The sequence below is a fragment of the Sarcophilus harrisii genome, unplaced genomic scaffold (assembly GCF_902635505.1).
Source record: "Sarcophilus harrisii unplaced genomic scaffold, mSarHar1.11, whole genome shotgun sequence".
Taxonomy (NCBI): domain Eukaryota; kingdom Metazoa; phylum Chordata; class Mammalia; order Dasyuromorphia; family Dasyuridae; genus Sarcophilus; species Sarcophilus harrisii.
In genome coordinates this window covers 1,611-72,285 of record NW_022290914.1, presented here as the reverse complement: position 1 = coordinate 72,285, position 70,675 = coordinate 1,611, and the positions used below count along the sequence as shown (strand labels likewise).

Here is a 70,675-nt window from a genome sequence, read left to right as displayed (position 1 = left end):
CGGGGCAGCTAGACGCCTGCTTGTCCAATATTCTAGTTCCTTTTGGGGATGGATTGGACCAAGTGGTTCTGACCCACTCTTAAGTTCTGTGATTCCATGACCATCAGATTTTTTTTCCCCAGGAGACAGACCAGAACGGGGCATGGACCGGGGGGAGGAAGGGGGCCCAGATCAGAGAGACTCCAGTTTTCCTTTAGTTTCCTGCCTGTTCCAGTTTATTATGGCATTTGGAATGAGATAAGGATTCCAACTATTTTTCTGCTTTTTAAGGGTACGATTTCCCAGCAGTTTTTATTCAATCCTTCACTTGGTTTTTGGAGCATCAGATGGCAACCTCATATATAAAGCGAGTTCTCCTTGTGAATTCTCCATTTCCCCCGGATCCATTCCTTTTTATAAATATTTCCAAATCTCGTAAAGCAAGTCCTCTTCTAGGTTTGCCTTTCCCTTGCTCTTCACGTTTCCCCATCTATTTCTCCAGATGAATTTGCTCAGGATTTTTATTAATTCTTTGGAATATCACGACGGCATTTTGATTTGTGTTGCGGGAAGTCTACAGATTAATTTAGAAAGCATTGACCTTTTTCCACATTAGCTCAAACGGGCCACGAACAGTGGATGTCTTTTCGTCCATTCGGCTCTTCTGTGATTTCCGGCCAACTCATTTCGATGTCACTCTCTGCATGGGTCTTCCTCGCACGAGACGCGAGCCCTACGAGTTTGGTAGTTTGTTGTTTTGTCATCGAGGAACTGCTCTTTGTACACGTTTCCCTCGATTACTCGTAACAAGGGAGAAAAGTGCCAAGGATTTTCATGGGTTTTCTGGAATCCTGCTTTTACTAAAAATCAGTTTGTCCAACGTTAATTCTCGGTCGATCGTCTCGGCTTTGCCGCGTCCGATCGGCCAAAGACCTCCTTACAAAGAGAAGCGTTTTCATTTCTTATTCGTGGGGCTCGTTCCTTTGATTCTGCCCTGCCTTATTACTGAGATTTTTTTTTTAGATAGTCTTTGAAACTTAGTTTTCTTTGAACTGTCTACAACACTGTAAAGTTACATGATTTATCCAGTATTATACGACAAGAGGTAAGACTTGAATCCAAATCTGCTAAATGTCAAGAACAGTTCTCTATCCATTATTCCTCAAGAGTTTGCTAATCAATCATAATTTATTAATTTTAAATAAGGTGGTTGTACTACATTCTAATATCTTTTCTAATGCCTAATCTGTCTTATTGCTGAGATTTCTAAGGCCGTCTCAAAGCCTGTGCCAAGAGCGGAAAGCCCAATTTCTTATCTTTTTAATGGAGATACTTCAAGTGTTTCCCATCGTGTATAAATTTTTTTTTTTTTTTTTTTTTTTTTTGGTGTTCTACATAGGAAAGTTATCTTAAGGAAAGATCCTTCTGTTTGTTTTCCAACATTTTCAACATATGCTCTATTTTATCAGACTTTTCTCTGCATCTGCAAGCTTACAAAGTCTTTCTTTTTCATTGTTTTCCTAGAGTCTAATGAGACTCGCATCCTGATTAGAAATCCTTTGTGGCTCTAACATAATTTATGGAACGCACTGCTGAACTCTGTATTTGATTTCCTAGTCTGATGGAATCAATCCTGATCTTGGTCTGTAGTTTTCTTTTCAGCCTTATCTGTGGTGGCTTTGGGGATAAAACCTGCAGGGAGGAAGTCGTATAACTTGGGGATTATTTTGGGGGGAACCTCACCGTCACAAAGCTATCTTTTTCCTCACTGGACTTTGTGTCGAGTATCTCCCACGTCATCCGTATCCGCTGTAAATCCGCGTCTCCTGCGTGTGTCACGTTTGCTGCCGATACATAGATTATGAAACGGAGCTACTTCAGCAGAGGTCTGCCTGTTCCCATATCAAGTTTTCACTGGGAGAAAAATCCCTCTCTAGGCTTCTAGCAGATATTCCCTGAGAGAAGAAACAGACGGACCTGACAAATGTTCCATCGGATCGGCTCCATCCACGGTCCATTCGGTCACGATCTCTGAGATGGAGGGGTCCCGTGGCTGTCTGGTTGCTTTCTTCTTCACCTTGGTTTGATAAAAAATACCGTATTTTCCTTTCTTTTGGAATTCTCCCTTGCTGAGATCTTAGGAACGAATCCAGTTAAGGCAGCGGATGGTTCTTTATCATCTCTTAATACTGTCTGAACCTAATTTTATGGGCTTCAAGACCGCCCGCTCCCCAGAATGTGGTTTTGACCTCAGTAACTCTCTGGGAGTGCCGAGGATGGCTACAGGGAATCTGAGCATTCCCCTGCATTTGGGATCCACTCAAAATGCTGTGGTCTTACTTAGGGTCCACCCAAGCTTAGGTTTTAGGCTCCCTTTGTGTGATTTGTATGTGATCCCTTTCTTAAAATCCTATGGAAACCTTGTAGATCTTCAGAACCTGAGAAAGGAGCCTCCTTTCTGGCTGTCCCTGTCTCTCCTCAAATGGCCTAAAACGTTCCTTTCAAAATGACTTCAGATTCAGGGCTCTGTGATGGAACATGTGTCATCTCTAACGTGGCAGACTTCCTTCTGCTTTCGCCATCTTTCACCCTGGCCATTCCCGCGGGGGCGATACACTGGCTGGAAAGATGGCCGAGCCCAGCAGGACGAGGCAGAAGTACAGATGCCACGGAGCCTCCTCCCTCCTCCGTGAGGCGAGGACGCGGTTATGGGGCGCTATCATTGCACGGCAGTTTTGCGCGGGAGTTCTCTCCCGTTTGATCTTTGTTTCCAGGGATGGCCCTCAAGGGATGGGGAGGATTTGGAAGGGAAGAGAGAAGGAACTAGAGCAAGCCCAGCCTTTGGAGAAGGCATCAGCCCAGTTCTGTGTCTCGTCTCGAGATCGCAGCCATAGTGCAGGAAGGGTTCGTTCGAGCCGATCACGTCGCCCGACCTCCAGAGTCGCCGAGAAGTCTCAGTGGAGTGTGCGGCTGGCCCCAAACTGGGGACTCTCCCTGCCCAAGGGGCACCCTAGCGCTCCCCTTACTACTCCATCCTATAGCTGAGAACATGGAGGACCACGGAGGGAGGAAAAGTATATGTAGAGGAAGGGGGCGGGGACCGATAGCCATGGAATGAGGAGAAGGGAAGGGCCCTCCGGAGAGGTCAGCTATGTCCTAGGGCCAGGGGTCCTCAAACTACGGCCCGCGGGCCAGATTCGGCAGCTGAGCACGATCATCCCCCTCTCCCAGGGCTAGGAAGTGTCTTTATTTAAAGGCCCACAAAACAAAGTTTTTGTTTTCTAGAGTCCAGCCCTCCCACAGTCTGAGGGACAGGTGAACTGCCCCCTATTTATAAAGTTTGAGGACCCCTGTCCTAGGCTGTGGTATCCAGAGCCCCGACCCCCCAGGAAGATGCCACAGCCTCACCCTGGGATCGGAGCCTCCCGGACGCCCCCACCCCGGGCCAGGGCCCCTCCATCTTGAGCTCATCAGAAGCTGGCTGGCTTTCAAGGGGCACATTTTCCCCTTTTGTTTTCTCTCTAACTTCCCCCCTTCTGCTTTTCTTTTCATCCCCATTCCCCGAACCCCCCTCTAAAATGCCCCCCAACCGTCTCCCCCTCCCCCCCCCTCCCCCCCTTTTGGGCTATCTTCCAGGGTTTTCCCAATTTCCTCCGTTTTCCCCTTTTTCCAGGGATGGCCCTCAAATAATTTAAAAAAGAGGAAAGGCGGCGAGCCGGAGAAGGCATGCCCAGGGCCCTTCTCCCCACCATGTGAGGAAGTTTTCAGGCCACCTTTGGGATCAGGGCCCCGGAAGCTGTGGGTTCCGGGGCAAACTGGGATCCCTGCCAAGGGGCAAACCCAGCCCCCTTCCCCATCCAAAGGAGCATGGAGCCACAGGGAAAAAAGTTAAAAGGGAAAGGGGGGGAGATAGATGGAAGAGGGAAAGGAAGGGGTGGAGAGGGAGTAGGGGGGGAGTTAAAACGGGGGGGGGGAAGGAGAATTTAGGGGGGGGGGGGTTTTTTTAAAGGGAAAAAAGTTTTTTTAAAGGGGGGAAGGAGGGAAGGAAAATTTTTAAAAGGAGGAGGGGGAGGGTAGGGAAGGGAAGGAAGAAAAATGGGAAGAAAACCCCAAAAAAAAAAAATATTTTAAAATTTCCCAAAAAAAAATTTCCCCTTCCTTCCCCTCCCCCCCATCCCCCCCCTCCCCCCAAACCCCCCCCCCCCCCAAATCCCCCAAACCCCCCCAAACCCCATTTCCCCACCCCAAAAATTTCCCCAACCCCCCCAAACCCCACCCCCCCCCCCACCCCCCCCCCCCCCCCCCCCCCCCCCCCCCCCCCCCCCCCCCACCCCCCCCCACCCCCCCCCCCCCCCCCCCCCCCCCCCCCCCCCCACCCCCCCACCACACCACCCCCACACCACCCCACCCCCCAACCCACCCCCCCCACCCCCCCCCACCCCCACCACCTTTCCCTCCCCCCCCCCCCACCCCCAAAATCCAACACCTTTCCCCAAACCAAAACAATTTCCCCACCCCCAGCAAACACCAAACCCCCAAACGGCCCAAACCCCCACCCCAAAACCCAAAATCCCAAAACCCACCCAAAACTAATTTGCCCAAAACCCCCCCACCCACAAAAACCCAAAAAATAAAAAACAAAAACAAAACAAAAAAAAAATGTAAAAAAATAAAAACAAAAAAAAATAAAAAAAAAAAAAAAAAAAAAAACCCAAAAAAAAAAAAAAAAAAAAAAAAAAAAAAAAAGTTTTAAAAAACACAAAAAAAAAAGAAAAAAAAAAAAAAAAAAAAAATAAAAAGAAAAAAAAAAAAAAAAAAAGAAAAATTTTAAAAATTTTAAAAATTTCCCCCCCCCAAAACCCCCTTTAAAAAAAAAAAAAAAAAAAAAACCCCAACCCCCCCCCCACCCACCACCACCCCCCCCACCCACCCAACCCACCCCCCCCACCACCCCCACCACCACCCCCCCCCCCCACCCCCCACCAACAACCACCAACCACCACCCCCACCACCACCCACCACCCCCACCCAACCACCCACCACCACCCACCCCCCCCCCCCCCCCCCCCACCACCCAACCCCCCACCCACCACCCCCCAACCCCCCCCACCCCCCCACCCCCCCCACCACCCCCACCCAACCAAACACCCCCAACCCCCTTTTAAAAAACCCCCAAACCCTTTATCTCCTCCCCCCACCCTCCCCCCCCCCCACCTAAACCCCCCCCCCCCTACCCCCCCGCCCCCCCCCAAACAAACCACCACACCATTCTATTTTCCCCCCAAAACCTCCCTCCCCTCCCACCCCCAACCCCGCCCCAAACATAAAAACGGGTCCCCTTTAAAACCCCTTTAAAAAAACCACAAAAAATAAAAATAAAAACCCAAAAAAACTTCTCCCCAAAATTCACGAAAAAAAAAAAAAAAACAAAAAAAACCAAAAAAAAAAAAAAAACAACCAAAACAAAAACCCCCAAAAAACCAAAAACAAAAAAAAACCCCCCTAAAAAACCCCCCCCCAACAAACCCCATTTAAAAAACCCCCACCCGGAAAACCCCCCAGCCCAAAAACACAAGAAAAACCCTTTCCCCCTCCCCTTTCCAAAAAACCCCTTCCAAAAAAAAAAAAAAAAAAAAAAAACCAAACCACCCCAAAAAAAAAATTTTTCCCAAAACCCCACCCCCCAATTTTTCCCCTCCCTTTTAAAAAACCACCCACCCCAACCCCAAAAAAAAAAACCCCAAAAGTCCCAAAAAAAAAACCTAAAAATAACCAAAACCCCCCACCCACAAAAAGAAAACAAAAACAAAAAAATTTTCAAACCCCTAACCATTTCCCCTCACACCTTTTCTTGCTTTTTTCCCCTTTTCCCCCCCCCCTCCCCCTTTCTCAACAAAAACCCCAAAAACAAAACAAAAAAACCCTCTTTAAATTATTTCCCCAAAAACCAATAGCCAAAATTTACCCACAAAAAAAAACCAAAAAAATAAAAATTTCTCAAACATTTAAAAATCAAAAATCCTCCCGTTAAAAACAACCCGTTTCTTTCCCCATTAAATTTTTAAACCGGCCCTTTGCATAAACACCGTTAAATCCCCCAATTGCCTGGGAAAAACCCATGCCCAAAAGGTAAATCCTTTGGGGTTTTTAATCCCCAAATTCCTTTTCAAAGGAAAAAAATCAAATTAAAAGTAAGAAAACAAAAGTGAACCCACCAGGGAGAAGCCCTTTGGGGTCCCTGGCCCCTTTTTCCTCGGGGGAAGGCCCCCATCACAAGATCTGGCCTCACTCTCACTTGGGAAAGGCCCTCCTCAAAGGGATTTGGAGCCGGGTTTCCGGCCCAAGTTTTTGGCCCGTGCTTTAGTAGTGGGTCTCTCAGCCCCTTAAATCCTCCCTCCGTTTCTCCGACGTCTTCCTATCCAATTCCATAAATTTTGGCCCGTTTGGACCATTAGGGGGTTGGATGAAAAAGGGGCCCCAAAATTTGGAACTGGGTCCCTTTTCCCTTAAAAGATTTTAAATAAATAAAGGCTTTTTCAAAAAAAAGAATTGATTTTGAAGAATTTGCCAAATTGATAAAGGAAGCATGAAAATTTTCAATTAAAACCATTTCTAAATTGAAAAAAACTCATGGCCTCAAAATGAAAGAAAGACAACCTAAAACTACCCCCTTAAATTTTCCCAAAATAGGGAAAATAAAGAGGGTTGGGGAAAACCAAATCATTTTGGGGAAAGGGAACTTCCAACCATTTATGAATAATTTGGAATATGCCCAATATCAGATGACCCATTATCCAGCAAATTTTTTCCTTTTCCATTTCAAAAGGATCACTATTTAGTTTTGAAAAAAAAAAAAAAAAAAAAAAAAGGGAAAAAGGAAAAGGGTTCAAAAACCCATTTCAAAAATAGAAAAATTTATAATCAATAAATTCCGCCATTCCCAATTATAAATTAAAAATATGAAAAACAGATAAGAAATTCCACCACTTTTTCAAAAAAAAAAAAACAAACCGAAACGGGTCCCATTTGGAGAAATGTAAATTTTTTTAAAACACCCAAAAAAACCGGTAAAGGGTTTAATTTTCTATAAGAAAAATCAGGATTTTTCAAGGGGCCGTGGAGCCAATTTGGGACCCAAACATACACAGGCTTGATTTTTTTCCTTTCCGGGTTTTCCCTCCGTCCAATTTTTCTTTCACAAAAACTATAAAAAATTTCAAATTATTTAACTATTTAACTTAAGGTTCAAGGGAATGGGGAAAAGGGGTAATTTAAACAGAATTTTAAGTCAAATACAAGCAGAAGGACTCTCCAGAATAGAAGATGAAACGAATCCTTTAGCACAAGAAATTGATGAGAAGACAATTGAAGAACTAATTCATACTCTAAATGGGCATGCATCTTTCCCTCCAAATGTAACAGCTGATAAACCAGTCCATTTGCTTTCAAAAAAAGTTGTGGAAGATGTGTGGAAAGAACAGACACTGTTAAGACTACTCCAATTAATTCACCTTCCAATCTTAGAAAATATTTTAGAGCCTCCAGTAAAAAACCAAAATGTTCAATTGAAGCGAGAGGAAGATCTCATCATCTCCAACACTTGGTTAGATAGAGATGTTATTCATGGCCTCAGTTTATCTGAGGTTGACAACTGGCTCAGTGCAGCAATTGAATGCTTGGAACATTTCCCGGATCAGCTACTAGTGATGAGAATGGAAAACGAACAGAAGCTCTGGAAGCATCACAGCTCTACCTGAGGCTCCTGTTCCCTCACATTAGGGAAGAATTACGCAGACTCCTGACTTTTATGTCCATAGCCTCAGACCCTCATGGCTACAAGTTATAAAAACAGTATGATAATACAACAGTGGTCATGAAAATGCTTACTAAAGCTGTTTTGCAAAACAAGTCATTATCGAAAGTACAAACCGAACAACTGGTCCAGTTTCTGCTAGAGAACCATTGTGATCTTTTAAAGACACCTTTGAATTTGTTGGACTTGGTCAGCAGAAAATTCAGAAGCCTTCCTCATGGAGAAGATCCAGATTTTATATCAGGTTTCACGTTTTGTCAGCGATTGACTCTTGAAGACTATGAAGAACAAAAACAAAAGACAAACGAAAACTCCAACAGTTGATCCAAGAGATTAACATCAGTTCCAGTATTCCTTTCAAACAGAAAAAGAAACTGATAAAAGAATTTCAAAAACGTCATCCATCAGCTTTGAGTTAACATTTTAGGTTCAAGAAATTGGATGCAATTTTGTATTCTGGATTCTTGTAAAAGGATAGAAAGCTTTTTCTTTATACCAATTTTTTTTACCTGTCAAACTAACATATTTTAGTAGAATCCGATGAAAAATGTAGCCTCCAGATACCATGTTTATCCAGTAAACATTTAAAAGAGAGCTCAAAAAAGGGGGAAGGACCACATTTGCAAAACTGTCTATAGCAACCCTTTTGTAGTGGTAAGGATCTGGAAACAGAGTGGACACCCATCAGCTGGGGAATGGCATGTGAACGTAAGGGATGTCATTGTTCTATAAGAAACAATCAACAGGCTGATTTCAGAGAAGCCTGAGAGGTTTATGTGAACCCCTGCTGAAGTGAGCAGAACCAGGAGATTGTCCTCCACTGAAACAAGGAGATCGTAAAATGATCCACTCTGATGGGCGTGGCTCTTTCCACCAATGAGCAGCTTCAGGACAATCTCAATACTCTTGATGGAGAGAGCCATCCCTATCCAGAGAGGTCTATCCCTATTGAGTGTGGATCAAAGCAGAGTATTTTACTTTCTTCTTTTGTCATTTGTTTGCTTGTTTTGCTCTCATTTTTCTCCTTTTGATCTGATTTTCCTCGTGAAACAGGATAAATGTAGAAATATGTTAGTAGAATTGCACATGTTTAACATAGATTACTTGCTGTTTAGGGAAGGGATGGAGGGAAGGAGGGAGAAAATTTGCAACACAAGATTTTGCAAGGGTGAATGTGGAAAATTATCCTCGCACATACTTTGAAAATAAGAATCTATTATCAAAAAAAATTTTTAAGGACCCTCTACTACAACTACACTATATAGCAGCAGGCAGCAAAACCATTTGGTATAGGTTAAGAAATAGAATCACGGAGACCTATTAGACAAGAGAGAATCAGACGATGGAACCAACCCAATAACCCAGGGTTCGATAAAGCCGACAACATAAGTTACTTGGGAAGAGGTCTCTGTGGCAAAAGAAACACAAACTTCTGAGAAAACTGGAAAGCAGTCCGACAGAAATAAGGATTAGCCCAACACCTCGCACCATATTCCACAATATATTCTAAATAGCTACGTGACCTTAACATAAAAGATTGTACCATAAAAACATCAGAAGAGAAGAAAAATCACAGCTCTGCACACCAGACAGAGGTCCGAAGTCATTACAAAAGATGAAATGGAGAACTTCTGCAGAGACATTAATGTACTGAGGACTCAAGGAGAAGTGGTCCAATCAGGGGAAAATCTCTGGATTAAATTTCTCTTCTAAAGTTTTCTAAATGATTCATAACCACATGAAAGAACGCTCCAAATCACTAATAAGAGATTATTATTATTATATGTGTTAATAATAATAATAAAGGTTGTGACTAGTGAAGCTGAGTGGCTCAATAGATACAGCACTGGGGACCGACTCAGGAAGACTCAAGTTCAAATCCAACTCAGACACTTATACTTGACCCTACACAAGTCAGTTAACTTCTCCACCTCCATCTTTCACTGTAAAATGGGGATAGTAACACTTACCTCCCAAGGTTCCGGTGAAGATGATATTCATAAAGCACTCTGCATAGTGCTGGACATGTACTAGGTACTTCATAAACACCCATTTCCTTCCGGGCATTGTTGATAAAACTGAATCAGAACAACTATTTTGGAAAACAATCATCAGCCAGATTCCATCAGGGCTTTTGCTCCAAGGAGGCCAATTGATAAGAAAAAGGCCTCATATACCCCAAAGTTTTATAGCAGTAACTTTTTTTTGGTGGGGGGGGACAGAGTTAATACCCATCGATTATGGATCAGCCAAACAAGTGGTGATGCTGGAATGTCATGGAATATTACCGTGCTGTAGGAAATAATGAATGTGAAGAAGACAAAGAAGCATGGAAAGATACCACTAACAAGTTAACAGAGCCAACAAAACAATGGATACAGGAACAACCACATGCAAATGGAAGGTATGACCACACACATGAAAAACGAATGTTTTAAAAGTATGCCAAACTCCTACTTGGTGTATTATCCTGGGGATGAGTTGCTGGAATCTCATTGCTAACATTTTACTGAAGATTTTTGGTCAATATTCATTAGGAAATTGGTCTATAATTTTCTCTGTTTTCATCCTACCCGTTTTAGTCAGCAGCACCATATCTATGTCATAAAAGGAATTTGGTAGGACTCCTCCTTTCCCTAGTTTTAAAAATAATTTATATAGCATTGGAGTTAATTGTTCTTTAAATGTTTAGTAAAATTCACATGTAAATCCATCTAGCCCTGGAGATTTTTCTTTAGGAAGTACATTAATAGCTTATTTTATTTCTTTTTCTAAATGCGACTATTTAAATAATTTACTTCCTCTTCTGTTACCGAGCAATCTATATTTTTGTAGCTATTCCTCCATTTCATTTAGATTACCAAATTTATTGCCATATAGTCGGCAAAATAACTCATAATTATTGCTCTAATTTCCCTTCATTGGTGGAAAGTTCTCTCTTTCATTTTTGAATTCTAACAATTTGAATTTTCTTCTTTCCTTTTTCTAATCAAATTAACTACAGGTTTATCTATTTTGTTGGGTTTTCATAAAACCAACTCTTACTTTAGTTATTAATTCAATAGTTTTCATATTTTATTTTATTAATCTCCCTTTTCAGAATTTCTAAGTTGGTATTTAATTGAGGGTTTTTCATCTGTTATTTTTCTAGCTTTTTTAGTTGTAAGCCCAATTCATAGATCTTCTCTTTTATTTTATGCAAGTAATCATCTAGAGATATCAGATTTCCCCTTATAACCACTTTGACTGCATCCCACAAATTTTGGTATGTCGTCCCATTATCGTCATTCTCTTGGATGAAGTTGTCGATTGGTCTATGATTTGTCTTCTCACCCATTCATTCTTTAGGATGAGATTATTTAATTTCAATTAATTTTTGGTCTATTTTCTCCTGGCCTTTATATTGCATGTAATTTTATTGCATAATAATCTAGAAAAAGTGCATTTACTATTTCTGCCTTCTGCCTTTGATTTTGAGGTTTTATGCCCTGATACGCGATCAATCTCTGTGTAGGTTTCGTGAACCGCCGAGAAAAAAAGTAAACTCCTTTCTGTTTCCGTTCGATATTCTCCAAAGATCTGGCAAAGTCATCCCCAGGATAATACACCATGACCAAGTAGGATTTATAACAGGAATGCAGAGCTGGTTCAATATCAGGAAAACTATTAACTATAATCAGAGTATATCAATAGCCAAACTAATCAAAAATCATAGATCAATAGATGCAGAAAAAGCATCTGATAAAACCCAACTACCCATTCCTATTAAAAATACAAGAGATATAGAATAAATGGACTTTTCCTCAAAACACTCAGTAGCATCTATTTAAAACCATCAGCAAGCATCATATGTAATGAAAACAAACTAGAACCATTCCCAGTAAGATAGGAGTAAACAAGGTGGCCACTATCACCATTACTATTCAGTATTGTATTAGAAATGCTAGCTTTGGCGATAAGAAGAAAGAATTAAAGGAATTAGAGTAGGTGAAGAGAACCAAATTATCACTCTTTGCAGATGATATGGAGAACCCTAGAGAATCAACTAAAAACTACTAAAACCAATCCACAACTTTAGCAAGTTGCAGGATATATAAAATGCTGAGATTTATTTTGTATTAGCAACAAAGTCCAGCAGCAAGAGATACAAAGAAGAAATTCCACTTAAAATAATGTCGATAGTATAAAATATTTGGGACCCTATCTGCCGAGGAAAGTTAGGATCTATATGAACACGACTCAAAACATTTTGGATCTAATCGGTTGGAAAAATAGCAAGTGCTCATGGGTAGGTTGAGTGAGTATAATAAAAATGACAATACTACCCAAATTCATCTCTTTATTTAGTGCCATGCCAATCAAACTCCCAAGAAATTATTTTACAGAGCTAGAAAAAATAATAAGGTTCATCCGGAAAAACAAAAGATCAAGAATTTCAAGGAATTAGTGAAAAAAAATGCCAATGAAGGTGGCCTAGCTGTCTAGACCTAAAACTATATTATAAAGCAGTGGTTATCAAAGCCATTTGGTACTGGCTAAGAAACAGAAGTTAATCAGTGGAATATGTTAGGTTTCACAGAACAAAACAGTAAACGACTATAGCAATCTAGTGTTGGACAAACCCAAAGATCCCAGCTTTGGGGACTAGAACTCACTATTTGACAAAAACTGCTGGGGAAAATTGGAAATTAATACGGCAGGAACTAGGCATTGACCTACACCTAATACCATATACCAAGATAAGGTTGAGGTGGGTTCCCGATTTAGACCAAGAGTGATATTGTAAGCAAAGTAGAACACAGGACAGTTTAACCTCTCAGATCTGGGGAGAAAGAAGGAATTTGTGTCCAAAGAAGAACCGAACTCATAATTGCACACCAGATAGATAATTTTGATTATATTAATTTAAAAAGTTTTGTACAAACAAAACTAATGCAGACAAGATTGGAAGGAAGCAAATTGGAAAACATTTTACATTTAAGGGTTCTGATAAAGACCATTTCTAAAATATATAAAAATTGACTCAAATTTATAAGAATTCAAGCCATTCTCAATTGATAAATGGTCAGAGGATATGAACAATTTTCAGATGAAGAAATTAAAGCCATTTCTTCTGATATGAAAAGTGCTCTAAAGCACTATTGATCAGAGGAATGCAAATTAAGATAACTCTGAGACACCACTACACACCTCTCCTATTGGCTAAGATGACAGGAAAAGATGTCGAATGCTGGAGGGCATGTGGGAAAACTGGGACGCTGACACATCGTGGGTAGAACTGTGAATAGATCCAACTACTCTGGAGAGCGATTTGGAACTATGCTCAAAAAGTTATCAAACTGTGCATATCCTTTGACCCAGCAGTGTAACTACTGAGCTCATATCCCAGAAAGATCTTAAAGGAAGGAAAGGGCCCACATGTGCAAAAAAACGTTTGCGGCAGCCCTCTTTGTATCGGCAAGGAACTGGAATCGAATAGACGCCCATCAGTAGGAGAATGGCTGAATAACTTGTGGTATATGAATGTTATATATTATCGTTCTATAAGAACCAATCAGCAGGATGATTTCAGAGAGGCTGGTACACAAACTGGTACCAAGTGAAAGAGCAGAACCAAGAGATCATCGTACATGGCAACATCAATATTATACGACCAATTCTGATCAATGTGACCCTTCCCAGTAATGAGATGACTCCAGTTCAATGATCTCGTGATGAAGAGAGCCATCTACACCCAGAGAGAGAACTGTGGGAACTGAATGTGGACCACAACATAACATTCTCACTCGTCGTTGTTCGCTTGCATTTTGTTTTCTTACTCCTCTCTCCTTTTTATCCATTTTTCTTGTGCAGAAAGAATTGTATAAATATGTTTACACGTTAAAAAAAAAGAAAATGATCTCATATGTATGGCAGAATTGCACGTATTTAACATATATTGGATTACTTGCTGTCTACAGAGGGGGTGGGGGAAGAGAAGAAGAAAACAATTTGAAACAAGGTTTTGCAAGGGTAAATGTTGAAAAGTATGCATATATTTTGAAAATAAAAAACTGTATAAAAATAAAAAATGGCAAAAAGTATGGCAAATTCAGTAAAAACAAAAACGAAAAAAACAGTGAAGGTCATAAAGGACCAATAATGGAACACAATTCTTACATCGTGATATGGAGACAAAGGACAAGTTCAGAATATTGTCTATATTGCCAGTATCAGGACTACATTACGTGTTGGCTATTTTTGTTTAATTATTTTCTCTGACACAAAGTAAGGGATGAGTCTGGGGCAGGGTTGAAATGGTAGTGCTATTAGGGCAAAAATCATCATTAATATATTTTACAATGGATATATTTTTATTCAAAGATGGAAACTTGGAGGAGCCAGGTTGAGCCAGAAAAACAAGCACCTTGGCAGGTCTTAAAAGTTATCTCCTGCCTGAACACCTGGTACCTTTTAGTCTGGATCTGTTTTATAATTGCTTTTCCACTTTTGTTTCAACCATTTGAACTTCAGTGAAAAAGTAGATATTACAAAGATAAAAGAAGAAGCTTAGATCCAAAGAGACAAATAATTCCACCCCACCCCTCTGGTAAAAGGGGTCCACAATATGCTAATGAAAATTTTAAACTTTGGGGATGGATTTATTTGTTTTATTGGGAATTTTCTTTTTCTTCAATTTTTTTTAGTTGTGTGGGATGACTCTCTAGGAGGAGGAAGGAGAAAGATACCAGGATGAATCTCGTCAAATAAATAAACAAACAAATGGCATTTTGATTGAAAAATGAAAAAAAAAAACAAGATAATGTTCTGGATCTCCCAGATTACATGATACAACAGCAGGAAATCCAGGAAGAAATGGTTCCAGAGGAAATAAAACTCTTACGAAAAGAAGCCGAGAATAAATGTAGGTCAGAGTGTAACTCTGAGCATGGATTAAAAAGCAGACCTGCCAACCTGCCATCTGGGGGAGGGTGGAGGAAGGAGGGAAAAATTGGAACAAAAGGTTTTACAATTGTCAATGCTGAAAAATGACCGGCATCTATCTTGGAAATAAAAAGCTATAATAAAAAAGGAAAAAAATTAAAAGCAGACCTGCAACAAGAGAGTAAAATAAATGATGGCGAATATCTCCAAAAGGTCACTGTGTGAGGAAAGAATGGACTTGGAATAAAAAAAAAATCACCGAGTAGAACAACGTAGGCCCCAGAAGCGAAGACAAGCCATTCGTGGCCCCAGATTCCTTACAAGCCAAAGCACCAACCCTCCATGGATGGATGGATGTGCAGAGACATCATGGGATAGGAGACATCCGGCTTGAAGGCGCCTTGGAGAGCTTGAGCCAACCCTCCTCATTGTGACCCAGAGAGATAAAGCAACTTGGTCAGGGTCACAAAGTTGATATTTGAGGATTTGGTCCCAGATCTTTTAGAAGACCGACCTCCCCCAAACCCGAGCTGTTGACAGATAATACCAAAAAGCTTCCTGCAAGTCCAGTACACAATTACTCACAGATTGAGCAATCTGCAAATCACCTCAAAAACAGGCAGTAGAGGCTCGGCTTGAGGCCTGTAGTGCTGCCCCTCCCATCAACTGGTGAGCCTCTCTCTGGGACTAGCAGCTTCCCCCCCAACCAGGTCCCTGTCCAGTAAGGACTCTGCTCCCCATCCCAGCCTGGCCCTGACCCTAGCCTCCCTCTCTGCCTCCCTCAGGCCCCTGGCCTCCCCTCTCTGCCTCCCTCAGGCCCTGGCCTCCCCTCTCTGCCTCCCTCAGGCTCCTGGCCTCTCCCCCTGTGCCCCCATTCTGATGCCCCATCTAGCCCTTCCATTCTCTCACCACCGAACTTGCCTTCAGCCTCTCTCTCCCTTGTTTTTCTGTCCAGGGCCCTCAATCCCGGCTCCCTCAGGAGATAGCTCGTGCTCCCTCACCTCAGCCCAGTTACATCCCCAATGCCCTCATCTACGAGCCCCCGACTCACTAGGCTTCCCTTTCCTTTCCTTTACGTGGCTCAGTCTCCCCCCTCCCAAGTCATTACCGGCAGTCCTACTGCGCACGCAGCTGCCCAGCGAGGACCCAGGCCCCCGGCTCCTAGTCCCTCAGCCCTCCCTCCTCCATTCTCTCCACTCCTGCCTACAGCCCAGCTCTGCCATCACCCTACAACGGAGGCCCTCTCAGCCCGAGCTTTCCAACAGGCGCCTATGTTTTGAGCCTCTCCCAAACTGCTTGCCCAGGCCCCCGCCTCTCCTCCATGGGCCCCCACCTCCTCCTCCTTCCCAGTCTCCGCCTTCTCCTTCACCAATCCAATCATCCGCTGGCCCTGCGGTCGATCAGCCTGCGCCCCTTCCCCAGCCGGACTCTCGGTGCTCTCATCTCCCAGGGCCTCCCGGCTCTGCCTTTATTATCTCCTGATTGGTCCCTCGGCTTATTACCCAGGAAGCCGGCCCACCTGCTCTCCTCCCCAGCCCTGAACGCCAGACACCTGTTCCCGTCCCGTCTCCGCCGCCCCCAGGCGTGGATCCCTCCCTGCCCGAGGCGGCCCCCAGACAGCCGCCCCTTCCCCGCCCGCCGATCCCCGCGTCCCCCTGCGTTTTGTCCCTTCCTCCGTTTCCCGTTTGCTCCTTTGGCGGGGCCCCGGCTCCAGCGTCTCTCCCTTGGCTCTGGCTCTCACCCCGGGGAGACGCTAAAGGCTCTTGCCGGAAGGCGAGACTTGGCCAGAGACCCCCAGGAGCGCGGGGAGAAGGTGGACAGGAGACGTGAGAGGGTCACAGCGCAGGGGCGCTCATGGGAAACGCCGCCGCGTCTTGGGGAGGGAGCAGCCAGGAACTAACTCTGAGTACATCGGGGAGAGGAAAATGGAGGAAGCCCAGAAGGGTGGGGAGGGCCCACTGGGGGAGGGCTCAGGAAAGCCAGGAAGGACTTTCTGTTGGATCCGGAAGGTGAGGAGGGAGCCACGAGGAGCTTATTGAAAGGGGAGTGACATAGCCCCACTTATTGAGAAAATGGGGGTGAACATATTTGATATACCCCCTCCTTGCAGGGCTGCTGGGTCGCAGTGGTTACAATGCCAGGCCTGGAGCCAGAAAGACTCCTCTTCCCAATTTCAAATCTGGCCACAGACACTTACTAGTGGGCAACCCTAGGGAAGTTACTTCACTCCGTCTGTCTCAGTATCCTTATCTGTCAAATGAGCCGGAGAAGGAAATGGCAAAGCATTGCGGTATCTTCCCCAAGAAAGCCCCAAATGGGGGCGCAGAACGTTGGATGTGAGTGACCAACCACAAGCCTACTGGCCGTCAGAATAAGTGAAGCGGGCCTTCTAAAGCGTGAGCTGCTGCTGCTGCTGCTGTTCCTGCCTCCCAGAAGCCAAGCTGCCCACTGTGCTTGGAGGCTCCACGACTCCCACCGCCGCCATTTCTGGGCAAGGCTGCTGCCTGCTGACTCTCAGGACTGGATCCGTGACCCAAGCTTCCTTAGGGGACAGGAGAAGTGGGGGCAGGGGAACACAGCCTGGGCAGGGGGTCCCAGCCGGGCCTGTAATAAAGAGATCAAGCTTTGGGAACTCAGGAAAGTTGCTTCACCTCAGTTTCTTGTTGGCAAAATGGGTGTAATACTTGCTCTATCTGCTTTACGTGGTGCCTCCTAATCTACCAAGTATTAGAGAAATGGAATAAATTGTCAGGATGAGATCCTGAGGATTATCTATCCCCTGGCCTGGAGCTAGAGGTCACTGCATCTGAGCCATAACTGCCAGCCCTTTCCTTTTATTTTTTACCATGTCTAAGATGGAATCCTTGCTATCTTCCAGTTCCCTGTGACAAAACTCGGCAACCGGTTCTTTCCTGAGGAGCAGATCCAGTGGGAGGAAGTACCCCCTCATCATCTGCCCAGGGGACCCATGGTATGTCACCTAAAGGCACTTTGCTCTGCTCCCCCCACACAACTGTCCCAGATTTCCTCCCATGAACCAATCATTGGAATAGATAATGCTGCTCTGGCTCCCACCCACCCCAACTGTGATTTGTTGCTTTCCTTTGAACAGGCTCCATTCTTCCAGATCAAGCCGGGTTCACCCGGGAGGTCAGTTTTGCCTTCTTGCACGGGATCTTCCACCCTTTGGCCCATTACCAACATTTTGTGCATTTCAGTAAGTGTATGTGAAGACTTGGCTTGGGTGAAGCCCTTCCTGATACTTTGTATCTAGTTGAGGGTCATATATAGATACTATGTTTCCCTTCCCTCCCAGCCTAAAACCCCTTTGATTCAATTTGTAACACTACAGACTAATCTATTCTTTCCAAGCACTGTTAGGTGTACTCCATCCCTGATCAGAGACCTGTTAGTCCAATATTTTAAGCTGTGGTCCAGGAATACAAATCCTGTTCTCCAACACTATCTTTTCTCCTCCTTCTCTCTGTCTCTCTGTTCTCTCTCTGTCTCTGTGTGTGGTGTGTGTGTGTGTGTGTGTGTTCTGTGTCTCTCAGTCTCTCTCTCTCTGTGGGTTGTATATATATAATAGTTAAACATGTTAAAAGTATATTTAAATCAAATATGTATAAACATATTTATACAATCCTCTTACTGCACAAGAAAAATCAGATTTAAAAAGTAAGTAAATGAGTAAGAAAACAAAATGCAAGCAAACAAAACAACAGAGTGAGAATGTTAAGTTGTGACCAACACCATGTTCTTAATCAGTCCTTATGTTCTGAAGCCTTTGCTTCTGATTGGCAGAAGTTCGAAGAACAGCACCTGTACCCTAAGGCCTTCGGTTTCTTTTCCAACGCTCAACAGTCTTTATCAGCACTTTCTAGTTTCCTTCTGGTACTATCATTTATGCCCACACAAATTGGCAAAGTAGTTAGTACTCATCTGGTTTGACTAGTCATGGGAGGTTCTTTGTCACACCCTAGATACGTGTCCTGGAAAGACAGTAGACATCTTTGTTGTTATCGGGTAGACAGACGTTGCCTCAGTGTCCACTCAGTGGCAAGTCATCAACCACCACACTCTGCCACTTCTTCCTCTGATTTTACTGAATAATTTCTCACTTGACGGAACCGAGGATCGGCAGGAGCCTCAGTGGAGAATCTTGGAGCCCAACCCATCCACCAAAGGAATTTGTAGTGTAATGTAATATTTACTCAATCTGTATCATTGTTCTATGGAGGCCAAACAGAAACTCTCATAAGCAAGAGTTTTAGGTGACTCCTAGCTCTGAGTGTTCAACGAAGCCCCTTCCATTTCTCTTATATCTCACGCCCCCTTTTGGCCTCCAGCCTACAAAGGGAGGTTGGGATCCCCATTCTATTCTGGATAACCTGGTAGGGAGAGAAACGTTCTTCTAAATGGATGGGCCAAACAAGAACTGTAGTATATTATGAAATGTAACATGAATAATTTTGATAATATTAAATGTATTGATTCAATAACAGTATTAAATTATTAATAATTAATAATAAAATTAATGAAATATTTAAGTTACCTTATGAACAAAACGATGCAGACAAGATTAGAAGGGATAGAAAACTGGGGAAAAATTTTTACATTCAAGGGTTCTCATAAAGGTCTCATTTTTAAAATATAAGAGAATGAACTCATAAGAATACAAGCCATTCTCCAATCGATAAATGAGTCAAAAGATGCTAATGGATAATTTTCCAAACAAAACCATTTCTAGTCATATGAAAAATGCTCCAAATCACTATTGATTCGAGAAATGCAAATTAAGACAGCTCTGAGGTCCCACTACACACCTCTCACTGGCTAGTGGGAAAAGATAATGATGAAGTTGCAGGGTATGTGGGAAAACTGGGACATTAAAACATTGTCGGTGGAGTTGTAAACTGGTCCAACCATTCTGGAGAGCAATCTGAGACTATGCCCAAAGGATGTCAAACTGTGCATCCCCTTTGATCCAGCAGTGGGTCTGTATCCCAAAGATCATAAAAAGGGAAAAGGACCCACGTGTGGAAAACTGTTTGTAGCGGCCCTTTGTGTACTCGGTGGTAAAGAACTGGAAATGGAGTAGAATGGCCACGTAAATTATGGCACATGAATGTGATGGAATGTTATTGTTCTGTAAGAAACAATCAGCAGGATTTCAGAGGGGCCTGGAGACTCACAGGAACTGATGCCGAGTGAAGAGAGCAGAACCAGGAGGTCGCTGTACACGATAACGACATGATACGATCAGTTCTGAGGCACTTGGCTCTTTTCAAAATCGGGTGATTCAGGCCAGTTCCTACAGACTTGTGAAGGAGAGAGCCATCTGAACCCAGAGAGACTGTGGGGACTGAGTGTGGACCGCCACAGAGCACTGTCACCTCTTTTATTGCTGGTTTTGCTTTCTTCTTTCTCATTTTTCCTTTTCGATCTGATTTTTCTCATGGCACGACCAAAGTGGAAATACGTCCGGAGGAATTGTACGTTTAACACATATCGGATTCCTTGCTGTCTGGGGGAGTGGGTAGGGGGAAGGGAGGAAGAAAAATTCGAAACACAGGATTTCACAAGGGAGAATGTTGAAAACGATCTTTGCGCACGTTTTAAAAATAGTTCTTTTTTTTTTTTTAAAGAAGCATTCCTCTAAGCCCTTTGCTTCCTCTCTCAAGGCTCCTTCTGGCCCAGGCCTTGGGCACAGGGATGGCGCTTGGTGAGGACCAAAACAGCAGCGGCCTTAACTGTGTGCAGAGCGGAGTCTGCTCTCCGAGTTTGCTTTCAGTTACGGGGAGGCTCCTGGCAGCCGCATCTCTCGGCATTTTCCTGGCCCTCCCCTCCTCTGGATGGCCTCTCACCCAAGGCTTCATACTGCCTTTGGCCAGCCCCAGTGCTCATCCTGTGTGCGTGTGTGCATATAATGTATATGTGTATATACGTGCATACATGTATGTGTGCATATAACTGCATATTGTGTGCATATGTATATGTATGTACATGAATGTATATGTGCATGCATGTGTGTAAATGAATGTGTATATGTATGTATATAAATGTATAGTACACGTGTATTGTGTGTGTGTGTACAGTAGTATGTATAGTGTGTATGTATACACACACACATATACACCTCCTGATTTTATAAATGAGAAACGAAGTCCCAGAGAAGTCAAGTGCCTGACAAGAATGCTAGAGGCAGGATGTGAACCCAGGTGTCCAGCTCTTTCCCAATGGCCACAGCTGCCCTCGGCCCTAGACAATCCCTTTAGGGTTCTAAGGCCTGCCGTAGCTCAGGGTAATACTGGGTGCTCCCCTCCACTCCCCAGTCCCTGGAAGGCTCCCTGTGCCCACAATGACTTGGAAGCTAGAAGCCCAGGGCCTGGCCCAGAGCCAACACACCTGCCCCCAAACTAGAGGCGGCCTCTGAGCTCACAGAACACAGGCAGCACGGTGGGAGGCTTATGGGTCCGGGGGACCTCGGCCGGGCCAGGGGCGCTGCTCCTGGAGCTGTGGGAGAAGGAACAGTTTGGAAGGCCACACGTGGATTTCAGGTTCTGAGCCCAACTTCACTAGGGCAGGCAACAGTGAACGGGGCATGGGGTGAGCCAGGGGTTCTGGGTGAGCCAGGGATTCTGGGATGAGCCAGGGGTTGGCGTCACCCCTTCATACTCTTGTGCGTGTCAGGGTTGGCCAGCAGGGCGTTGGGGCCGCCTAGACAAGGGTCCTGACCCTCCTGGCCAACAAATCAAATACCTCTGGAGAGGTTATTTGGGGGTGGGCATCCCAGATCGGGCAGCCTGCTGCAGAAGAGAGCTGACTTGTGGGAAGCTGCCTTCCAGGGGGTCTCCAAGGTCAGTGGAGAGCTCCCCATTGTACGATAAAAGTGCGGTTTCAAGGATCAGGAGGAGTGAGTCAAGGTCCTTTGGGGAGCCCTCCTCTTCTCTGTGAGAGAAAGGAGTTAAGATAGCTAAGCCCCACTTCCCAGCCCCTCGGGCCCTCAGCTGGGCCCTTCCTCTAGGGTCAGGAATGAGCTGGGCCGGCAGGGCAGGTCAAGGGGCAACGGGAGAGCGCGCCGGTGCTGATTGGAGCCGGAAACAAGTGGAGAAGGCCACAGGCTTGGAAACGGCCGGGACCGTGGGGAGTGGGCCTCAGGGGCCAAGCAGGAGAAATAAGAAGGACAGGGAGGGGGGTAAGGAGGAGAGAGACAGACAGGAGAGGGCGAAAGAGGAAGATGACCGATTGTCTTTCCCAACAGGCTGAGGGTTCGTTCAGGGCAGAGACTGTTGGGACCTTTCTTCCCCCATTGATCTCCTTTCCCAGAGCTCCAGAGCCAGCACTACTAAAGGCTTCTTCATCCACTTTGAACTACCCGCTGCCCACCTCCCTGGGCTGAGCAAATTTACATAGGGAGGAACAAAGCCAGAACTCCCACCATGGCTCCTCCTCCTGTGCACTGGGGGCTCACTTAGACAGTGAGGGAGGGGCTGAATAGGACGAGCTCCGCCACCCTCCGGAGTTCTAAGGGCTAGCACTCCATGGGGCCACGGGATGGCGAGCCAGATGTGGGAGGAACATAGAACTGGCCCAATTAGCCCCTCGGGAGGCAGAGGAAAACCAGCTGTGGCTCGGCCTCCTGGAGCTGCTCTGCACAAAAGGAAACCGAGGCCCAGAGAACCAAGGCGGTACACAGGGCCATGTAGCCGGCCATTCAAAGCCAAATCTTCTGCCTCCCAGTCGAACACCTCTAGACCTTTCCATAGAGCCTGCCCAGTCTTCTTCCCCTGTTCCCTACCCTGCTGAGCCAGTGGACCTGCTCTGCCCTCCACAACCTCTCTCTCGGCTCTCTTGCATTTCCAGGGGAGCCATTCTGCCTTCTTCCCTGGCCCCTCCTCTCCTTCCCCTTCTCCCGCCTGGCTCCGCCACCAAGCTACAACAGGCGAGTCTGCCGTCTGCCCACCATCCCGATGGCTCGGGGGCAGGGAGAAGGCACCATCTTGGCCCCAGAACCCTGGACTTCCTGCAGCAGCCTGCTGCCCTGGTGGCACGTGCCTGGATGATTAAAGGCCACCATTGGGGTCATGGGTGGGCAGGGCTGCTTTATCTCTGGGCAACTCTGGAACAAAGGCCCGGAGCTCTTGGAGGCTTCCTGGGGATGCCCGGTGCCAAGGGTTCAGCCGCTCTCGAGGTTTGTGTAGGGGTGGCGGCAAAGCCGTGCCACACCTGGTTCCTTGATAGAAGAGGGAAAGAGGGACCTGGGGCTCTTCCTGCCATCTTAACATCACATCAACGAACAGAGAACCACAGGGCCTTGAACATAGGACACAGGACACAGAACATCGGAACAGGAGAGACTGTAGGACAGAGAATGTTGGGGGTGGGGAGGGAATCTTAGGACAGAGAACGTCAGAATGGAGGAGACTTTAGGACCAGAGAACATCTCAATAACCAAATTTAAAAAAAAAAAACATCTGATCATCTCAACAGATGCAGAAAAAGCATTTGATAAAATCCAACATCCATTCCTATTAAAAACATTAAAGAGTATAGGAATAAATGGGCTTTTTCCTTAAAATAGTTAGGAGCATCTATTTAAAACTATCAGTAAGCATCATATATAATGGTGATAAACTGGAACCATTCCCAATAAGATCAGGAGTGAAACAACATTGCCATTATCACCATTACTGTTCAATATTGTATTAGAAATACTAGCTTTGGCAATAAGAGTTGAGAAAGAGATTAAAGGAATTAGAGTAGGCAATGAAGAACCAAATTATCACTCTTGGCAGATCATATGATGGTATGCTTGAGAAGCCCAGAGATTCTGCTAAAAGCTATAAGAAATAATTCTATAACTTTAGCAAATTGCAGGATAAAAATAAACCCACATAAATCCTCAGCATTTTTATATGTCACTAACAAAATCCAACAGTTAGAATACAAGAGAAATTCCATTTAAAAGTAATCCTTAGTATAAAATATTTGGGAATCTATCTGCAAGGGAAAGTCAGGAACTACATGAGCAAAACTATAAATACTTTCCACACAAATAAAGTCAGATCTAACCAATTGAAAATATCATGCTCCTGGACAGGTCAGTGAATATAATAAAGATGACAATACTACCTAAACTAATCTATTAATTTAGTGCTATACCAATCCGACTCCCAAGAAACTATTTTAATGACCTAGAAAAAATAACAACAAAATTCACTGGAAGAACAAAAGGTCAAAACTTTCAAGGAACTAATGAAAAAATCAAATGAAAGCTGCCTAGCTAAAAATGATCTAAAACTATATTATAAAGCAGCAGTTACTAAAAACCATTTGGTATTGGCTAAGAAATAGACTAGTTGATCAGTGGAACAGGTTAGGTTCACAGGACAAAATAGTCAATAACTTTAATAATCTAGTGTTTGACAAACCCCAAAACCCCAGCTTTTGGATAAGGATTCACTGTTTGACAAAACTGCTGGGAAAATTGGAAATTACATGGCAGAAACTAGGCATTGACCAACACTTAACACCGTACACCAAGATAATGTCAAAATGGGCTCCTGACCTCGGCATAAAGAATAAAATTATAAATAAATTAGAGGAACATAGGATAGTTTACCTCTCAGACCTGTGGAGGAGGAAGGAATTTATGACTAAAAAGAACTAGAGATCATTACTGATCACAAAATAGAAAATTTTAATTATATCAAATTGAAAAGTTTGTGTACAAACAAAACTAATGCAGACAAGATTAGAAGGGAAGCAATAAACTGGGAAAACATTTTTACAGTCAGGGTTCTGATAAGGCCTCATTTCCAAATGGCCAGAATGGCTATTTCCAAATAGCCTCATTTCCAAATGGCCAGAAAAAGCTATAATAAAAATAGAAAAAAAAGAAAATTTTGATTATATCAAGTTAAAAGCTTTTGTACAAACAAAACTAATGCAGACAAGGTCAGAAGGAAGTAATAAACCGGAAAACATTTTTACAGTTAAAGGTTCTGATAAAGGTCTCATTTCAAAATTTCTAGAGAATTGACTCTAATTTATAAGAAATCAAGCCATTCTCCAATTGATAAATGGTCAAAGAATATAGAACAATTTTCGGATGAAGAAATTGAAACTATTTCTAGCCATTTGAAAAGATGCTCCAAGTCATTATTAATCAGAGGAATGCAAATTAAGACAACTCTGAGATACCACTACACACCTGTCCAGATTGGCTAAAGATAAGAAAAGATAATGCTGAATGTTGGAGGGATGTGGAAAACTGGGACACTGATACATTGTTGGTGGAGTTTGAACGATCCAACCTCTCTGAGAAGCGATTTGGAACTATGCTCAAAAGTTATCAAGCTATGCATACCCTTTGATCCAGCAGTGTTACTACTGGGTTTATATCCCCAAAGAGATCTTAAGAAGGAAAGGGACCTCTATGTGCAAGAATGTTTGTGGCAGCACTCTTTGTAGTAGCCAGAAACTGGAAACTAAGTGGATGCCATCAAGTGGAGAACCTGGGAGATGACTAAGAACCAATATAGAATTCAATCCTCATATTTTGCCCACCATTTGTATTTCCTTCACAGGCTAATTGTACGATATTTCAGAGTCTAGATTCTTTCTGTACAGCAAAATAATGGTTTGGACATGTATACTTATTTTGTATTTAATTTATACTTTAAGATATTTAAATGTACTGGTCATCCTGCCATCTGGGGAGGGGATGCGGGAAGGAAGGGAAGGGTTGGAAAAAAGGTTTAGATGTGAATGCTGTAAAATTACCATGCATATATCTTGTAAATAAAAGCTATTAAAATTTTAAAAAACATAAATAAAAAAATAAAGGGAAAGGGACCTGTATGTGCACAAATGTCTGTGGCAGCCTCTTTGTAGTGCCAGAAACTGGAAGCTGAGTGGATGCTCATCCATTGAGAACGGCTGAATAAATTGTGGCATATGAATGTTATGGAATGTTATTGTTCTATAAAAATGACCAGCAGGAGGATTTCAGAGAAGCCTGGAGAGACTGACAGGAACTGATGCCGAGGAAATGAGCAGGACCAGGAGATCTTGTACCACGGCAACAAGAAGATTATACGAAGATCAATTCTGATGGCGTGGCTCTCTTCAACAATGAGGATCCAAATCAGTTCCAATGGATCAGTGATGAACAGAACTCAGCTACACCAGCAAAAGAACACTGGGAAATGAGTGTGATCTGCTAGCATTTTTGTTTTCCTTCCCAGGTTATTTTTACCTTCTTTTTAAAATAAGTTTTTATTGACAGAATAATAGGTAATTTTTACAACCTTATACCTTACACTAACTTCTGTTCCCACTTTCCCCTCCCTCCCTCCACCTCCTCCCCCAGATGGCAAGCAGTTCTATACACATTAAATATGTCACGTTATCCTAGATACAATATATGTGTCAGGACCGAACAGTTCTCTTGTTGCACAGGAAGAATTGATTCAAGAAGGTAAAAATAACCCGGGAAGAAAAACAAAAATACAGACAATTTAGATTCATTTCCTAGTGTTCTTTCTTTGGGTGTAGCTGCTTCTGTCCATCATTGATCAATTGAAACTGAGTTAGATCTCTTTGTCGAAGAAATTCACCGATTGGAAGCATTTTTAACAAACCTTAAAGTGCCACATAAACGTTGGCCATTATTTGACTCATTGGATTGTTCTATCAATCAGTCAATTTATTGAAAGCATTTATTAAGTACCTACTGGATGCCAGACTGTGGGGATAAGAAAGACAAAAAGAAACCTGCGGCTGCCCTCCGAGAGCTGACGTCTTCTAGGGGAAGATGACCTGCACAAAGAAGCACTCACAAACGATTTAAAAAATAAATACAGACTTGTATGAGAGAGAGAACCTGGTAGCTGGAGGAGGGTGGGGATAGGGTCAAGAAAGGCCATGTGGAGGACATGGCTTTGAAGGAAACGGGATCCTGAAAGATAAAGGTGAGGCAGGAGCCGAGCCAGGTAACAGAGAGCCGGAAAAACCTGCACTGGGTTGATATTTGACGGCAGAGGTGATAGGGAGGCATCGCAGTTTATTGAGCAGGGGAGTGATGAGGGTGGAAGATCCACCACTGTGGGAGCTGGAGTTGGAGGCCAGATTAGAGCCAGAGACTCGAGTGTCTGTGGAACCAAATCTTTTTCATGCTCCCCCGATGCTAAGTGTCATGGGCTTCTCTGCCTTTCAGTCAGTTGCCTCAGTTGACCCATCCGTTTGCAAAGACAAGCTTCCCCAGGATGCCCCTGATGATTCTCCTCTTAGATTGTGCTGGTCCGGAATAGAACGGGATACATCAGGGCAGACAAGGAAGCCGGTTTGGGTGGGGAGCACCCTTGGGCTTATTGAAAAGGAATGGATCTATGGTCCCTTCCCAGCCCAGCATCCTGAGGTCCACAATCACTTCAGACTCCCGTTTTCTGCCTTCCTTTTCTGAGGTCCCTTCTAGCTCCAACAGAGCTTGTTTGGAGAAGCTTTCCTGCTGGGACATCAAGTTCTAGGACGTTCTACGTTTCATGAGATGAGATTCCATCCGACTCCCATGTTCTATGTGCGATGTTCTACGGCAGAGGTCCTGAAACTACGGCCTGTGGGCCAGATGCCACTGAGGACGTTTATGCAGTCCCGCCGGTTATAGCAAAATCAGACAGGAAGTGAAGTGACGTTCGACCTAAACTCGTGTTAGCAACACACACTTTCAACACTGGGATGAGGCGGCGGAGACAGAGTGTGAGGCGATACTGAGGTGAGGTGAGTTCCCAGGCCGGGTGTGTGGTGTGGGAAGGGAGAGAGATACAGAAGATGGAGAACAGATGGCCGAGGACTTGTACGGTAACGGCAGCCACCGCAACAGACAGGCGTGGGGATGTACAATGCCGCTGCGCATGTCACAGCGCTGCAAGGGAATCTACTGTGCAGCAGTGAAGGTCGGAAGCAGGAGCCCAAAGAGCGGAGAGAGAGTGTGGGAAAGAGCTGTATGTCTGATATGCCAGAATATAGTGTCTGTGCTCAAAGAATATAATTCGTGTGGACACTATGAAACTCAACATAAAGATAAATATGATTGTTTGGTTGGAGCAATGAGAAAAGATAAAATATTAAAACTGAAAATACATTGACGACTCAGCAAAATACTTTTGTGAAGCAGAAGCAGCTAAATATTTCATCACTGCGAGCAAGTTTTCAAGTTGCCAAGCTAATAGCAGGCACTGGCAGACAATTCATGGAGGGAGAATTTGTTAAAGAATGCCTTCTTTCTGTTGCCAAAGAGATGTGTCCAGAGAAGGCCAATTTACTTAGTACAGTGAGTCTTTCAGGACCTACAACTCAGAGGATTGAAAAATGGGAAACAATCTGCATCAGCATTTTCAAAACTCCATAAAAAAAATTCATATTTTCTTGGCACTCGACGAAAGCAATGATGTTTGTGATTCTGCACAACTTCTAATTTTTATTCGTGGGATGAATGATTATTTTGATGTCATAGAAGAGCTTGCTGCACTGCAAAGCATCAAAAAAAACAACTACAGGAGAGGATATCTATGAAAAGGTTTGCCAAACTATGAATGGTTTGTTGCTAGGCTGAACTAAACTAGCCAGCGTGACCACTGATGGTGCTCCTAGGATGGTGGGGTCTAAGAAAGGAGTCATTGCTCGCATTAACCAAGAGATGGACAAACATAACCATTCTCATTCAATAGCCATATACTGCCTCATCCACCAACAAGCGCTGTGTAGTAAATCACTGAAGTGGGACTCTGTTATGAAAATTGTGGTATCTTGTGTTAACTTCATTAGATCTAATGCACTAAATCACAGACAATTTCAGGAATTTCTGTCTGAGCTAAATGTTGAGTATGAAGATGTTCTATATCACACACAAGTCCATTGGCTGAGTTGAGGGAGAGTTTTGAAACGTTTCTATGACTTACTTCCACAGATCACAGCTTTTCTGCTTTCAAAAAACAAAGAAGTACCAAGAGCTCAACGACGGAGAATGGAAATGGCACCTTGCTTTTCTGACAGATGGAACAGAGCTACTCAACAATTTCAAAATGCAACTTCAAGGAAAGGGGAAGCTCATCTGTGATATGCAATCACACGTCAAAGCATTTGAAGTAACATTAGGTCTCCTCATCAAACAAGTGAAGGAGGAAAACTTTTGCCATCTCCCCACAACTCAAAATCTGTTAGCGGAAAAACTGCCGATTGCATTCCCAAACAAAACATGTGCGGATTCACAGGAAAAATTGCAAAAGGAGTTCCAATTTAGATTTAAAGAGCTTCATCTCCATGAACAGGACATACAGCTTTTCCGTAACCCATTTTCTATTGACATCGAAAATGTGGATACAATTTACCAAATGGAACTGGCTGAACTGCAGAATTGTGACTCTCTGAAAGACACATTCAAGTCAAGTAGCCTTCATAATTTCTATGCATCTTTCCCCTCTGAGACATATCCTCATCTCAGGAACCATGCACTCAAAATGGCAACCATCTTTGGTTTTTTGGTTTTTGTTTTTATTTTATTTTTTTTATTTAATAGCCTTTAATTTACAGGTTATATGTATGGGTAACTTTACAGCATTGAATGGCAACCATCTTTGGCAGCACTTATGTCTGTGAACAGACTTTTTCTAGTATGAAACATTTGAAATGTCCAACCATATCAAGACTAACAGATGCACACTTGCATCACTTGTTACGACCAGCGGTGACAAATGTGAAACCAGACATTGACCATCTCATTAGCCAAAAGCAGGCCCATAGTTCCCATTGAAATACTGGTAAGTTTGTTGATTAACTTTACTTCATTTTAAATATTGTATTTGTTCCCATTTTGTTTCTTCATTTCAAAATAAGATGTATACAGCGTGCATAGGAATTGGTTTGTAGTTTGTGTTTTTACTATAGTCCGGCCCTCTAACAGTCTGAGGGACAGTGAACTGGCCCCCTATTTAAAAAGTTTGAGGACCCCTGCTCTACGGCCTTTCCAGCTCCGCCATCCCCAGCCCGTCAGAGCGGTCCCTGTTCCAAGCTCAGGGAGGGCAGGCCCTAGCTCATCTTCCTTGGGCCCTGTGGCCCCTCCTCCCCCCTGAGGGTAAGGGCTCGTTTGGGCTCTTGGAGCTCACCCCTTTGTGGCCGGCCTTTCCTCCCGACTCCGTCTGTTTTCTATCCCGAGATTTCTCCCCCCTGCCCCACCCCCCCACCCCAGCCACAGCCGACATCAGTTTTAGGTTACTTCTGGCTGGCCGGTCCACGCTCTGTTTTCTTGAGGGCTCTTCTCCCTCTTCTCTAGAAGCCGTTCGGGCTCCGCCTTCTCTGTTCCGGTCACTAAAAGGCCGCGAGGTCCCAAGCACGCGTCCGGAGGCCCTTCCCAGGCCCACCTCTGAGCCCCTCTGCTTGTTGACGCTCCAGGCTCTGGGATGAATGGGAGGTTCCCCGTTCTAAGGCCCCTCCTGGCTCCGACGTCCCGTGCCCCCTGCCTCCTGCACTGGTATGACATTCAAAGTGCGCTCGTGAGAACGATGTCTGCCCAGAACCAGGGCCCACGGCCGTGCCCTCAAAGGCCAGGCGTGGCACGGGGGCCTCGGCCGGGAGCCTTCTGCCCGCTGGGCCGCCTCCCTCCCCCCCCCTCGCTGCAGCCGGGAGCTTCCCCTCTTTTCCAGAACCCGGGGTTTGGGAGTTGAAAGGGGAAATAAGGGGGGGAGGCAGCAAGAGCAAGAAGGCCTGTCCGAGGCCTGGCAGCCGAGGCGCCGCCTCCGGGCCTTGTAAATCACCAAAGGAACTCAAAGCACTTCAAAGGCCTGAGCTCACCCGCCCCCGCCCCTCTGGGAGACAGAGGGGGGTGAGGGGGGACGAGGAGGCTTCATCCCCCCCACACCGGAGACACCCAGGCCCTGATAAGGGTGGGAGCTCGGCCCACGCTGCCTTGCCACGTGACTTTGGCCGTTCCCAGGCCCGGCCTGGGGGCCCCTCTTTCTGTCCTGCTGTTTGAGGCCCTGGCCCAAGGCCCTTTCCGGCTCTCGGGGCCTATTTGCTTCACCGGCTCCACTGAGGCGGCTGCTTTAGGCCGGCTCCGTGCCGGGGGTGGGGGGGAAGAGAGTGGGGGCGGCAGCTTCGCCCGGCTACACCCCGGAGCCCCCGCCAGGGCCACCTGCCTCAGCTGCTCCTGGGGCCCACCTGGGCCCCCGCTGCCCTGCCTGAGACAAAGACAAAGTCACTATGCACAGCGCCCACCCCCCACCCCCCGCCGGCTGCTCCAGAGAAGTCCCTCAGCGTGCCCACTCCCGCCTGCCACCCCCACCACCGCCCCCAGCCCTAAACATAGGATGTCTCTGTCCCTGCTTCTGGCTCTGGCTCTGGCTCTCTGTTGTCTCTCTATCTCTGACACGGAGTGAGAGGCAGTGTCCTCTGTCCTCACTGAGGGCGGCACCAAGATGAAGGGCCATGATCGGCCCAAAGGGCTCCCCACCCTAGAAGAGGGAAGAAGGAAGAGAGGAGGGAAGTAAGACAGGAAGGGAGGGAGGGAAGAAGGGAGGTCCTGGCAGCAGGGAGAGGAGGAGGGCGTCCAGAGCACAGCACAACTAAAGGTGCTGGAGTCGGATGGAGGGGCAGTGAGAGCCACAGCCTAGCAGGAGCCGAGGGGCCTCCATGAGGAGGAGGCCGAGCTGGGAGGGGTCGGGCTAGGAGGGGGGTGCCCGGCGGGGGGCAGGGGGTCCAGGGGAGGGCGTGGGCACAGCTCTGCAGCTGGCTGGGCTCGCCCCTCCACCCGTGGGCACAAATACACCTGTGCCAAGGCCTGGGGTGTCCTGGTCTAACGGGGGGCAAACAACTCTGCCCAACAAGCAGGAGAAAGAAGAGACGTGGAATCCGGAAGGCCAAGAATGAAGGGGGGCCGGGCGAGACTTCCTGAAGAAGGGACCTAGGGGGGCGTGAGCGTGACTGGCTCAGGAATGGCCAGGGAGAAGACCCAGAGCCAAGAAGAAAAGGAAGGGATTGTGGGTGAACCAGCCAGGGGGCCATGCCCACTGGTGGGGAGGGAGGGCGAGGGACTGGGAAGGGAGGAAGGGGGGGCAGGAAGGGCATAATGCCAAGGAGAAACATTTTTTACATCCTGGTGGGCAAAAACTGGGTTGTTGAGAGGGGGAGGGACCCGGACCTGCTTTAGGAAAAGTCTGCCCAGGATGGGCTGAGGTGGGGGGAGAGGCGGGAGCAGTGCCCCCACACACCCAAAAAAAAGCAGCCATTTAGTAGGAGGTCCACACCCAGGCAGGAGGCGTGTGAGGGCTACCTCCCCAGACCTTGGGGGCGCGTTCTCTTTTAAGGGAGGTTTGGGGGAAAGGAGTTCTGTTTGGGAGGGCGGTTCAGATCCTCCTGGCCGCTGGGGCAGGAAAGGAATCTGGGATCTCCTCAGTCTGAAACTAGGTGGGCGTTTGATCCACGGGATCTGGGGTCAGGGTCGAGGGGGAAAGGCAGAGGGCCCAGAACAGGCCCAAGACCCTGGGATGAGGCGTGAGCTGGAGGAATCAGAGGGAGGAGTGGAAGAGGATGTCCCATAAACCTTGAGAAATAGTCTATAAAGGGAGGAGAGGTGATCCACGGGGTCAGAGGCCCGGGGGTCCAAGGGGAATGAGGCTCAGGGTCAAGGGATGGGGCGGTTGAGAAGACCGGTCCTCTGGAGGGATGTTTGGGTGGGATATGAGGTGGGGCTGGATGTACAGGATGAAGAAGAGACTGTGAGGGAGAGGGAAGTGGGGGGCTGTGGCCCTTCGGGAGCCGATGAGATCCGAAAGGCGGGAGGGGGCCCGGGTGCAGGGACCCGGCGGGGCCTGGGATGGGCCAACGGCCCCTCTGTGGGCGGGGAAGGGCCCGGACAGGGAGGCTGAAAATGGTGGCGTGGGGATGGCAGAGGCGATGGACCTTTGCCCGGGGGCCCCTTGCCCCGCCCGTGGGCAGAAATTCGACCTCCAGGCCCTTTGAGGGGCCCTGCCTCCAAAAGTCCTTCCTTCCCTCCTTGCTCCATGGGCCCCTTCCCCCCTCCCTGGTCCCCGTGCCCGAGGGCTCCCGAGTCTGGGGTCAGGCACTTTTCCCTGGCTCGGGCCCAAGGGATTTAGTTCGTCTGGCCTCTGTTTCATGACCGGGTTATCTGGGCCCCTCTCCCAGTCCCTCGGCATTTCCCCAGTGCAAAAACATGGCGGGGGACCTCGGGGAAGTGCAAAAACATGGGGTGACCTCAGGCCCCATAAGTTCCATTTCCTTCTCTGTTAACTGGGGAGATGGGTTGATGACCCTCAAGGGTCCTTCCATTGTAGATAGCTGGATCCCATGTCCTCCCCCAGGCCATTGGGGCCCCACCCAGGCCATTGCCACCCCCTCCCACCCTGTCCCCCCCATGCCCCCCTCCCCCCCGGGCCTACTACTTTTCTGGCCTGCGGGATGGAAAACTGAGCTCCTGGCAAACCAATCCCTGTTTCTCCCGGACTTTCCTGGGGAGGCGCAGATGGTGGGGGAAGGGAGAAATGGAACCATTGTCTGGCCCGTTCAGTGGTGGCCCCCCCAAGCTCTGCCTGCTACCACGGGCGGGCCGGGCACGATGGGGGTGGGGCATCGCCCCGGGGTCCCTTCGGCCTGGGGACGGGGGCCCGCGGGCCCTGGCAGCTTCAGGCAGGAGGGGCCCCAGGCCTCTGGCAGGAGCTCTGGGGGAGGCAGGAGGGCCCGGGGCTCTTCCTCAGCAGCCCAGAGGGAGGGGCCTGACCTCGGCCCCCAGGAAGAGCGGGCAGGTATGAGGTGGTTGGCCCCCCGCCATCAGCTGGCCGTCTGATTCGGGGAGTCTCCCCTCGGCCCCGTTGGGAAGGCCGTGGGGGAGCGCCAGGCAAGGGCCGGTTTGGATCCCCGGGCCGCTGGGCGTTGAGGGCACTGTTAAAAACCTCCCACAGCTGGGCTCTGGGTGGCCACCGGTTGGGCTCGGGAGTTTCCACTGTGGCGGGGAAGGGAAGGGGAAGGGAAAGGGGAAGGGCTCCCGGCACGGGCGACAAGGGGCCGTGGGGAGGCGGTCCCGGCGTGGGTGGAAAAGGCGATGGCGGCCCGGCCTGCCCCTTCCTCCAAACGACTTCCCATAGGCGGGGCGGGGAGGAATCCTCTGGGCCCAAGGGGCTCCTGGGACATGTAGAGTCAGGGAGGGGGTCTATGGGGGGGGCACCCCAATTTCCCATCCTTAAAACACCCGGAAATACTATTTCTGCTAGTTCTCCCCACCCCACCCACACCCCCTCTGGGCCCCCCCCCCCCCCCGCCCGTGCCCCAGGGCAGGCAGGAACCTCCTTGGTGAACCCAGCTGGTGCCTGGGGGTGGCAAGGCCAGGGGCCAGGGGGAGTGGGCCTACCAGTCACAGAGGTCCCAACTGTAATGGGACTCCCGGGGAGCTCCAAGGGAGGCAGTGGGTGAGCAGTGCAGAAAAAGAGGACTCAGTTTACTCAGGAACTCCTGGAAAGGGCAGCTCCCCCTTTCATCCCCTGCCTTCTCTTCTGACAAAAAGAGGCGAGACAGAGACAGAGAAAAAAGAGACAGAAAGAAGAAGAGAGACAAGAGAGAGAAACACAGAGACAAGACAGTGAAAAGAAAAATGGAGGAGGAAGACAAGAAAGAGACAGATCAGAGAAGACAGAAAGAGACATAAGGGGCCTCTTTTTTGTTTTGAGAGGAGAAGGAGGAGGGAAAAGGCCAGAGCCAGAGGATGGATGCGGACACACCAATAGACGTGCATATGGATGTATAGTATTTATTATTTGCGGAATACAGCTGGACACTGGGCTCAGGAGGGGGTGGGCACCCACAGGCCTCCAGCTCCGTGCTGGAGGCCCTTGGTTCCTTCCCGGGGGTCTCGGGTGCCGCGCCCTGGCCACCGTGGGGCAGACCCAGGCTGCTTTCGGTTGCCTTCCCCGCGGGCCCGGGCTCTGGGGCTCGGGTCCTGGCCCTCCAGCAGGTTCGTGGGGGTTTTGCCCCCCTCCCTCTCCTGCAGGGCGCTCCGGGCAGTTCGCGGGACGGCCACCTTCTCCGAGGGGCCGCGCGGGCCGGGCTGGGGTAAACAGCCGGAACTCCGGCTCCCTACGGGGCAAGGCTCAAGCTGCGCGCCGTGGGCTGGCCTCCCCCCGGGCCTGCCTCAGGAGCCCGGGCCGTTCCACGGCGGGGCCGGGGCTTCGGGCGGGCCTCGGCCTTGCCCCGGGTCCCCTCCGGAGGGCCCCGGGAATCCCGGGCCCGGGGGCGGGCTGGGGCCTGGCGCGGACGCGGCGACCTGGGCCCAGCCATTCCTCTACCGCCTCGCGTCCTCTGATTGCCGACCCGGGACAGCCGCCTGGTCCTGCGGCGGGACCGGGAGAGCGGCCGGGGGCTGAAGTCCACCCGCCAGGGGGGGCAGGCCTCGAGGGGCCGGGTCCGGTGCGCCGCTCCAGGCCGGAGGACTGGGCTCCTTCCTCCACCCTCTGAAGGGGCGCTATCGACTCGGTGGGGCGGTGCGTCAGGAGGCGGGATGGGAGACGGAAGGAGGGGCAGACTGGCGGTGGGGGCTGCAGGCTGGCCAAGCCGGGTCCGAATCCTGCCCTTTTGGCCCCCCGATTCCGGCTCCCAAGATCCTCCTCCGGCTCAGGGGCTCCAGTTTTTGGGGGCAAGGGAAGAAGTCCCTTAGACAGAGGGGGTTCTGCCCCTCAAGAGCAAGCCGAAAACCCTCCCCGAGGATGGCCCGGCTGCTCTAGGAGCCCAAAGGTGGGAACACTCCTGGTACCCCGGGGCCCGGCGGTCGAGTCCAGTAAAGGGGCTTTGGGGCCCTTAGGGCGCTCCTCCGGAGGCGGAGGGCGGCCACCCCTCCCCGGCCCCTGGGGCCTCCGCTCCCCCTCATTGTCCTGGGTAAAAGGGTGTTTGGACCCCCGGTCCGGAAGATGCGGCGGGCGGGCGTGACCTCCGGAGGCCCAGGGTGCCCAAGCCGGATTCCGGCAGGCAAAGTGAGGGGTGGGGCTCCCCCCCCCCCCCCCCGCCCTTCTCGGGAATCTTCCCTCCCGAGAGCAGACAGGCCCGCCCGACCCATCAACGGGGAATGACGCCCGTTCTTAAATTTGGTTTCGTTTTCCTGTACAACTGGGAACTGAAACTTTGAAACTTGCCGTCACATAGTTTGTTTTTTTCCCCCTTCCTGGTTCTTTCTGTTTTGTTTGCGAAAAAGCATTTTAATTTTGCAGATCAAAACGAACCATTTACTTCCTGCAAACCTCCTCCTCTCTCTCCCTCCCTCCCTCCCTCCTCCTCCTCTCTCCCCCCTCCTCTCTCTCTCTCTCTCTCTCTCTCTCTCTCTCTCTCTCTCCCCTCCCTCCTCTCTCTCTCTCTCTGTCATAAACCCCAATCCAGAGATCCACGGCTATTTCCCGTTCCCCTAATTGTATTCCCTTTATGTCTAAATCCTGTAGCCATTTTGACCTCATCTTGGTATATACCACTTGAGACGTTTGTTGATCGAGTTTCTTCCAAACCATTTTCCGGTTCCTCGAGCAACTTTTGTCAAATGTTGATTTTATTACCCCCAAAGCTCGGAACTTTGGCTTTCTCGAATCGAGATGACTCTGGTCATTTACTACTGTGGACCTAATCTAGCCACTGATCCATCAGGCTGTCTCTTAGGCAGTTCTAGCTTCTTATTGTAGATGACCGCTCTTGAATACGGTCTGACATCTGGTGTGGCTCGGCTACCTTCCTTTACTTTTTTTTTCTTTTTCATCAATTCTCCTGATGTTCTTGACCTTTTGTTTTTTTAGATTAGGGGTGGGGAACATCTGGCCCGAGAACCACAAGAGGCCACTGAAATCGCCCCAAATGACAAGCGAAGACCCAACTCCAACAAATCTTCACTGCTCCAGCTCTGGAAGTTGATGCTTTTGCGTGGCCTGTGAATGGTGTGGTAAATATCCAAACAGCCCTTGGCAGAAAAAGGTTTCCCATCCCGTCCTAGATGAATTGTTATTTTTTCCCTAGCTGTATAAAAGAAATCTTTGATACTTTAAGTACATTAACAGGTAGAATTGGCACTTTTTATTATATTGGTTCAACGTATCCTTGAGCAATTAAAATTTCTCGAATTTGTATTTGTGTGGAAGTGTTTTGGAATCATCTTTATAGGATTATAAAGGTTACCTTCCCAAGGTTATGTTGTCTACAGTTACTGTAAATAGGATCTCTCTCTCTCTCTCTCTCTCTCTCTCTCTCTCTCTCTCTCTCTCTCTCTCTCACACACACACACACACACACACATCTGTCTCCTCCTTTCTCTCTCTCTCTCTCTCTCTCTTCTGGATTTTGTTAGTAATATACAGAAATGCTGATGATTTGTGTTTATTTTATAGCCTGCAACTTTGCAAAAGTTGTTCATGAGTTTCAATAACTTTTTAGTTGATTCTCCACAAACACCAATATAACATCTGCAAAGGGTGTTTGATTTCCATGTTACCTACTTTTGATGTCTTTTCTCATCCTGTTGAGCATTTCAGTAGGATATTGAATAATAGCAGCAATAATGGATATCTTTGCTTCACTATCTTATCCAGGTTTGTAGCGTATCTCCATTCCAGATAATGCTGGCTGATGGTTTTAGATACTACTCATCATTTGAAGGAAAGCTCCATTTAATCCTATGTTCTCTAGCGTTTTTAATAGGAACGAGTGCTGCGCTTTGTCAAAGGGTTTCTCTGTACCCATTGAGAAAATTGTACGATTTCCATTTTGGTACTGACGTGGTTGGTTGTGCCAAGTTTCCTAATATTGAACCGGACTTGCACGGCTAGTAGAAATGTTAGATAGTGATTTCATGCTTCAGTTGCCTTGCACTAGTACTTCATTGAAAACTTTTCTGTCAATATTAAGGAAACTGGGCTCTAGTTTCGTTTTGCTCCCCTGGTTTCAATATCGAAACCCTATTTGTGTCCTCGAAGGCATGTGGTAGGACTACTCGTTGATTTAGGATTTATTATTCCTTAAATGTTTGATAGAATTCACTTGTGAATTCATGTAGTTTGGAGATGTTTTCTGAGGGAGCTCACTGATGACATATTTCCTTTTCGAAGATTCTTCTGTAAATCCTGGCAGTTAATATTTTGTAAATATTCATTTATCTCATTGAAGATGGTCAATTTCACTGGCATCCGCTTTGGCAAAATTACTCCTAATCATTACCTCAAGTTCAAGTTATTGGTACTGCATTCACCCTGTTCGTTTTTTTTGTTTTGCTGAGGCAGTTGGAGTTCAGTAACTTCGCCCATGGTCACAGATAGGAAACTCTCTTCATTTTGATACTGGCAACTTGCTTTTCCTTTTTAAATTAACTAATGGTTTATCTTTTTATTGCTTCCTCCCTCCCCTCTCTCCAAAGTTCCTAGTTTTATTGATTACTTCAGGGCTTTTCTTACTTTTATTAAGCTCTCCTTCAATTTTGAGGATTTCCAATTTGGTTGGACTTCCAGTTGGGGATTTTTAATTTGTTCTTATTTTTTAAGTTTTATGCCAACTGCCCTGCTCTTTCTCTCCTCTGTGGCCTTACTAGTGGTATATTTTCCCCTTAGTACGGCATCCCCGAGTTTTGTGATGTCATTCTTTCTAATGAAATCTTTTCTACGTTTTGTTCTTTGACCAATCCGTTCTTTCAGATTACTCAAGACTCTGCTAGGCTTCCACAGCCCTTTGTTGAATGTCTTTTTAAATTGCATTATGGTTTGAAAAGGGTGCAATGAATATTTCTGCATTTATCTGGTTTTCTGCCCAAATATAGGGGTCCAATTTTTTGCGAAGGAGCCAGGTAATGGTGAGGAAAAAACAATGCGCTCCTTTCTGTTCCCATTTGCTTTTTCCAGCGATCTATCACATTGAACTCTTCTAAAATTCTACTTATCTGCTAACTTCCTTCTTTCGGTTACAGTTAATTTTCTGGAACTCTGGGAGGGAAAGTCAAAGCCCCTCCTAGTACAGCTTTGCTGTTTCCTCTTAGTTCAGTGGCTGGCCTTCAATGGAAAGAGACCAAGCTCTCTTCTGCCCTTTCCAGCCTTCCACTTCCTCACAGTCCAGCCTGTATTTTCATCACCCAGCTGCCACCGTTCTCTCCAATGTGGCCAAGGGTACCTTCTCCCTGGCCTCTGTGGGCCAGGATCCTCAGGTCACTGTTATCCCCAGTACTCTGTTCTCTAGGTTTCAGGACACTTTCCTGGTTCTCCTTTTCCCCTCTCTGCCTCCTTTGCTGGAGACCCCTCCAGATCCCCCTGGGTTCTGGCCTGGGCCCTCTACTCGTCCCTGCTATACTCCTTTCTTGGTGACCCTGCCAGCTCCCATCGTTCGTTTGTCACCGATATGGCGATGATTTTCACATCTACCTGTCCTGTCTCCTTCCCTGATGGTGTTCCCACCCTGATGTAGGCCCCCCTCACACCAGTATTGATACCCTGCTGGGGAGGGAGGGGCTCTGCCTGACTGCAGCCTCCATTCAGCCACAGAAGTGGTTTCCTAAAGCCTAATTAGGATCCTGTCACAGCTCTCCCACTCCTCCCTCCTCCCCCTCCCCCCAAACAGGTCCTCTTCTACCCAGTGAATGAACCTGGAACCCAGACATTTTCTCTGGGTCCCAGGCTAGGATACTCCTGCTGTAATGACTGAGCTCCCAGACCTCCTCTGAGTCCCAGCTAAAACACACCCTGTCCCTGCCAGGTTTTGCCCACTGTGTGTCATTCTTTGAGCACCTGTCTTGGGACCCGATTTCCTATTCACCCTGCCCACAGCCTGCTTGGCAAATCTGTCAGCAACAGACTGCATGCCTTGGAAGGGAGGGGCAGGCTTTTGTCTCTGTGGCCCTAGTGCTCAGCACACATTTGGTGACAGAGCCCGGTAAAGTGCAGCTTCTGTCTCCCATTGCTGGGAAGAAGAGGCAGCTAGCTCAGCTCAGTTTAGCCAATCGGCTTCCATCATCAAAGTCTTGGTTCATCAAACAGAACAGGTGGGCTCATTAAGTCTTGTGCCTAAAAGGGCAGAGAGGATTTCATTAAGGAAAGCACCAGGGAGATGGGAGGCTGGGCGACGGGTTGGGTCCTTCCAGCTTTCCCTCGCCACTTCCCTGGTGCTTCGGGTCCTCTTGCCCCACCCCTACGGGCTACATTCACACTGTCTGGGAAGGGGAAGATAGAGTGCACTCCCACGGATGTGGAGATGCCAGATGTCCACCTCCATCCCTCTAAAGCGATCTTCAGTACGGGGTTAGGTCCCGGCCCTGACCCTCCCTTCGGAACCCCCGGAGCTCTCTCCCTCACCACCCTGGCCTGCTTGATTCGGCCACATCCTGGTCCAAGATGGGGGGGGGCAGGAGACAAGAGAAAGGCCTCACGAGTACTTTGCTGGTGCCACCCGCCTTGACCCTCTGAGGTGGGCCTGGCTGCTTTTGGTGACCTTGGTCAAGGGTGGGAAGGGCTTGAGGGGCAAAGGCTGGAAGAAGGCCAGGCAGCTGCCTTTCCACCCCATTTGGTCCAAGGGTACCGGCATCAGCACAGGCAACTCCTTGCCTCCAGGGCCATCTCTCCTCACAACTGGCCCTTTATTCCAGCTGAGAGGTCCTACTGCTCCAGATGTTGTCAGATGGGGGCTCCCACAGGTGTTCGTGGGCAAGGGGGGCTGGGGTCCCCCAATACAATCTCTTCCCCTTGCTCAGGGGCGGCGGAGTCGAGCCGTCTGATACAAGGAAGATAGAGGCGGAGCCAGGGCTGAGGCCCAAGTCTGCTGGGGGAACCCTCCGGCTTTTCCATTCCCAACTCCCAGCCCCACCCCCCGGCCAGAGAAGCAATGGCCAGGGCAAGTCGGCCTTCCAAAAACCATTGCTAACAGTTTTATTTCTAACAAGAGGAAAATAATAAAATAAAATTAAAAGAGGCAACCGGAAAAGAGCGTGTTTCCTGTTGGTTGGTTTGCTTTGTTTGGTGGGGAGGAGGGGCAGTTCCTTGAGCTCCTTCCTCCGGCTGGCCTTCCCTTCCCCATCCAGCGCCATCCTGGGAGCACGGGGAGGAGCCATGGGGGCAGGGGGCAGTCTGATGGGGCCTATGGGCAGCACCAAAGCTTTCTTCAAACCCCCAAGTTTAATCATCAAAGAAACCCGAGAGGTGGCTGACCATCATTCTCTCCTCCTAGCCCCTCGGTGGGGAGTGGAGAGAAGGGAAGAAGGGCAGGGAGCATGGGGCGTGGAAGCCCAGCTGCGAGGTTGGGGGCAAAGCCCGTGCCCGAGCCAGCCCCGTGGCCCCTCTGCCCTTCTCCCCTCTGCCCCCCACTCCTGGAATGGTGCTGGCCAGGGCCAGAGGGAAGACGGGAGTGGGCAGACCACGGGCCTGGCGGCCAAGGGAATGAATGCTGGTAGGAGGCCCCCTCCAGGGAGAGGAGAGAGGACCAAGACCCCTAAAGGCCACCCTCAGGTGGGCGTGGCTGACAGCCCCCAGCTGTGGTGTCCCGTTCGCTCCCCCTCCCGAGGCAGGGGTGGACCGGCTGGGGATGTGGGGACACAGGACTGGGCGCGTGTCCGGCTCCGAACTGTCACAACTGCTGTTGTTCTGAATGACAGGGGGAGGCGGGCGGGGGGCCGCCGGTAGAGGGGCAGGTGGAAGCCCTGCCCCCCTGGCTCCCCGGCCTCACTTCAGGCCTGCTCTGGCTCAGGAGAGGGCTGGAACCCCATGTGCCACGGCCGGGGGGAAGGTCCTCGTCCCCGGCTCTGGGCCCCTCGGCCTCCCCTTCCTCCTCCTCTTCCTCCTCCAGCATCTCCTCTGCCTCGGTGGTCACGGGGCCCCGGGCCCTCTTTGGCTCCAGCTCCTCCCTGGTCACATCCACACACTCCCCGCCTGCACGCTCCCCCCTCCGCCGCCGCCGCTTCTCGGGAGCGCGGCTGCGTCCCCGAGGCCCTTGCCTCTCGGCCTTTTCCAGCTGAGGAGGGAACAAGCGGGAAGGGGGGTGTGTTGGTGGCCTGGGGCGGGCCCTGGAGACCCTTGCCCCCCTGGCCCCGCGACCCTCACCTCGATCAGCGTGCGCAGCCGGGGCAGGTCGGGGGGACGGCCTGCCTGCAGCAGCTGCCAAATGCTGTGGTTCTCGTCCAGGGTCACCTCCAGCAGGTCACCCTCCATCATCAGCTCCTCCAGGGGGCACGCTGCCTCGGGCAGCTCAAGCACAGGGCCTTCCAGCCCGGGGCAGCAGCGAGGACAGCAGCTCCAGGTCTGCAGGGACGGGTGAGGCCGCCGGTCGGCTCTCCCCCGTGCTCCCTCCACCACCCCGCCCTCAGGCTCCCTACCTGCACCAGCCCCGCACCACTTTTCTCTGGGTTCTTCACACCATCACCATTCTCCAAGTCACCTGAGGCCAACACAGAACGAAGGAATGGGAGGCAACAGGCCTTCCCACCTCCATCCCAGGGGTTCCCTAGGGGCTCACCTGAAGCTCATTGCCCTCATCACCCCTCTCTCTCCCCTGAGGCGGGCCCGGGTTGGGGGCGGGCGGCCGGGGACCTGTGCAGCCGCTGCGGAGCTCCGCCAGGCGAGCCAGCGCTGACCGTCCCTGACCCAGGGCCCGCCACCCTGCCCAGCCAATGGCCCTCTCCCAGGCACTGCAGGGCCTCCCCTCAGGCAAGGCGGCAGGCGCTTCTGGAGGGCCACGAGGAGGGCCAAGATGGTTTCCAGGCGAGGGGCGGGAGGCGCATGCAGAGTGGGCAGAGGAACTTTTGTCCCTCCCACCAGGCCAGGGGCACTGGGGGCGCGGGGACGGGGCGGAGGCCCATGGCGGAGCGACACACAGCAGCCGTGGAGACAGTCCCTGCACAGGTCACCTGCAGGGCTCCCTCACCCTGGTGCCTGCCCACACCACGCGGGACGGGGCCTCAGGGAAGGGGCCGGGGAGTTTGAGGTCATCGGGCAGGGCTTGGCTGCGTTGTGCAGGCGCAGATGTAAGATGCCCTCCTTCTCTTTCTGCTCACCCTCCTTGAAGGCCAGAATCTGGGCCGGGAGAAAATCACAGGCAGGTGTCAGAAGAGCAGGCGGCCTCCCGTTTGCCCCGCCTTCCTCCTTGCCCTCTCTCCTGGGGCTGTGGCCCTGGGATAAGCCAGAGGCTGGGTGCAGTGCCTTGCTCCCCTCCCTCCCCACCCACCCCACCCCCGCCTCACCACAGAGCCTGGGTCTCTGAGGTCCTGGGCAGAGAGCCCCAAGAGCTCGGTGTCTGATCTGTAGAGGCCCAGCTCCTTCTCACGCTTCCACCGGTCCCTCTTCATGCTCTCGGGCGCATCCGCTCTGGGCACAGCACCTGGACAGGGGTGAGGGCAAAGACAAAGTGAGGCCCCATAGGCTGGTGGGCCAGAGGCCAAAGAGAATGGGGCCAGCCTCACCTCGAGCAGAGTGTAGCATGAGTTCTTTGAGGAAAGTCTTGGAAGCTTTCTCCCGCCAAGGTGGGCTGTCAGCACCTGAAGCTCCAGCTGCCTCCAGTTCCTCCAGGCCCACAGGCAGGTCCCGACCCACGGCCAGGCCCTCCAGGTCATCCAGACACGGGTAGTGATCACCGTTCTGAAAGACAAAGACTTCTCGTCAGTCCTCTCAGCCCCCAGGGCCAAAGAGGCGCCGCCTTCCCACCTCCTCTGGAAGCATCCTGGAAGCAGCAGGGCTGGGAGGCACCCTGGCTCACCTGGATCTCATCCACATCCATGATCCAGGCCGGGCCTTGCCCAGGGCCTCCTTCAGAGGCCAGGATGTTGGGCAGCTGTACAGGGAGATTTTCAGCCTCTCGGATAATGGCCTCCAGGGTGGCAGGAGGGTGCTTTTGCCTGGTGGAGAAAGAAGAGAGGCAAGTCACGGAGGCAGCAAGCCTCTGAGCTGGAAACAAAAATGCCTAGAAGCCAGGGGGTGCCATGGGGAGCCTGGGCTTCTGGAATGACAGGCACCTCCTCCCAGCACTCAACAGGGGTGAGTGGCACAGAGGGAGGCAGAGGGGCAAGGGAGCACCTGGCCTCCAGACAGAGATGGGCCTTCTCCTCCCAGCGCTCTGCTATGGCAAGCAACTCCTGTAGTTCGGCCGGGCTTTGTCCACGGCAGGGCTGGGTGCCACATCGGCCCCTGACGCCCAGTAGCCCCGCATGACTGCCAGGGTGCCACGCTGAGCAGGGCGCCAGGGCCCTCTTCACCTCGTCCAGCCAGTGGGCCTGCTGCACGTGCAGCTTCAGCTGCTCAGCCTCAGGCACCTCGGCGCCCAGGCGATGAACCTGTTCCAGCAGGCCTGGCAGGTGGCTCAGGGTGGCCGGCAGAGAGGCCAGGGCCGCCTGAGCCTGGGCCTGGAAAGCCTCGACCTGCTCCAGGATGCCCTGTGTTTGGGGAGGGAGAAGGAAGCGGCTGATTCCTCAGCCTGGCACCCCCTCCCCACCACCCAATCTTCAGGCCCAGCCAGAGCCTCCCTCCTCACCTTGACCTCCCCAATCTGGTGCATGGCACAAGGCAGGCTGCTCATCTCCTCAATGAAGTCCCGGAGCTCCTCCAGGGTCAACTGGGGGTGTGACCCTGGAAGCCAGCGGTCCCCACTGGGCTCCACACCCCTAGCTCCTGGCTGCTGACCAGCCTCAGGGTCCGAGAGATGCAGGCCTCGGCCTGGCGCAGGCAGTCTTTCAGCCGCTGCAGGAGCTCACTGTGGGGGCGGCGCTCCGGGCCTCGGACTCCTAGAGCCCTGAGGCTCCTCCAGGCCTGGGGAGGCGCCAGCCTTTGAGCTTCCAGCTCCCTGTAGATGCCCCTTGCCCCCACCTGCCCCCACCCTGCGCTTCCGCCCATCCTCCACCTCAGGGCTGTTAGCACGTGGCTAGCCCAGGTAGTCGAAGGACTCGGCTCGCACCTTCAGCTTGTGCAGCATGGCGGGCAACTCATCCAGCGTGTAGCGGTACCTGAGGGAGGCGTGGCCACAGCTGGCACCCTGCCCTCGCTCCGTTGCTGGGAATCCCCTCCTCCTTCCCCAGGGTCCTCCCTTCTGCCCAAGGCCTCGTCATTCCAGCCCTGAGCTCAGCAGGCACGTGCCCGCAGCCCTTGAGGGTCTGTCAAGGCCTCTCTGGTTAATTTCCTCGAATCCTCACAACTCCGTGAGGCAGGTTACCACTAGGGAAACTGAGGCAGGCAGAGGGCAAGTGTTCTGTGCCCAAGGCCTCCCAGTCAGGTCGTCCTGTGCTTCCATGGCTGGCACCTGCTCACCTTAGATATTGCTTGCTGGTGGGACACCTGCAGAGATCATCGATGTGGGAGAGGCAGACCAGCCCATCGGGACAGTCATAACAGGCTAATGCAGACAGGAAGCAGGTGGTCTTGCACTTGGCGCACTGGGCTCGTCATCGAGGGAGCAGCTCAAAGGCCTCACGCTCCGCCTCCGTGATGCCCTGTGCAGCGTAGGGAAGGGTTATAGCCACCCAGTCCTAGCACTCACACACAGGGGAAGCTGCTCGAGGCCCACCTCCAGGACATCTCAGGACCCAAGAGGACATGCCAGCAGCCTGCCAAACTAAGGCTACAAGTGGGGATCAGAGCTCTGGGAGGTCTGGCTGTGAGAGCCCACGAATCTGCTTGCCAGCACCCTGGGGCCCACCATGCCCTGCAGCTCTCCAGGGCTCTGGAGCCGGGGCCTAGCCTGGCCCAGCAAAGATGTGCCCTCAGGCACAGGTAGCACCAACCACCGCTGGGCCCCAAAGATGCTCGACCAAAGCGAGCACATTCTGCTAGTGGAGGTATCCCATCAACCTCGCCATCTGCATTCTGAGCGCGCCAGGAGGAGGAAAAGGAGCTGCTGTGCCCTTCCGGGAGGGCCCAAAGGCCTGCCGTCGAAGGACCCTCGTGCTGCTGTGTTCACCAAGGCTCACGGACCAATGACTGCTGCTGACGATGGAGAACTCCAAGCCCTCCCCGGGAGGGCAATATTCTGTGCCACGGGGGAGTGGGGCAAAGGAGCAGATGAGTCGGTGGAAAGATTGGCCACAGGAGCCAAGTTGAAAGCTGGCATGGTAAATGATGGCAGTGTTCTTGAAAGGGACAGGGGCAAAGGGAAGGGCCGGCTGGCGAGGGTTGCCAACTCCCCATGAAGCAAGTCAGGCTGGAGTCACTTCATTCCCATTTGTAAAATGAGGAGCCTGACTGCAGTTTCAGGAATTGGTCCCCCCCTCCCGAATCTTCCTCCCATTTCCTTAACTCTGGTGGTGGGTACCCAGAGGAAACCAAAATTTCAAGGTCTGGACAAACCCCTCACCTCCTGCTGCTGGCATTGGGTCGCCCCGGTGGGGTCTGCTCTTTCCCCACCATCTCCACCCGAACTGGGGAAGGGCCCTGGGGAGAAAGACCTGGCGCTCCCTTCTCTGCAGTTGGGTTCTGGGCTTGGCCCACGGGGGCTCCCCCCTTCCCCTCCTCTGAGCTGATCCCGCCCAACCCCTGATCGGGGGGCCTTTGTCCCCAAGCAGCCCACCCCAAACCCTACAAACTTTGTTCCCTGCCCCCTCCCTCTCCCTCCTCCATGCCAGCCTTGGAACTGGCTCCGCCCCACCAACCCACGGCATGGCTCTGTGCCAGGCCTTCTCTAGGGATTGAGGGAATGGAATCCCACTGGGGCCCGGGGCCCCTCCTTCCTTCTCCTGGCACTCAGCATGCAGCTGCCTCCCAGCACACCCGCCAAGTTTACCCCCAACTCCCAGGAATTCTCCAGGTGTCCCCAGGCCCCCAGGCTTTAGAGAACCCCACCGCCCCGCCCCCTAGACATCACCTTTCACAAGGCCTTTCTTTGGCGCCCGTTTTCCTGTACCATAAAAATTTCCTTATGCTCCCAGCCAAATTCAAATCCAGCTTCTGGGGCACCCATCTTCCAAAATAGCTCTTGTGGGAAGGCGGCGGACGCCCGTAGTGCTCTAACATGGGCGGGCTGCAGAAGGCGGGGGTGAGTCCCCCGGCCCGGTGCCCACCCCCAAGCAGCCCAGGCCCACACCCAGTCAGCGGTGCAGAAGTTGGGACGCCGGAAGTTGAGCCCTGGTTAAAGTATGGTAGGCTGGGAAAGGTGATGAATTCTCCCGACTGGTTGGGGGCAACCTGAGGGCAAGGGGATGGGCGTTGGATGGGATGGCCCCAGACCCACAGAATGCCTTTTTGGTCCCCAGAGTAGGAGGGACCGAGCAGGCCAAAATGACCACAGAGGGGACGGGCTGGAATCTGGGTTAAGATCCAGGTGAAAAAGGGATTACAGAGGCGGTTTTCTTGGGTTCAGAAAGGGATGGCAGAGGGGTTTCCTACAAGGCTATTCAAGATGCTCAAGGGAGAGGCCATGGAGAAAGGGAAGGCCTCCTGGGAAGTGGAGAGGTAGCGGGTTAAAGAAAAGGGTTTAGGAGGAAAAAAAAAAGACTGATTCTGGATGGAGATTGGGGGGAAGAGGACTTGGCAAAGAGAAAATATATGTGTCCATAAGTTTTAGAAAGGGGGAGGAAGGAGGGGGCCCGTAGGGTGAACCTGCCGGCAACCGTGGGCCATGGGTTTGGGGTTCTGGCGTGAAAGGGGGAGGTGGTGGTGTAAAGTCTGGCGTGAGCTTTTTTACCTCCTCCAGGTGTGGCCCGAAGGGCCCGGGAACCTTTAAAGTCTTAGGTTCTCCCCTGCCCGGGTACAAGGAGTTAAGGAAAGGCACAAATAGGGACACCAAGAAGATGAGGGAGGAATATGGGGTGAATGACAAGAGGACAGAATTGGGACAAGACAGGTGGGAGGACCGTGGGAGATAACAGATGGGAGATGGGGACAGATGGAGGGGGACATAAAAGGACAGTGGGGAAAGACAAGAGGAAAGCTGGGAAAACCGTGGGGGAGAAAAAGGGGCGGAAAGAGAAGGGAACAAACAAACAGGCGGGAGACGAAAAGATGGAGGAGAAGGCAGAAGAAAGCGAAAATCGTGGGGCGGACTGAGGGAGGCAAACAATGGGAAAACTGGGGAAATGAAAGGACGGGGAAGATGGGGCACAGAAAAAAGGAACAAAAGAAGGAACCGGGGGCCGAAAGAAGACAAAACAGAAAAAAATCCTCTCCCTCCTTCACCAGTGGAGGTAGTTAATGGAGTGCTAATGGTCTTCCAATTTAAAAGAAGGCTGAAAACCATGCCTCTAGAGCCAGGGCACCTTCATGCCAGAGATGCCCGCATTGATGTGCCGGACCGACTGCCCGACGGGCATGCGTTCGGTTCCAACCACTGGCCGACCCTGGAGACAGATATACCGTTCCCTGTAGGCCTCGGGCTGGCCTCCTGCCTTCCCGACCCTCCAACCTCCAAGTGATTTGGCCTCAAGATGGGGCCACCCCTGGGTTTCAGGTTAGGGTATGTGACCCCAGGGGACTCCCCCGACTCCCAGAGTAATCCCAGAAAGACCAACCTCCCAGCCGGGCACCAAAAAATTAAAGTAAATGCCCCCAAGCTGGGGGAGGGAAAGGCCAACTGGACCCAGGACCCAGCAGGGAAGTAACCCCTTTGCAGGGGAAGCCCAGCCCGAGACCTCCTCCTCCGGAGACAGGTTCTCGTGCTATCACTAGGGAAGCCGCCCAAACTCCGGAGTGGATATCACCCATACTAATCACATCTTCCCTCAATGCGCACAAGGGCCAGAACTCCTTCTCCACTAACTCAGTGGGGACCATCGGGGCACGGGGAGAAAAGCCCTGGTCCGGCCCACCTGGTGCTTGGCCTTAGCCCTGCCGTTCCCGCCTGGGCCGAGGCACAACCCATGGGATTGAAGTAGTCGGCCTTGAAGGGTCGGCCATCTCCCAAGCTTTGCAGCGTGTTTCTCGTGTGGCCTGCTCAAAGCCGAAAGCCTCTGGAGGGCGTTTAATTCCAAAGCAAGGCAAGGCCATGGGTGCAAGGCTGGGATGGGCGGGGCAGTGGCCTCCCAACCTCCTCCTCCTGTAGCAGCCCCCCATGAACATTGGGGCAGGCCAGATGCCCTTGGGATCTCAGGAAAGAGGTGGCAGGAGGCAAAAGATTGGTAATTGTCATCACAGCCATCCCACACGCTTGTCATCCTCGCCCTGGCTAACATCCGGCCCACTAGGACTCGACCTGGCCACAATGGGGGTTGTGGGGGTGCATGTCATCATACCACCTGGCCTGGCCCCACCTGCCCACCAAGGCCCACAATTCCCTCACTCTGAGGGCATGGCTAGCGATCCACCTTACCCCCTACAGACCATTCTGCCTCTCCTGAGCCCATACCAGGACCCAAGCCCTGGCCTCGTGCCCCTTCCACTCAACAGGTCTGGCCCCTCTCAGTAGATACATGTAGATCTGCAGGATGGAGAGAGCAAGCTCCCAAGGTGCCCGGCTGGGTTTGGCCAGATGAAAGGAGCTGCCACCCCCAGAACTGGGCCCCTGCCCTGCCGGGCTCACCCCCTTCCCTCTAAACTCCAATCCTTCCCTGACGCAAGGGCTAGGGAGGAGGAAGTTTTCCTATTCCTACAAACTGGGCGTGCTGGACTCCTCCTCAGTCGCATGGTCATTTTGTTGCAGGGTTCAGGGCTGTGGCTCAACTCCTCTTTGCCATCTGCAAAGGCTTGGGAGGCGGGCTCCAGCTTTGCTCGGTGCTCACCTCCTCCTTTACCACCACTGTGGGAGGGCACCTAGGGCCTTCCTTATCTGGGAGGACAGTGAGTCAGCAGGCTTGGGAGCAGCAGGCCCCGGAGCCCCATGGGTGCCCACAAGCCACCTCTCACCCTTCTTCCGAGACTCTTATCCTTGGCCATGGGCCCAGGCCCATCATCTTGGGGCGGGCGCCATAGATCTGAAGCTTCTTCAGCTCTGGGTTCTTCTCAATGTCCTCTTCAGTAGGTTCCGCTAAGAGAGTGGGATGAAGGAAAAGCAGGGAGAGTGTGCACGTGAGAGGCGGGAGGGGTAAGGACAACCAGCAGATCTTGAGCCAATACCTGGGGAGCTGCCCTTGGGCAAGATAGCAGCCCCCATGGGGCTGGAGGAGGGAGCAGGGGTGGGGGCAGCAGGGATGGCACTCACATCAGGCTGCAGCCTCTTAGCTCGCCGCCCGTAGCTGTTGAACTTGGAGGGCTGCACCGACTGCCGTAGGGGGATGCTGTGGGGCTTGTATTCCTTGTCTTTCTCTTCACTATCAAATGGAGCTGTGTTACACACTGCTGGGGGGAGGTGGGCAGACCAGGAGGGAATGGGGAGAGGAGGGTCAGATCTCAACATCAGCAACTGCCAGCAGCACACCCTCATCTGAGCTGTGGCTGGGGAGCCACCTCTCCTCCCGGCCCTCCCTTCTAGTTTCTTCCCTTGACAGAGTACCCCCAATACATATGGTGCAGAGAGCCCAGCCCACACAATCACCTCGGTCCCAGGCCCGGATAACAGTGCTGACTTCAAGGCATTTTAGCCAGCAGGGAGCCCCAGTGCAAGCAGGCAACAATGGAGGAGGGAGGCGGGCCTGGGTGTCAAGCTTGCCAAACCAGTTCCGGGAGGGCAATCTCTGTACCCAGCTGTGGTGATTTCCCCACTAGTCCACCATTTAAGAGCCCAGCCCAGCTCCAGCCTCTTTCCTTCCCCCTTCTTCTCCCTTACCACCAGATTAGCTCCAGACTGGTACATCTCATAGGGAGTAAGCGAATCGTTCATAGTGAGAGCGCAGCAAGGAACCAATGTTCTTGCCTGCTGGGTAGTTGAGGCGCTGAGCCACACGGCCCACCGACGGTCTTTGCTGATGGCTTCATAGCCTCCCTCCTCAACCACAATCTGGAAAAGTTCAAAAGAGAGAAGTTACAGGCACCCAGAGAGACTAAATTCCCTTCCCCACTTGCCTTCCACACACCCACAGCCCCTTGGGCCTAGAGGTCCATGAGAAGGAATGGGGCCTACTTTGCTGAGGCTATAGAGGTCCAAGATGCGCCGCTCACATTTGGGATCTTCAGGGAAGAACCCTGGATCTCCCAGAACTTGGCAATCTGGTCCAAGTAATTGAGCTTCACCCTGGTCTGGGCCTGGAAGGGAGTTAGTCACATGTGACACACCTGTCCTGACCTTCAGGGGCACGGGCAGTGCCTTCTGGCCACCAACCCTAATTTTTCCTGACAATGCGGCCTCCTCCTAGGCAGTCACTAATCAGAGAATCCTGGGGGCGAAGCCACTGCAAGGGAGGTGGTGGGGCTGCCCAGTCTCCCCTCCTGGCTGGCTGGCGGCCAATCCTCCCTTCTTAAAGCAGTTACGCTGCCGGCAGTGAGGATGATATGTGGTGCTATATTTCAGGCACCGTGACCCTCCCAATAGTCCTGGGAAGTAAGTGGTCATCTCTGTTTTACCCAAGAGGAAGCTGAAGGCCCAGTATCACACAGCTCAGAAGGCCACAGTGCATTTGAATTCAGGGCCTCCTGACCCTAGGCTCACAGCTCCACATGCTATCACACGGACTTACTTGGGTCTCAGGAAAACTAAGGAAACTGGCCCCTACAGGGGCAGGGGAAAGAAACAGGTCCAAAGATGAAGCCACTCTCTAGAGTTCACTGTTTTCTCCTGAAATGCTGCCCTGTCCCCAACCCTCAGAAATAACAAAGTGAGCTGGGAACATGGCAGGCTCCTGGGGACCCCTGATTCAGGCCTCAAAGGCCTTAGGCAGCTAAGGAACAGAAGGAGCTTCTCCCCAACCCTCACTCCAGCCTTAGGAGACCAAGGAAGTGACTCTCCTTTCCCTAATTGTCAGAGGGAGAAACTAAGGACCACCTAAGCTGGGGAAAGGCAATAGGGCTGCCTCTTTCTCTTGTGTTTCAGGCCCACAAACGGGTTCCTGGTTGTTTCCAGTGAGGGGACTGTTCTCCCTTCTCCCCTCTGAGAATATCTCTGAGGCAGCCAGGGAGAGCAGGGGGACAGCTGCACAGCTTTGTCAGACTGAGGCACCTAGGGAAGGTTCTGAGGAGTACGATGGAAGCTCCTTCCTCAGTGCCCTAAAGAGTGAAACCTGGAAAAGCACCTTAGGTGTCTTGGTATTCCCCATTAGAAAGAGGAAGGGTATTCCAGATAGTCTGGGAACCTGGACTGAGGGACTCAGGAGGGCCCCAACTGTTGGCTCGCTCTCTGAGTTACTTCATCTTCTCAGGCTAAGGGAGGGCTGAATATCCAGTGATCCCATGAGGCTCACTTGGGGTTGTCTCCTTGAATCCTGGGTTTTCTGAGATGACCTCCACACAAACAGGCCAGCTTCTCCCCTCCCTCTCCCCCAAACCTGGTGCCCTTGCCAGAAGCCTTGCGGATTAGAGTTAGGCCCACACAGCTGCTGCCCGCCTCCTTCCCCAACAGGTGGGCCTGAGATGGCACGTGAAGCAGCCTCTTCTCATCAGGCCCACCTGGGCATTTTGGGCAGTCTCTGCCCTGCCCCCAGTTCCGCCCCTCCCTTTTACCTCCAATTCATTTCAGCCTCTGGATCCGAGGGGTGAACCTGAAGTGTCCACTTCCACAGCAAAGGGAGGCTGCCAGTCCTGGAGAGAACAAGGGCAGGGTTAGTTAGGGGATGGCTCACCATGGGACAGCTCTGGGAAATAACCAGCTCAGGCTTCAGCCCATGCTGAAGAAACTACCTAAGGACTCTGAGTGCATGTTGAGGGGAGGGCCTCTGTCCACTCAAGGGTGAGTGCAGGGAGGAATAATAGACAAGAAAGGGCCTTTAGGAAGAGGGGGCAGGAGGAGGGCCTGGGCCCACTCCCAATCACTTTGTTCCCACTCCCCCTCAGCAGACGGGAGGCCCCTTCTGTAAATTCCAACCAAAACAGACGCTCCGAAAGTGCCGGAGACGCCATCTGGTGCAATGACTGCACAGGCAATGCTAGAGGTGAGACTTGAATGTGGGGGCCTTTTTGCTTCTGAGGCTGGCTCCTGCCTTTCTGCACTATGCTGTCCTTCTTAAAACCGGGGGACCAGCCAGACATACAAGAGCACACCTCTGGGGTGCTTCTGAGGTCCCAGGACTAAGGACCCTTGGCCCCCATCCTGTTCATTTTTACAGAGGAATGATTGGGAGACCTCACCGTGCCATTTGCCAAGATCAGAAGATCATGGCTTTAGATCAGGAGATCTAAAAAGCTTGATCTTCTGGACCAGCTGAGAAAACACATGGCTCGTGGTCCCTGCCTGCCTCTGACAAGTGTGGGGCTTGTAGTTCAGCATTTGGTGCCCATGCTCAGCAGCTACCACTGCCTCAAAAAACCGGTGAACACTTTCCCCCAGTAGGATGAGTAACAGGTACCTCCTCTCCCCCACTTCGAAGCCCCACCTTCTGGCACACCCGAGTCTGGACTTAAATCAACTAGGAACAGGGCCAAATATGAGGCCTGCTATGCCTAGGACACTCCTGGCCAGGGATCAAGGGCCCATGTGCTTATTCCCCTCAGCAGCACCACCAAACAATTACTGGAGAGGAGCTTGAAACGGCAAAGCAGCAGAGACCTGAGAAACAGATCCAGCCCAGACTTTAGCTGCCTCCCCCCTAAGGTTAGGCCTGGGATAGAGTGGAGGAGATGTCAGAGAGGAAGGGCTCTGGGGCCAAGAGAGGGCCCGGGCCCAGCAGTGGCTGCTCTGCCACACATGAGCGGAGTATTGGGAAAAGACTAGAGGCCTAGTTCTCTGAAGCTGGGGCCTCGGTGCAAACAAACCGAGAACCTCCGGTTTTCAGTGGCTCCCTCTCCCTTTGGGGGTCAGAAAAGGCCCTGCCACAAGGTAGCCTGGTGCAGGGCCTGGACAAGCAAAGCTTGGAGCAGATTTAGTGTTTGGAGAGAGGAGGGGCCAATGCCTGGGGTTGGCCGGGCAGCCCGGGCGGTACAGAACCTCACCCTTCTTCCCAATGGCCAGGAAAACCCGGGAGGGAAGGAAGGGCCCCAGTCTAGCTGGGGGCGCCATGAAGAGGGAGAGGAAAGACACAAAGTCTGACGAGCTCGGCTTTGTGGAGGGAGTAGACTGAAGTCAAACAAACCAAACTGGGCCTGGGGAGGGGGAACGCGCGACGACGACAGAAAGTCGAACCAAACCCCTGGGGGGGGGGAAGACAGTCAAACCAAAACCAGGCCTTTGGGGGCAGAGGGAAGGGGGAGGGAAACGCTTCTCCCCACAAAGGGGCTTACTGGCCCAGCCCCGGCAGGTGGAAAGGGTGGAAGAGTTCCCCAGGCCCGCCCCCGGCCCAGCTGCCTTTCGCATGCCGGGTCGGGTCCCTCCCCGCACCCAGGGAAGAAAGGAAAAGGGGAGAGGAGGGCAAGGGGAAGGGCGCCTCGACCTCTTCCTGGACCCGGACTCAGGAGATTTCCCTTCCCCCTGCCGGTTCCGGGGGCACGCGGGCGCTGGCCGGGGTGCCACCCGGCCCGGCTGGCCGAGGGGGGCAACGGCCGCCACCCCAGGGCCCGGGCTTGGCCCCGGTCCCGGCCTGGGCCTGGTTTCAGGCCCAAGTCGAGGCCCAGGGCAATGGCCGGCCTGCCTTGCCCCCCCCCCCCCGGCCCCGGCCCGGCACCCGCCCGCCGCCGGCCGGCCCGGACCCGCCTTCCCCTCACCGGCGGCGGCCGGATCTTTGGTCCCGCCTCGGCGATGGGCCGGATCTTGGAATGTAGCCCAGAGGGTCTCGAAACTGGCCCAGCTCGGCTCGAAAACGGGGGCACCCGGGAGGGGCACGAAGTCCCCGGGCCCGGTCCGGGCGGACCGGGGGAGGACCGACGCCGACGCCCCGCCGCCAATGCAGACGCGGACCGACGGCCCGGCGCGCGCGGTTGTGTGCGGCCCCGGAGCGCCCGGGGATGCCACCGCCGCCGCCGCCGTTGTCGCCCCCGCCCCTGGTCCCGACCATACCGCTGCCCCGCCGCCGTCGCCGACGACGCGCGACCCGGGCCGCTGTGCCGCCATCTTGGTCGGTCCGTTCCTTTGGTAACTGAAATTTCCCGGCCCGGCTCCCGGCCCCGGCCGCGCGGAATCCCTCTCGGGGACTCCGGATCCGAAAAAGGGCTGGGGTGGGGGAGGGGGAGGCGGGAACCGGTGGCCCGGCCCGGGAGAAAAGTCCCTGAAGGGAGGTTGGGGAAAGGCAAAAAAAAGGGACCTTGAGCTGTCGTGGCCTGCACGTTTTTCCCTGCAGGGCACTGGGGAGGAAGGGAAGGGAGGGGTGGGGTGGGGTGGGGCTGGGAGAGGGGGGCCCCGGCCGGGGGGGAGGAAGGGAGGAGGCCAAAGAAAGGGCGGGGTAAGGAGGCTGACTGGTTAGGGGAAGGAAGGAGGAAAAGCCCAGGATGAAGGATATTACCCTCCCCCCCCTCTCCCTCCTCCCCTTCCTCTCTCTCTCTCTCTCTCTCTCTCTCTCTCTCTCTCTCTCTCTCTCTCCCTCTCCTCCCCTCCTCTCTCCCTCCCCCTCCTTCCCCTCCCTCCCCCCTCCCCCCCCTCCTTTCCCCTTCCCCCCCCCCTCCCCCCCTCCCCCTGGCTTTTTTCCCTGCCCCAAGTGGAAGCGAGGTTAGGCCCCCTCAGTTGTCTCCCCCAGTTGAGGAGGCTTTGGGGATCGGCGAAAAAGAAGAATGAAAACAAATGGCGAAGAATAATCCAGGGCAACAAGCAGAAGGGACAGAGTGCCTCCCCAGGCTTTTGATTCTGGGCCAGCCCCCCTGGCAGTCCCAATCCCCCGGCCCCGAAAAACCGGAGGAAGATGAGCACAGGGAAGAGAGGGGGCTTTTAAAGCTCTCATTTTATTCAAAAAAGAAAAAAAGAGGGCCAAGAGCATTGAGGCCCCTCCCTTTCCCTTTGGGACCCAAGCTTCTGCCAGCCCCCGAAGGCCAAGCCGGCTGCCCGTCCGCCCCTGGGGCAATAGGGTGGCAGGAAAGAACAAAATATGCAACTTAGGGGGGGCTGAGGGCTCTGGGGCACCCTTTTTAAAACATCTTCAGAAAAGTAAAGGGAGGGGCAGACGAGACGAGGTTCCTGTCTCATCCCTATTCCTCGGTGTTTCCTAGAGGCTCCTCTGGGGAGCCGAGTCCGAGCCCCTTCTGCCCAACCCTGTCCTGCCTGAGCCTGGCCAGCCCAGTCTCGCCCAGCCTGTTGGACTCCCCGGACTGTGCTCCAACTGTCTCCTGGCCCCCCAGCATGACCCCCAACACGCACACACACTATTGGCCTTACTCCCCAGGGCCCACCCTGGGGTCCTGAGTCCTGTCCATCCCAACATTTGGGGAGAGGAGAACTAAATTCTTTCTCCCCACTTCCCGCCTATAAAGTGCATTGGCTGATGGAGGGGATCAAACGGGGAGGACGAGGAGGGGATTCAGCTTCCTTCGGGATCAACCCTAAATTGGGATTTCTACTCTGGGTGGGAAGGAGATTCCCCTGGCTCTGAGTTCAGAGGAAGCAGATTGAGAAGCAAAGGCAGACCCAAGGTGGGAGGGGAAAGGGACCCGCGGCCAACCCAGCCCCCTCTTGCCAACATGTGGGAGGGGGTACCCCAAGAAGAGGAACAGGGGTGCCCTGGCCCCCTCCATGGCCCACCTTCCTGGGGGCCCCTTCGGTGAGTTTTTAAGGCCCTCCCATGTCCTTGGGGTGGGGACCATGGTGAGGACTTTCCTTCTTTCTCTCCTCCCAATTTCCCTCAATGATTGGGTAGTTAACCAGAGCCCCCAGGAAAGCTCTAGCAGGGGGCCCCAGGTTGGAAGGCTGATGCCAGATTGTTTTAGACCCACCCATCCAGGTGAAGTTTTGGTTTTATAGCGAACAGCCTCATGGGGTGGAGGGAGAAAGATCATAACAAAATCTGGAGGTGACCCCTCATTTTTGGAGGGGGCTGCCAGGGGAGGGAAAGGGGTTTGGCCCCCCCTAGGAGTAGGACGGGGCGGGGTTTTGGTGGCCACACTCTCATTTCCTGTACATGGACTTTTTTTTTTTTTTTTGTTTTTAACAAAGGGCAGGCAGAAGTGTCCGGGGAGGATCAAGGCCAACCCAGAAGGTGGCGGTTGCTTTCTGCTTTAATTCAAACGACAGTGCTGATCCACGGCTGGCGGGCTTGGGTTCCCGGGGGGCGGACTGTGGGTGGCCGTGACTGGCTTGGGCGGTGGGTGGGGGGAAGGGGGGTGGGTGAATGTGGGGTGGTGGGGGGGTGAGGGGAGGAGCGGTGGGTAGAAGGGTGGGGTGGTATCACAGGCGAGGTGAGGCACAGTGGCACTGGGGTGGGTGCATGGCCGGGTGGCCCCCACCCCCCCCCCATAGGGCCCTCCGGTGCTGACGGGAATCATCGGGGGGGTGCCGCCAAAGATAAAGTGCTTCCCGTTTGGTGCACTGGGTGGTGGACACCAGGTGGGGTGGACCTGCCCGGGGGTGGGGGGGACCACCCATTGCGGGCGGACTGTAAGGGCAGGGGTGAAGGGGTTGGGCAGGGGGCACCCCCGGGACCACCCGCCGCCCCTTGGCTGGCCCCAGCCCGGCCCAGGAAAGGGGGCCCGTCCCCAGGGAAATGGGGGGAAAGGGGGGCCCGAAGGTGGGGTGGGACCCAAGGGGGGGTGGTGGGGAAGGGGGGGGTGGGGGGGTTGGGGGAAGGTGGGGAGGGGGCTGGCCCCCAGCCTAACAGTACTGGGGGAGGGCCTGGCTTAACCCTCGGAAGGTGGTTTGGGGGCCGGGGGGGGTAGGGCGGGGCTAGGGTGGGGTGGTTTGGTGGGGTGGGGTGGTGGGAGGAGGGGACAGAGGAGGGGAAGAACGATGGGCGGGGCCTCCCTTACCCCTAAAAGGGGGTTTACAGGGCCCCTTAACTTCCTGGTGGGGGGACAGGCGGAACCTGGGCTAGGGAGCTCTAAATTAACCCCCAGGAACCTCGGAAATGGGGAAGGGGGGGAGAGGGTCCCCCTACCCCCTGGGCCTCCCCCCCCCCCACACCTGCCTACCAGATAACTTCTGGGGGAAATACAAAAGAGGTAGGATTGAGGAAGCCCCAATTTTCGACAGAAGGAGAAGACCCCCGGGGGCTCCCCAAACCCTCTCCCCACTTCCAAAACCCCCGGAAGGAAAGCGGACGGGGCCCCCTGAAGGGGGGGGGAACAGGCACAGGGGGCAGGCACCAGCCCCATGCAGATGGGGTGGGGGACGCCACCCCCCACACTTCAATGGTGCTGTCCAATGATCCCCGCTGTTGCGCCCCCTTCCCTGTGCCCGTAAGCCGAGGGTCAGGGAGGGCCGAACAAACCCAGGGCTCCACCCTGAAGGACCTTCTCCCCCCGCCCTTTTCCCCTCCCTGCTTCTAGCCCTCCCGGAGGCAGATGGAGATGGCGGAGGAAGGCAAGGGGAAGAGAGGGGAGGGAGGACTAGGGGGCAGAGTGGAGCATTGGCCCTTCCCGTTTCCCTCCCTTTTGCCCCCGGGGGCTGCGCCAAAAGGGGGGGCGGAGGCCCCAGGGAAGGAGGCTCCTTCCCCTCCACCCCCCTTCCCCCCATGCCTCCCCCCACCCCACAGCCCACAGGGGGCAATCCCTGACCTGCATCGGAGGAGGTCACGTAGGGAGCTGCTAAGGGCACTCCGCTTCAGACCGTCACCGAGGCGTCCGTGTCCTCCAGGCTGGACCGGGCAACGTGCCATTGACCGCATCCTTGGAGCCGGCGGGCTGGGAGGTGTTAGGGAAGCATCACCCCCTTCTGCTTCTCCAGCTCCGCTGTGGGCATGAGCAGGAGGCGGGCCCCTTATTAGTGACCCTTGACCTTCCCCTCTCTGGGGACTCCTTGGTCTCAGGTCCTCCTTGAACAGCTAGCTTTCCACCCGAGGAGACTTCGAGCCGCCACTGTCCCAAAGGGACCCTAAAGGTGGGGTGGGTGGGGGTGACCAGTCTGGAACCTTAGACTCCCAGACTATCGGACCCAGGGCCTCAGACACTCTGCCTCCAAGAATCCTGCCTGTTTGGTCCCGACCGTAGGATGTTGCCGACTCCTCAACCAGGCGCCGGAGACCTTCACTTTGATGAAGTTGCCTTTGCCCGGCTCAGCCCACAACCCTGGCTGGCCTACTCAGGCTCTGAACAAGGGACTTCCCTCCCTGAGGCCTCAGCTTCCTGCTCTATAAATCATAATCTGGCCTGGATGCCCAACTTCCCTGTGCTGTCGTGAGGGACACGCTTTATTACCTACAGATATTCAAGACTCGTAAAGCTAGTCTCTGTGTGTCTGCTGTCTCAAAACTGACCCAACGATCCAGGAGATTCAGCACTTATTGGCCCCTGTGAGGTATTTGTAGCTCAAATGAATCTCTTAATCTTAATCTCTGTGTCTGTCTCTCTCCTTTTCTCTCCTCCCTCCCTCTCTCTGTTTCTCCTCCTTCTCTCTCCTGACTGTCTCTGTCTCTCTCTCTCCTGTCTCTCCTTCCCTCCTTCTCTCTGTCTCTCTCCTGTCTCTCCCTCCCTCCCTCTGTCTCTGTGTTTCTCTCATCTATATGTACATCTACCATCTTGCCATCTCTCTGTTCAGGTCTGCAATGTGCCCTGATGAGAGGCAGCCTCAACAGACTCTGGGAGACTCAGAGGGACATTCCCATCTCCCAGCTTGGTGAAGAGGCCCTGAGTGACCCTCAAGCGATCCAACATGGTGAGCCAGAGACCTGCCAGCTCCTTGTCTCAGAGTCTTCCCTTTCCCCAGGAGACCTCAGCTCCCTCAAACCCCAGGAGCAGGAGGCAGGCCCGTCTCCTCTCCTTGTCTCATCGGCCTCCGACCGTGTAGGGGCCCACTTCCTCCTGCCGTGGCCAAAGGTGTGGGAGAAACCCCATCACGGTTATGTAAACCAGGCCAGCCAGCCCCCCTGAGGAGCCACTCACATTCCAGCGTACTTCTCCATCTCTTGCACTTCAGCTATGGACTCCCGGAGGTCAGAGGTGAAAGCAGCCAGTCTTGAGGCTGGGCGCATTAGATATGATGAGCACCTTCGCTCCCCACCGGCACTGAGACAGCAATTTGATGCCAAACTGGTAATCTGGCAGGGTCCGGAGAGGAAAAGGAAGGATGTGAGGCATCATTGGGGCGGAGCAGACCTGACCCACTGCTCCCTGAGCTCAGAAATCCTCTCCCAGGAAGGGGCCGAGCCTTCCAGGCCTCCACTCATCCTAGAAGCGGCCAAATAGCTCCATCCCTCTCTCTGTCTGTCTCGGCAAGTGGGAGAACATTTGGCCTGTTCTCTGTGCCTCTCCTTCTCCCTGGCAGAGAGACAGAGCTCAGCTAAGATGCACTCAGTAAAGGGGCCCGTTAGTTTGTCCAAAAGCCAGACTCTGCTCCTCGACCACACGGAGATGTGTGGTGGGGGAGCAGCGGCTCCTGCATCGCTGGGACCGCCTCCGACCCCCTCATTTGTCTATCTCTTCACAAGTGCGGGCCTGCCTCGGCTGTGGCGACAGTTCCCGGCTGGACTGGCTTTTCCGCCTCCCCACTGCACCTTTGGACTCTTATTCCTTCTCAGGCCTGTCCCTCCCACAGAGGTCCTGGGGCACTCACATGAATTCTGGAAGAGCTGTAGGTGCATCTCAACCAGGGGAAAGACTGGCGGAAACTTCGTCACCAGGATCTTCTTCTTCTGGAAAATTTTGGTGACCTGTGGCGTAGGAGAGAAGACTGTAGTAGGGAGGGAGGGAGCTCCTTGTTGCTCCGATCCCAGGGGCTGGCCCCCCGTAACCCTTCTACTTGGCAAAGCAGAAAGGAGGAACCGTAGACACTGGACACTGAGGCACCGCACTGCCTCATGACTCCGAGCAGGCTTGTCTGTGGGAGCCTGGCACCAGAAACCACGTGGGGAACTGGGCTGGGGCAGGGCCCTGCTGGGAGGGCGCCACAGGACAAGCAGAACCCAGGACAGGGGTTAGAACAGCCAGAGGGCGCACGCTCACACCAAATGTGCAGTGGTTCCCTCCCCCTCCCCCAGGCCTGCCCCACTGCCCGTTCTGTAGCCAGGTGGGGGACCCTGGGTATAAAATGGTGATACGTGTTGCTGCTGAACACACTCCGTCTCTTTGTTGGATTTCGTTTGGCATTTTCTTTGTTCAAGGGGTTCGATGAGTTGCTGTGTTGGCCTTTCACCCATCAGCCCCAAATTCCTGTTTCCAGGCCAGACTCAAGGCTCAAGGAGTGGGTAACAAAAAGGGAAGAGGGAATGCTTGGTACCACACTGCCTCTCTCTGGGAGATTCTAGTATTGCAAAAACCCAAAGAGCAAATTTTTTTTTTAACCAGCAAAAGGACCCAAGTTGAGAATCTTGTTAAGATTCCACCCAAAAAGAGCAGGGTCTGTGACTGTGGGAATGTTAAGTCTGAGGCAGCTGGGAAAGCACAAGGCCCCGCCCTGTGGGGACAGGGAAGGAAACGAAAAGCAATTTGTGGCCAGGACTCAGAGAGCTCGCAGGGCAGGGCCGTGACAGAACTCGATGTGCCTGCGCCCCCTCTGACCGTCCCCTCCCCCACTTCCCCATTGATCGTACCACAAGCAGGTCGTTGAAGAGAAGACTTCACGCTGGTGAAGGCCGAGCCTCTGTGGCCTGTTGGGGTCGGGCACCTCGTAGAGTTGGCAGCAACAGACCAGGCGCCCGGTGGGGCAGGGAGAGGACCTGGCAAAGTGGGCACCAAGAGGAGGCAGATCAGGGCAATGGCGACCCCAGATGCCTCTGTTCGGCTCACAGGTTCTCCTCAAGCAGGCAAGAGTGAAGGCCAAACTGGCAGTCCGTTTGGGCTGGTAACCGAGCCGGGCCTAGTTCCTGATACTCACTGGCTTCTTCCCCACGATCATGCGTTCCACAGCCTGCACCTGGGACACGTGGTCGTCATTGGTCCCTCAGTTCACGGCCTTGGATGCGCTGGTAGATGCCCACCAGCAGGTCCCGAGGGATGTCTTCTCCATTGTCGACCCCTGGAGGGAGCATGAGCACAGCCCAATGCTCAGGATCCCTCTGGGCCCATCAGGAGCATCCGTACCCGTTCCTCCACTCCCTCCACAGAGAGGCTTCCAGCCCCACTGATCAACAGAAATGACTTTCTTCCAAGTCACCACCCAGCTACCTGCCCACCCTTTGCCCCTTTTCCAGCAGCGCCCTTCTTGAGCCCTCTGCAGTTCTGGACAGGGTTCACTCCCCTCCGCTCCTCCGCAATCTTTCAGTTTTCCTAGCATTCTTTTCTGGCTCTCCTACCTGCTCGATCCTGTTCCATCTCCTCCAGGTTACTCTCTCTAATTGGAGGCTTTCTAGAAAGTCAGGTCCCAGATCCCCTGCTCCTCTGTCCTACCTCACCAGGGGTCTCACCCATGCCCACAGATTGGCCGACCATCTCCGTGCAGATGATTCTCCTATCTACTTAGAGCCCCGCTCTCTGCTGACCTCCATTCCCATAGCTCCACTGCCTCCCAGTGGCATCTGCAAACTCAGCGTGTGTAAAACAGAACTCATGCCCTTTCTCTGTGACCCTGCTCTGTGACTGCCAGGACCATGCCATCTCCCGCTTCCTCAGGCTCCCCTTTAGGAATCATTCTGGGCCTGTCGCTGTCTCTTAGCCTCCCATATCCAGAGTCTGTGGGGTGGCTCTTGAATCTGGCCCCATCCTTCTCTCTTGGGACACCGGCTGGACCCTGAACTGTTGCAGCAGCTGCTAGGGGAGCTGTCTGCCTCTAGTCTCCCCATGCCATCCTCCATACGGCCACGGTGTTTCCTAAGAAACAGGTCTGATCATATGACACGTGGGGCCCAGCAAGACCCCAGGGGCTCCCGATCGCCTCCATGGCCAGGCAGGGGATGAAAGCCCTGGGATTCCCTCCATCACCCATTCCTTCCGGTTTCAGTGGATGTTAATCTCCTTCTCAGTCTCCGATAAGATGGTCTCTTTGTCACGTCTCTCACACCTGGCACCCATCTTTCACCTCTGTCCCAAACCCTAAGCCTGGAACATCATCTCCTTTCCCTCTTCCCATCCTAACTCAGCAGTCACCTTGTGGAAAGAGCCGTTCCCAATTCCCTCCCAGACCGCCTCGGACTACACGGCTAAAGTTACTTCCAGTTACTCTCTACAGATTTGGATATGGCCGTATCCCTCTTGTCTCTTTCCCAGTTTTGTATTCCTGGCCCCTGACACAGTGTAGAGCAAGTTGCAGGTACTCAGTTGGTATTAATTAAATGCTTGCTATATGCCAGGCACTGTTCTCTTTATACAAAATAGATGCGGGTAGGCTGGGGAAGGAAGAAACCTTTAGGTACCACAAGGTGACATTCGAGCTTAGCTCTGAAGGACAGCCAAGATGGTCAGAGGCAATGGCAAGGAGTGAGCGCACAGTGCAGGTCACCACCGAGTTGCACAGGAAGGGACCATGTCAGGAAAAGCCAGAGTGAAGATACTAGGCAGCCACTGGAGCTTCTGGGCCAGGGGTGGGGCTTGGGGATTACTGGTCAGAGAGTGGATGTGAGAGGCGAGATAAAGGGCCACCTGGGGGGCAGGTAGGTCAGATGAGAAGGACGTCTGCAGATTGAGAAAATGGGTCAGGGCAACGAACGTCTGAGTAAGATGGCCGCTTAAGGGTCTCAGTCATTCCCCTCTCGTTTTACAGATGGGGAGCTGAGGGCCAGAGGGGAGTCAACAACAGTGGGTCGCAAGCGCCCAATGGCTCTCCTGTCAAGACTTGCCAGCCTCAGTCACTAGATCCTAGGGCCTTAGAACTGGACCATTTTATAGTGGGAAAGCTGAGGGTTTCAGCTTTGGCCCTGGGAGGCAGAGGATCTGTAAACCATCCCACTCCTCATTAAAACTCACTGATCTGGGGCAGCTGGATGGTGCAGTAGATATAGCACCAGCCCTTTAGTCAGGAGGCCCTGAGTTCAAATCTGGTCTCAGACACTTAACACTTCTGACTGTGTGACCCTGGGCAACTCATTTAACCTCAATTGCTCAGCCAAAAAAAAAAAAAAAAAACACAACTCCTTGTTCCGCTACATCCAAGTCATCCAAAGGGTGCCTGTGAGATCACGTGTGGTGGGGCGAGGAGGACCAGGCCCAACAGGAAACAAGGAGCAGTCCAACAACATCCATCAGGGAATCAGGCGGCACTGCCATACCTCTGAGGTTCTTGATGAAATCTTCAGGCTTCATCTTTGCTTCCCACATTGGGGCTGTACATGTCCGTGTTGGCAGGATGATGGCAAAGGCCAAGATGAAGATGGTTTGGGTTCGGAAACGCCTCCCGAGAGCCGGGACACACAGAGCGCTGGCTGCTGAAGAAAGGAAGGATATGTGTCACCCTTGCTCCAGAGTGACCGACCCTTTTCCATGGAAGGGGAGAGGTGGTTTCCCGACCCCAGCCCCGTCACACCCCGGGAGCAGGAGGTGCTTCTGAGTCCCCCCACCCCCACCCTGATCCCGGCTCCATCTCTTTCTTTACCCCATGGTTCCCCATCCCCAGATTCTTTAAGAAGAATAAGACTTATAGTTCTGTTCAGCCCTTTTCCTCCCAAAAAGCCCTGTGACCCGGGCCATTCTAGAAATAGTACAAAACAAGATTTTCAAAGAGATCCAAACGTTAATGACGGGGAGGGAAGAAAAAGTTTGACAATGGCCCAATTGAAAAGTTAACCTCTGTCAGACTGGCAAGAGGGCAACACTTGTTGGAGGGACTTTTGGGGATTAAATGGGCTATTTTGCCCCAATACTATTTGGTATAGTACTAAAATTAGACCCAAAAGATCCGAAGGTGGGAAAAGACCCATACGGTAGGTTTATGCAGTTCTGTTTGGATGACCAAGAACTGGCAACCAAGGGAATAATCTGCCATTGGGGATGGGTGCCTAAGTTAGGGGACCGGGCAACCTCCTGGAATTGCTAAAACTGAGGATAACTGAGCTGAAGACAACAACCTATCAGGGGCAGATGGGAGAACATCAACATGGCGTGCCTGGAAAGGGCTGACCTAAGGAGGGATGAACAAGACCAATGAAATAAAAGTAGCTCAAAGTGCCTTCTGATCAGCAGTGGGACTGAACCACAACTGTCTGAAAAGAAGGAGACCCAGTTCGGGGAAAAAAGAACTAAATGACAAGTTTAGAAAACAATCTCTTAAATTTTAAAAGGAAGGAAGGGGGGGGGGGGAAGGGGGAAGGGGGGAAAATCAAAAAAAAAAAAAAAAAAAAAACCCCGGGGGGTTTTTCGAAAAAACAAATGGTTTTCCCGACAAAATTTTCTTTTTTTGGGGGATTAGGGCTAGAAACACAGATTTGGGGGCGTTTTGGGGGATGCTGTTGATTGGTTTGGAGGTTTTTCTTTCTTGGTGTCAAGGGTAGGAGGGAAGACACGATTTCCCACCGAGTCCCCAGAGAGAGAGGAGAGGGTAGGGGGCAGTTCCCCTTGCCTGTCCTCCACTAAATTTTCCGGTTCTCACACCAAGTCCCCCGCCTCTGCCTCTGCTGTCCTGGGGATGGGAGGTGTCGGGCACCTGAAGGCCCCAATGAGCGCCCACTTTTTTTCCCCGCACTCGAATGGGACGAAACCTTCTGAGGGCGTCATCCAGATCCATGGAGGAGAAATCCATCTCATCAAACGCAACTATTTTGGACCGGAGAAAGAGGGGACACCCTTAGTTGGCCGTCAGCCCATCCCCATTTTCCCCCTCAGGATCTGGCTGGTAACCTGGGAAGGGCAATGGGCCAAGGGGTGGGGGAAAGTCTCACCCAACCCCCCTTCCTCCCCACCTTCCAGCCCATTCCCTGCTGGGCAGGAAGCACCTGAGACTGACATTCCCCACCCACATTTTGGTAGAAGAAACCGAGGGCCCGGGGCTGGAAGGGAGGCACCTGGTAAAGGCAGGGGATCACCCAAGACCAACACTTTCCCTCCCACCCCTTCCTTCACCGAGCACATCCCTGTTGGGTGTTTTTCCCGGTTTCCCAGAAACTCCCCAATCATCTGGCCCACCCTTGCGGCTCCAGGATAATGGGCCCAAACCCCACGGGGGTCCGACAGGGCCACCGCTCGATCAGGTACTGAATGCCCTTTTCCGGGTTTCCTGGGAAACACAATTTCCAACCGGAGAAGCTGGCTTGCCGGGCGGTTTAGCGGCCCTGGTGGGTGCTGGGTGTCTGGGGCCGTGCAGGGGCACAGACTTCCTGCCTGTTGGCAGCCTCTGTATGCACCCCAGGCCACACTGGGAGCAGCCCATCAGGTCGCCAACACAGGACCGGGCCAAGGTCCAAGGTCCCCAGAGACTGGTTACGTGAAAAACTATCCAGGTTGGGAAGCCCCTTTGGCGTACAAGGGCAAAGGGAAGGGGCCAGGGAAAAGAATGGGGGAGGAAGGCAGCCGGGGGGAGGGAGGGGGGCCGGGGGAGAGGGATTTGGGCCGACCTGGAAGGCCGGAACCCACTTGTTAAACAGGTTGGGGGCCTATGCGGTAGTGCCGCTCCTGGACCAACACAGTTGAAAGGCCGGGAGTCCCGGGGCCTGGCCTTCCCCGATAAACAAACAAGGGGGGGTTCACGCAGGCTGTCTCCAAAGACCCTGAGCTGCAATTAGGTCTCCTTTGGTTGGTGGTGCTGTTCGCCATCGGGCCCCCGTCCAGAGTTTACCCCGCCCGCCCGCCGCCCCGCCTGCCCGCCCGCCACCGCCCCGGGCCACCGGGCCCGGGCTGGGCTGCTCCATGAGGATCCCGGCCACTGCTGCCCCCAGAGGGACCGCTGCTGTTGAGGGCGGGCCCAGGGGTGGGGGGGTTCCCAGGCCGCCAGCCTCAGGGGGCCATAGTGGCCCGGAGGGGGTGAGGGGTCCCCGGGCTGGTGGCCCGGGTGCTGTAAGGTTCCATGGGGGCTGTTGGGTCCCCACCCGGCCTCATAGTTGCCCAGTTGCCGGTGGATAGAGCCCCGGCCGGGCCGGTCACTGAGGTCCCGCCGGAGCTGTCGCTGGGGGCTGGGTCAGCGGTGGAAGGTGGGGCCCGAGGACGGAAGTCTCTGCATTGAGGCAAGGGGCCCCGGCGGGCCCCCACGTCCTCCCCTCCCGAGCATTGGCGGCCCCGGGATGGGGGGTGGGAGAGGCGGGCCGGGGGAGTCTCTCCCCACCAGCGGGTGGTCCGGGAAAGGGGGACAAGGCCCTGGCCTCATCCAGGTAGGCGTGGCCGGTTGAAGGAGGTGCCCGTGTTGTTCCATGGTGGTCCCGGTCCCGGGTCTCTGCCTGCTCTGGGAGGGGCCCCGAGACCTCCCTCGCCCCGGCTCCCTGGTCTCCTCCTCCTCCCTCCTCCCTCTTCCTTCCTCATCCTCCTCCCTCCCCTCCTCGTCCTCCTTTCCTCCTCTTCCTCCTCCTTTCCCTCTCCCGGGAACTGGGCAGTTCAGGGCCTCATCGATGGAATTCCTGGGAACTTCACCTGTTCCTCAGAGGGCAGGGGAAGGGGGAGAGGGGGGAACCTGGGGTTCCAGCGAAGGGCCGAAGGGAAGACGGTTCCCACCCCTGCCCCCTTCCTCCTCCCCCAAACTCCCAAGGACCATGGGGAAACCCCGGGACGGATGTTTGGTAAAGGGCCCCGGAAACCCTGGATGGAAACTCCCTCCCCTGACAGGAACAGCCACCTGGGTTTTGGTCCAAGGAAAGGAGGGGGCAATTCCTCCCAAGGCCCTTCCCCAACCCCAACCCCGCCCGTCCAATAATAAGGAACGGCGGGGAATGAATACCCATTGGGGAAAGGCCCGGGGGGCCTTGCCAAAGGGCTAAGGGGTCCCCCGGCCTCCCTCTTGGGGGTTTCCCCACCCAAGGGCCCCTGGGGGCCCCCCACCAGGCCGCGCCAAAGGGTCCGAGGGGAGGGGTGGGGGCAGCCCCGGCCTCACCCTGCCTTGAAGGAGGTCTTGTCTGAAATGGGGTTTGGGAGAACTCCCCGGAGGTGGTGGACAGGTGATCCGGCCGCTGCGGCCCCAGGCCGAGGGGTCACCAAAGCCGATGGGCCGGACCTGGCGGGTTGTCCGGAGGCCGGCTTGCCCCTCGAAGGTTGGGCCGTTCTTCCCTTTCCGACTCCCCAGGGGAGAAAGGAGGAGGGGAAAGGGAAGAAGCGGGGAGGGGAAGGGGGAAAAAGGGGAAAAACCGGCCGGAAAGCGGGAAAAGGGAAAAGGGAAAAGAAAGAGGCAGGAACCAAAGGAAGTTTCGGAGAAAAGTTTTCCGGGAAGGGATCCCGGGCCAAGGAGGGCTCCCCCATGGCCCCCCACGGCCCCTTCCCCCGCACCCTCCTTCTTGTCCTGCAGGTCTGTGGGAAAGTCGTAGCTGTCAGAGAGGGCCTTGGACCTCTTCATTCTTCCTCCTGCTTGCCAAAGGCCAAACGGCTGGCGGGCTGGAGGCCGAGGCCCGCTGGGGCCCGGGCAGGCCGGTGGCGGCAGACGGGCCAGGCATGTGGACATGGCAGGCAGCCTGGGGACAGCTCAGGGGCCGACAACTTGGCGGGCCTTGGCTGCCCCACTGCCCACTTAGGGGGGGCCTGGCCTTTGGACTGGTACCCCCGACGGATCCACTGGAAGGGCATCGCCCCTCCCACTGCAGGAGGAAAAGGGATGGATGGGGCTGGGGACCTGAGCAGCGCTGGTTCCGGGCCCCTAAGGGCCCCCAAGCCCCGGTCCACTCTGGCTGGGCTCCGGCCCTCCTTGGGCCTCCCTCACCCCACCACTCAGGGGCTAAATTCTGCTCCCCAGCCCAAGGAGTGCCAGGGATGCAGGGAGAAAGGGGACCTGCAGCAGGGAACTCTGGGACAAGCACACGAGCAGAAGGCCAGAAGTCGGGCTGCTTTCTGTCCCTCCTCCTGTCCTCCTTTCTCCACCCCTTCCCTCCCCCTTTCTGCCTGTCGCCCCTGTCTCCTCCCCCAAGCCCTGGGCCCTCGTTTCGCTCCTCAAGGATGAAGGCGGCTCCGGGGACCACCTCCTTCTTTCCCCCTTCCTCCTCCTTCCTCCCTGCTCCTCCAAGAGGGTCAGGGCCACCCTGGGGGAGCCTTTAAGGGAAGTGGAAGGTGACATGGCAGGAAGTTGCCAGGCAGAGCTCCCTCCTTCCCGCCCTGGGCCATTTTGGGCCCAGGGCACCTTGGGGAGGCACCTGGGCCTCCAGCTGCCATGGCAACCTGGGCTGCCAAGGGAACAGAGAACACAAGGGGTGGCCAGCCCAAAGCCAAGGCCCACCGGCCCTCTCCTCCCAAAGCTCTTTTTCTTGCTTGTGACCGACCCAAAAGTGGGGGAGTGAGCTGTCAAGAAGCCCAGCCGGGGGCCAAAGCACATGGGGGGGCGGCACCAAGGCGATGGGCTAGGAATGGTCCTGGCAGTGAGGCAAGGTAGGCCCCAGGCCCAGGCCAATAAGACTGGGGGTTGGGGGGAAGGGTCATTGGGGTGGGGCCAGCCCACCTGGCTGGGGCCCCCCAAGGCCCCCCAAGTCTTTCTTTCCAGGGGCCCCCAACCCTCCACCGTCTCCCCCGCTTGGGCCCATTCTCTCCCCTTCTCTGTCCTCCTCCCTTCCAATTCCCCCATGTTCCCTCCTTTTCTCCTTTTCTCCCCCTGTTTCCCCTTTCTTCCTCCCCATTCTCCCCTCCTCCTGTTTTTCCCTTTACTGTCTCTCCCTGGCCCTTTCCATTCCTCTTATTTTTGTCCCAAGCCCTCGACCGTCCCGCTTTTACTCCCTCGTTTCTTGGTTCTCCCTGCACCCCGACCCCATTGCTATCTTGCCTCCTGCCTCCCTCCTTTCCCTCCGTTTCTTCGTCTCCCCTAAGCCCAGCCCTCCCAAACCCCCAGCAGATGGGGGGGCTGGGGATGGGACACAGTTGCCATGGCAATGGAGGGGGCCAGTTGCCCTTGGCTTCTGGAAGCAGGAAGGAGCCTCTGGATGGGGGAGGCATCACCTTGGCAACCAGGGACCTGTTTCCCGGCCCCCCAGGCCTGGGGTGGGAGCCCCGAAGGCGTTTCCTTTAAGCAGACTTCCTCTCCCATCTCCCATCCCCAACCTCAGGCTTCTTCCCAAGCCCCGGTTGCCTCGAACCAGATACATGGGAGGCCCCCAACGAAGGACTCCCGCCCCCGGCTGGGCAAGCTCCAATTTTCGGCAGATGGGTCCCCTTGCCCCCTTGGGCCTGCCCTGGCCCCTTTTCAAGGCCCCGACCCCTGGTGCCCAGCTCCATACTCGAGGTCCACCGTCCCTACCCCTTTCTCAGACAGGAAAGGGACCCGGCCCCCAATCTCTTGCAGGCGGCCCTCCAAACGCAACAAAGCGCCAAGAGGATTTGAGGGTTAAAGTTGAGGCCCAGCGTCGCTTGACCTGCAACCTTGAGTCGTGGGAGGTCCCGAACAGTGGCAGGAAGGCCGGGGGGCCAGGGTTAAATGCATCCCGGGGGCAGGAGGAAAGGGGGCGCCAGTGGAGGGGGTAAAAGCCCCGGGGCCCAGTTAATTTTTCCCAGAGAAGCCTCCCAGAAGGGGCTTCTTTCTCTCTGGGCCCTTCCTGACCCGGCCCACAGGCCCCACCCTTTTCCCGGGTCAGGCCCCTTCTCCCCGGGTCAGGCCCCCTCCTTCCCACCCTCCCGGCCCCAGGCCTCCATTCATTTTCTTCTGGCCGAACAGGGGCAGTGGGGCGGGCAACCCTTGGGTTAGGCCCCGACCCCAAGGAGGACTACTCCACCCCAGATCTCTGGACAGGAGGGGCAGTGAAAGGGGATGGGAGGGCAGGGGAAAGTGCATTTTGCAGGGGACCACACGGGCAGAGAGGGGTTTCGGAAGGAAACCGGAGGCCGGGGGTGTCCCTAAAAGTCCCTCTGCCGGGGAAATCCTGGTCGGTCAGGTGCCGCCGGGCCCGGGGACTCAAAGGGGCAGGCAGGCTCGGGGTCCCTGGCCCACGTTAAAGCCCCGGTCGGGGTGGCCTTGGAACCCCGGGGGAGGCCCCATCGGACGTCAGGGCCCAGT

The 70,675-nt window shown here is 52.8% G+C and overlaps 3 pseudogenes; 1 reads left to right on the top strand and 2 right to left on the bottom strand.

Annotated features, from left to right (window-relative positions):
• Nucleotides 1–7,232: 7,232 nt before the first annotated feature.
• LOC116420433 lies at nt 7,233–8,245 on the top strand (annotated as a pseudogene).
• A 32,904-nt stretch (nt 8,246–41,149) lies between these two features.
• LOC116420432 lies at nt 41,150–54,688 on the bottom strand (annotated as a pseudogene).
• A 2,256-nt stretch (nt 54,689–56,944) lies between these two features.
• LOC116420431 lies at nt 56,945–68,044 on the bottom strand (annotated as a pseudogene).
• Between the last annotated feature and the right edge of the window lie 2,631 nt (nt 68,045–70,675).